The 72,089-nt window shown below is 38.8% G+C and overlaps 1 pseudogene; it reads right to left on the bottom strand.

The window, feature by feature from the left end:
- Positions 1-36,722: 36,722 nt before the first annotated feature.
- Positions 36,723-59,317, bottom strand: LOC138080695 (calponin-3-like; annotated as a pseudogene).
- Positions 59,318-72,089: the final 12,772 nt, after the last annotated feature.

The raw sequence follows: 72,089 nt of genomic DNA, 5'->3' as shown, positions 1-72,089 counted from the left end.
TCTTTGGTAAGAGACCCAATAGAATCTTCACTAGAATGCACAGTATAAGGACTAGGAGTGTAGGATTTGGGCATGGCCTCCATGATTTGGCCTCAATCAACTGGTCTGGTGAGGGTGATCATTACTGGCACAGTAGTGGTAAAATGGGAAATGGTCTGGGAGGCAGTCAGGACACTAGTAAAGAGGGACACTCGGCTTGGCATGCGTGGAAATGAAAAACACTAGATTTGATTCCTACTTCTTTTCACTGTGAATTATTGTGAAATTATAATGTTTTTTCACTTCTAAAATGGGGCCTGAGTACCTTAGTTGTTCACAGCAAGGAGCAATGGGATAAGAAAAGCTACAACAACTTGAAAAACCCAGACACTTCAGGGGGAAAAGTAGGATTATACGATGGCTAAAACCACCTGGACAAATACCGTGCCCAGCAGAAAACTAACTTTATGGAACAAGCAGCTTACAAGGGTTTTATAAATTACAAAAATATGTATACACATAGTAAATAGTGTCAGGGAGACAAAAGGAAATAACATTGGTTATTTTGTGGCAGTCAGTTGTTGTTCCCTTTCAATATACTCTAAGTTCTGGGGCTAAAATCAATATTCTTTTCAATGTGACCTGTTTCAACATTCTCTGATATAATCACTCAGTGAAATGCTGACATACATGTGTCTTGGTAATATACTTGCTGCTAAAAATAAATATGTCAATGGTCCTCATCAGTGATGAAAATGAGTCCGTTTACACAAAACAGAGAGCCACAAGTTCTTTACTGTTAAGGTGAGTTTATCTCTTAATCATAAAAAAACAAAAACAAAAACAAATCTCTGTAACTGGTATTAGAATGGGATTGAACAACTTTTACGCATTTTAGGAATATGTGTAAAATAATTGTGAGGAATCAGTATATGGTTTGGAAAAGGCCAGAAAGGATTTTCAAATCGAAGAAGAATAAAAAAACACAGGAAAACTTTAAAATTTCTAATAATACATACAATGGCACCCCACTCCAGTTCTCTTGCCTGGAAAATCCCATGGACAGAGGAGCCTGGTAGGCTGCAGTCCATGGGGTTGGGAAGAGTAGGGCACGACTGAACGACTTCACTTTCCCTTTTCACTTTCATGCATTAGAGAATAAAATGGCAACCCACTCCAGTAATCTTGCCTGGAGAATCCCAGGGACAGGGGAGCCTAGTGGGCTGCCATCTGTGGGGTCGTACAGAGTCGGACACGACTGAAGCGACTCAGCAGCAGCAGCAGCAGCAGTAGGAAAATTAGAATAAACAGAAAGAAACATAAAACCATACACAATAAACACACTTTGACTACCTTCAGAGCTACCTGTTTATTAAGGTTTTGACCTATATGCTTCTAGACATTTATTTAGGGAAGAGGATAAAAAAAAGGAGAGTTTCTCTGCCAAGGACTTTCCTAACAACAGTTCCAGGAGTGACTTGACATTATCTCCATTTTACAAAGAAGGACACCAAAACTCAGAAAAGTCAAGTTACTCTCTTACAGGCTGAATATTACAAAAGTGTGAAAGTGTTAGTCGCTCAGTCGTGTCTGACTCTTTGCAACCCCGTGGACTGTAGCCCACCAGGCTCCTCAGTCCACGGAATTCTCCAGGCAAGAATATTGAATTGGGTAGTCATTCCTTTCTCCAGGGGATCTTCCCAACCCAGGGACTGAGCCTGGATCTCCTGCACTCCTGACAGATTCTTTGCTGCCTGAGCCACTGGGGAAGCTCTGAACATAGAAAAGTAGAATTCAAATTCAGACAAAGAGAGTTCAAAGTGTTCTCTGAACCCAAAGACATTGAAAAGAATAACGTTAAATGTGACATGAGTGAGATGAACAATAGGAAGGACCAGACTCTCCTTCCTCAAATGTAGATACCAATCCAACAACAATGCTTAAATCAATTCTCCTGAAATAAAATTAAAAAGAAAGCCAGCAAATTTCTCTAATTAGGAATCTACACACACAAATACAGAAAAGAAATCCACAGAAAAGTTTCAAAAGGTCTCCAGACTCAAAAGCTGGCCCGACTCATGAAGTTCTTTTCGTGTATGAAGCTATTCCATAAAGAATGGGATAGATGACTATTTTTTCAAATCCATAGGTATCAATGCAAAATTACTAGGAACACAAAGAAACAGGGGGAAACAGCTCAATCAAAGGAGCAATAAATTTCCAAAGACCAATCTGAAAGAAGTGGAGGTCAATAAATTACCTGAGTAAAAATTCAAAATAACTGTTGTAAAGCTGTTCAGTGAGCTCTGGAAAACAAGGCATGAACAAAATGAGAATTTCAACAGAGAAAAAATATTTTCTTTACAAATCAAACAGATTTTGGAGTTAAAGAATGCAACAACTGATCAGAAAATTTGACTAGAAAGGTTCAACAGCAGACTTCATCAGGCAGAAAAATAAATCAGTGAACTTGAAATCATTGGAAATTATCCACTAAGAGGGGGAAAGTAATAAAAAAAAGAAATGAAGAAAAGTTAAAGGACTAATGAGACACCATCACGTGGACCAATAAATACATTATTAGGGTCCAGAAGGAGAAGAGAGAGAAGGACAGGGAACAGGACAGCAATATTATTTAAAGAAATAAGGTCCACAAACTCCCAACCGAGAGAAGGATATGGACTTACAGATTTGAGAAGCCCAACAAATCTCAAATAGGCTAATCTCAGAGGAGTCTACACCATGCACATTATAATCAAATTGTCAAAAGTCATGCGAGAATCTTAAAAGTAGCAAGAGACATTTTTCCAAAGAGGAAATGTAGATGGGGTAGTAAAGTAGTCAAACTCCTCTCAGCAGGAGGTAGAATGGTGGGGTTAGGGGCTTGGGCAGGGCAAATGAGGAATTGCTCAAGGAATGCAGTTTCAGTCATGCAAGACGAAAACATTCTGGCAATCTCTTGTACAACTCTGTGCTTATACTAAATAATACTGTGTGTGTGGGTGTGTGCGCACACACGCTCACATGCATGTGTGTGCTCAGTCACTCAGTCAGATGGGCTCAATAAAGGACAGAAATGGTATGGACCTAACAGAAGCAGAAGATATTAAGAAGAGGTGGCAAGAATACACAGAAGAACTGTCAAAAAAGATCTTCATGACCCGGATACTCACGATGATGTGATCACTCATCTAGAGCCAGACATCCTGGAATGTGAAGTCAAGTGGGCCTTAGAAAGCATAACTACGAACAAAAGCTAGTGGAGGTAATAGAATTCCAGTTGAGCTGTTTCAAATCCTGAAAGATGATGCTGTGAAAGGGCTGCACTCAATATGCCAGCTAATTTGGAAAACTCAGCAGTGGCCACAGGACTGGAAAAGGTCAGTTTTCATTCCAATTCCAAAAAAAGGCAATGATAAAGAATGCTCAAACTACCGCACAATTGCACTCATCTCACACGCTAGTAAAGTAATACTCAAAATTCTCCAAGCCAGGCTTCACCAATACATGAACTGTGAACTTCCTGATGTTCAAGCTGGTTTTAGAAAAGGCAGAGGAACCAGAGATCAAATTGCCAACATCTGCTGGATCATGGAAAAACCAAGAGAGTTCCAGAAAAAACATCTATTTCTGCTTTATTGACTATGCCAAAGCCTTTGACTGTGTGGATCACAATAAACTGTGGAAAATTCTGAAAGAGATGGGAATACCAGAACACCTGACCTGCCTCTTGAGAAATCTGTATGCAGGCCAGGAAGCAATAGTTAGAACTGGACATGGAACAACAGACTGGTTCCAAATAGGAAAAGGAGTACCCTGATTATTTAACTTCTATGCAGAGTACATCATGAGAAACGCTGGACTGGAAGAAACACAAGCTGGAATCAAGATTGCCGGGAGAAATAGCAATAACCTCAGATATGCAGATAACACCACCCTTATGGCAGAAAGTGAAGAGGAACTAAAAAGCCTCTTGATGAAAGTGAAAGAGGAGAGTGAAAAAGTTGGCTTAAAGCTCAACATTCAGAAAACGAAGATCATGGCATCTGGTCCCATCACTTCATGGGAAATCGATGGGGAAACAGTGGAAACAGTGTCACACTTTATTTTTGGGGGCTCCAAAATCACTGCAGATGGTGAGTGCAGCCATGAAATTAAAAGACGCTTACTCCTTGGAAGGAAAGCTATGATCAACCTAGATAGCATATTGAAAAGCAGAGACATTACTTTGCTGACTAAGGTCCATCTAGTCAAGTCTATGGTTTTTCCAGTGGTCATGTATGGATGTGAGAGTTGGACTGTGAAGAAAGCTGAGCACCGAAGAACTGATGCTTTGGAACTGTGGTGTTGGAGAAGACTCTTGAGAGTCCCTTGGACTGCAAGGAGATCCCACCAGTCCATTCTGAAGGAGATCAGCCCTGGGATTTCTTTGGAAGGAATGATGCTAAAGCTGAAACTCCAGTACTTTGGCCGCCTCATGCGAAGAGTTGACTCATTGGAAAAGACTCTGATGCTGGGAGGGATTGAGGGCAGGAGGAGAAGGGGACGACAGAGGATGAGATGGCTGGATGGCATCACTGACTCGATGGATGCGAGTCTGAGTGAACTCCAGTAGTTGGTGATGGACAGGCAGGCCTGGCGTGCTGCAATTCATGGGGTCGCAAAGAGTGGGACACGACTGAGTGACTGAACTGAACTGAACCACTGCGGATGGACTCTTTACCACTGAGCTACCTGGGAAGCCCACCCAAATAATACTGCACTATACATTTAAACAATCCAAGAGTAGATTTCATGCTATATGCTTCTTGCCATAATAATAATTTAAAAACATTTAAAATATGGTTTGGGTGCTCTTTTCTTCACTCTGAAATCCTGAGACGATGTCTATTCCATTCCCTCTGGAGCCTTATTATTGTTTTACTATACCTTCATTTTATAAATATTGATTGAGCTCTCAGAGTAAATTTTTTCTTTATCTCTCATGTTATCGAGTACAGGGCTTTGAGCACAGAAGACAGTCAACAAATGGTTTTGAATAAATACGCTTACACATTTGCAAATGACAACTCTATTAAAATTTTCCAAGTGTTTCAGGCTGGTTAACTCTCAGAATTCACTTAAAAGACTGATTTTCAGAAGTCTATAAAGCTATAAATCCACCAGGAATTCAAAGAAGGTAGTATTATCACTGAGAATACTAGCTGGGCAAGACTTAATGGAGCATGTTGGTCTTCATTCATTCATTTATCAGATATAGTTAGGAACTAATAGCCACCATGAGAATGAATATTGGCTCACAGTCTAATGAGTAGCCAGATGATATATAATAAAGCAAAAATAAGTCAATAGAAATGGTTAAAGGTACAGCAAGATTAGAGCAACTGGCAACTATTGTCTCTAGGTGTCACCAAAGACTTTACATCTATGCATATTGAGTTTTAAAGAAGCAATACATATTCAAAAAGTACGTAGTATATACAATACAGTATTCTTAAGCAGAGGAAGCAGCAGGTAAGATGGTGAGAAAACACACACACACAAACCCCTAATTAGGGCATTTGTAAAAATTTCAGAAGGTCCAGAGTATAAGGCATAAGCAGGAGAGTAAAGGAAAACATATGGTAATCATATTGGGAAGGACTTTGAAGTTTAAGTGAAGGTATTTGTTAGAAATATAGAGAATGACCTATGTTCTCCCCAATCTCAACTAAGTGCAGGGACTAAAAACAACAACAAAAGATGTTGTTAATAATATATCCATGACCTAGATTAATGAATGTGAAAACTGTACTCATTTGTTAGGTTTCACGCAATGTATTCGATCTTCTAAAGCAATTAACCTATCTCTTTTTGTATATTTCAGTACACTTTTTACTATCTACTAATATGGTCACCTTTGACTTTATACTCTACATGTATTCAAAGAAACTGTACTATTTCCCCAACTATATTTTTAGCTCCTTGCTTATCTCTGTATCTACCTCAAGAGTTTCGGTTAAGTGAACAGAACCAAATGGAACTGAGCTAAAGCATTACTTTTCTCTCATAAATTTTAAAATCTTTGCTCCTTTTGAATAGATGCAGGCACAGAAAAAGTATCTTTTACAATATGGTTAACTTACATTTTAAAAAAAGTAAGAAGAACACCGTATTTGGTTACTGACACCTAACCCTTTGTTTTTCTTAGACTTGAGTTAGCAGAAACATGAAGCCTGGTAAGACTGCCTGTATTTCCAGCTTTTGTGACCCTTGTTTATTCATCAAACTATTGTGAACTTTGGCCTCCTCATGCTCTTTTGCATTCTATTTGTGTACCACTCACCTGCATGGAAGAGATATTTGTTATTCTAAACAATATGTTTACACACATTTTGGATGCATGGAAAGATGAGGCTGGTCAACATACACATTTTCTGTTTCTATATAGAATGGCACATTGATTTTTTCAGGGTAATCTCAGCTCTAAATACTAATCTAGATAGGAAGTGCCTAATCTTTACAGAACTATTGAAGTAAAAGGGTATGTTTTTCTTTGCTTATCACAGGTTCAGTTATAGGATAAACCTCAAAGAACTGGGTGGCAAGCTACCCAAAGGGACTGAGTGTTAAAGAATACAAATTTCTAAGATTTGAAATGCTAGGGTAAATAAAGTAGTTATAGGAACTAAATAACAAGTCAGGCTTTAGAGGTAATATGGAAGTTAAGAGTAGAGAACCAAGATTTTCACTTTCGTTTTCTAGAGTCTGGGTTTCTCTTTTTTGTAACTCATGCATCACATATCTCCTATTAGAGATATTTATGTGAATTTATCTACTGCAATCAAAAGTCATTTTAGGTTTTAACTGCTGAATTAAAGCTCAGGGCTCTGGGTTGACAAGGATGGGGGGGATGGTGGGGTTGGGAGGCAGCTTCGAGAGGGAGAGGATATAAGTATGCAGGTAGCTGATCCACTCTGTTGTACAGCAGAAACTAACAGCATTGGAAGGCAACTATATGCCAGTAAAAATAAGTAAAACTTTTTAAAAATGCAAAAGATAAATTCTATAACTGACTATCTACATAGTTCAAGATAATTTTATAGATATTTATGCTAAGCTCTTAATAATCATATCCCCCACTTTTATGCCATTATCTTACTATTTGTATACAAATATGCTAGTTTAATGCTACTTTAGTTTCCTAAGGGAAATGCTATAATTTCTAAAAATATTCATAGCTAAAATGCTTCTTAAGCTCTGAAAAATTTGATCAACAAATAAAGCCACTGTCATCATCTTTGATCAATTTTAGGAAAAATCAAGTTTAATTTGAGGGTCACTTAACTGTGTGATTCAGGGAAGGGACAGTATGAAAGGAGAGATCATCTCAGATAAATTAATGGTTTCAGATTCCAGACTTGGAAAGAATTCAAAAGAAGAGTCTTTCTTGCCTTTGAAGAATCTGTTTACAAATATTGTCTTGTAAATGTCTCTTATTTGTTTACCTGTGATCAGTTACATGAATAAATCTAAGTGTATATTTTTTGATAAATTATTAGCTTCTCTCTAGCATCCTTTAGCTACCAGGAAACTCAATATAATTTATGTTAATTGTCAGTTCAGTTCAGTCGCTCAGTCATGTCCGACTCTGCAACCCCATGAATCGCAGCACGCCAGGCCTCCCTGTCCATCACCAACTCCCGGAGTTCACTCAGACTCACGTCCATTGAGTCAGTGATGCCATCCAGCCATCTCATCCTCTGTTGTCCCCTTCTCCTCCTGCCCCCAATGCCTCCCAGCATCAGAGTCTTTTCCAATGAGTCAACTCTTCGCATGAGATGGCCAAAGTACTGGAGTTTCAGCTTCAGCATCATTCCCTCCAAAGAAATCCCAGGGCTGATCTTCTTCAGAATGGACTGGCTGGATCTCCTTGCAGAAGACTCTCTCAAGAGTCTTCTCCAACACCACAGTTCAAAAGCATCAATTCTTCAGTGCTCAGCTTTCTTCACAGTCCAACTCTCACATCCATACATGACCACTGGAAAAACCATAGCCTTGACTTTGTTGGCAAAGTAATGTCTCTGCTTTTGAATATGCTATCTAGGTTGGTCATAACTTTTCTTCCAAGGAGTAAGCGTATTTTAATTTTATGGCTGCACTCACCATCTGCAGTAATTTTGGAGCCCCCCAAAATAAAGTCTGACACTGTTTCCTAGTCACTCTTTTTCATGATAAAAGGTAAAATTAAATTCTGTGTTTTCTAAAAAAATTCTTGCTATTTCTGATCTCTCTCTTGCAATTTCCTATAAAACATGCACTCTCATTAAAATACACACCATTTTTTAGGAAGGAGAGAAGTTATAAATAAAAAAGTATATTGAATTATAGTTCAGTTTTAAAATATTCATTTTTTAAATAACTTTGAAAAAGATGTACTTTGTGATGTTATAATTTATTAGACAAATGTTTGGGAAGATTTGAGGTTCCTTTCCCTTTTGTTTTCCTTTTTTCTTCTGTTTACTTGAGGACTAGCTTAGTTATAGAAACTCATTTTTCCAAAGAGGACTTCATTCTCTTCTAATGAGCTTTATATTGAACAAGTCAAATAGAAACAAATGATGGGAACAGAGTCAGAGAAAGAAAATGAAATTAGGAGTTGACTCCTACTATTATAGTTTGAAAAGCTAATGGAAATTGGTGCCCCAAGTAAAATAGAGACTACAAAAGGAATGATAAGCTTGAAGAGAAAAAAACAGAAAGCTCAATAGTGGTGATGCTATGCATTAAAGCAACTTAAATAAGGAAAATATGAGTGTCTCTAGTAACCCACTGAACCCCACCATGACCGCACCTCTTCTAGATACGAGAGGTAAGACCCATTTCAAAGTGGAGGTTTCTGATACTTATCTGGAAGGTGGATCCCAGTTCAGGGAAAGCACATGTCACGTTATTACTAAGATCACCTCCCAGGGTTGAAAGGTAAAGTATAATGTAACATACCCCACAGGCGGAGGATAAACAGGTTTGGGTTACCAGTGCATTATTTGGTTGCCCTCATCAGAAACATAACCTGTCTCCACAAGTTTAAGATAAAACAGGAGAGCCCTGATCATTTGACTCAAACAAAACCATCTTAAGTGTGACTGCTGTCTTCCCTCTTGATAGGGCACATGACTCTTTGTCAAGCCCAGCTGGAGACTGTGCCCAGTAGGATTACAGTTGAGGTTTCTGAAGCTGTCTGTTCCTCTTACATACTTTCACTAATATGATCACCTTGTTTTTATTGAAATAACATTTTAAAAATTGCATGGAATCTGCAAATAGTAACTAGACATGGTGAAATTCTGCCAGGAGCATACCACCCTGAGACACATCCTGAAAGGTAATAGCTTTGTGGGATTTGCCTGCCTGTTGATAATATGTCATGCAAGTTTCCAAAGTCAAGAAGAAACAGATAGATCTGAGGGATTTTTGTAACAATTTTCTCCCTGTATGCAAAAATACAAGGAAAAAAAGAACATAATACAGTCCTCTAATAAAACTTTGAGGATGAATTAATACAGATGGCCACACATCTGTGACTATTAAAAATGAACTTTGGCACTTTTCCTCCTATCGTAATACTACTATCACTTATTTCCTTCCCTATGAATGTTTTACACCCCACCCATTCTACGACCCAACCCCAAATAAATCTACTCCAAGGAAACCATGTGTGCTTATCTAAACACTACAAGCAAGTATAAAAGATTAACACAAAGCTCCCACTAAAAGATGAGAATGCTTAAAAAATAATTAAACTGAAGTCTCTCTTTTAGCAATATATGTCTCGGATTCACTGTAAGCATTCAAGATTTCAAGACAAGAAGCATTTCTTTTTGTAAGGTTTAATAAGCACTGAAACATATTTATTATTTCAGAAACATGTATAGATCAGACACATACTAAGAAAGTTAAGCAAATTATTTGTAAGATTCAAAGAAAGCAATAATTGCAATTAGAGTGACAATTGCTTCAAATGTTTGTCTAATTAAGCTACTTATTAAGTGTTGAGCAATTATTACATTTCAAACATGTTAGAAAGAATTATAAATTTACTTTTATATTTATGTACATGTACAATGTATATAAATGAATATAACTATAAAAAGAAATTATTTTAAAATTGAAAATGTAAAAACTGGACCAAAAGTTTGAATACAAATGTTCTAAAACTGAAGACCTAATTCACATACAACGTTTGATGTTTAAGATTCATGGGCCAAATATAAACCTCAGAGGCAGATATTCCTTTGAGCAGTGAAGCTGAGAAAAGATAGAGAATTCTGCTGAAAATGCAGATAATTAGATTGTGCATACTCTGTGGTCTTTCCAAATTTTTGGTTAAAAAAAAGACTCTTCAAAACAAAAGCCAGGCAAATACTATTGATTTGGCCTCTTTCTCCTTGTGTAGACTGAGTCTGGTGCAACTCTGACCTAAAAGTAATAAATCAACTTTAATTAGTTCTGTAATTGGAGTGTAACATTGCCTATGATGAGTTGAAAGGCTCCATTTCTCCAAATCCCCAGTCTGGTCCTTGAATTTGGAGTTTTACAAAATGGCCTGCACTATCACTAGCTACAGTCAGGAAGGGGCTATTTGGAGTTCACTGTGGAAATGAGACCAGGGCTGGAGTGAGAACTTGTGGAGTTTTACACAATGTCAGCCCACCCTTCCCCTGTGGAATAGGAAATGTTGGCAAAGTCGACATCCTCTCATAATCAGGATAATCTCAGCTTTCTCCTTGGAAAATATACCAAAAAAAAAAAAAAGAGAGAGAGAAAGAAAGAAAAAGAACATCCTACCTAACATTCAACCATGAGGAATGTACATTAGCATCCTGTTTAGAAGGACCAAAATCTGCCTCTTGAATCAGCTTTCTTGACTGCCTTCCATAAGTCTGTCTGTACGAGGAATTATATGATCCTTTTCTTCACTTTTTATCTAGTAATATTTGAAAACTTATGGCATTCATTGCACTATATTAAGTAGCCAGTGAATTGCAAAGTTGAATGGAAAGTTCCAGAGTTATCCAGTAAATGTATCTTAAGAAAATAAACAACCTGAATAATTCAAGTAAAAAAAAAATTCCATTACCCTTCTTTTTTCTCATTAACAAGTTTATTTTGACTGCATTATCATAACATCTACTATATAAGATCAGAATTTATAAAAATATAACTTTATAACTTTACTGAGTTATATTTTTGCTATGAAGAATAAAATTTAATAATATGCTTTCCTGTGTTGGCAAACTCACTCTGAAGTTATTTTAATGAATGACCTACACTTCCATCCTTCTAATTTACAAACCAAACAAGTTCAATCACCTCAAAAATTGTGCCAAATAAGGTGAGACATGGTGCTGAGAAAGACCTGAGGTTTCAGAAACCTTCAAAGACTTGTTAATGGCTCTTTCATCAGCATTTGCCAATTACAGCTACTTTCATCCCTGTAAAACAGCTACCACTCAATTGAGCAAGTCTAAATGAGAGGCTGATAAAATTTCCCTGGAATAAGCATTTGATACTTCAGTTCAGTTCAGTTCAGTCGCTCAGTCATGTCCGACTCTTTGCAACCCCATGAATCGCAGCACGCCAGGCCTCCCTGTCCATCACCATCTCCCGGAGTTCACTCAGATTCACATCCATCGAGTCAGTGATGCCATCCAGCCATCTCATCCTCTGTCATCCCCTTCTCCTCCTGCCCCCAATCCTTCCCAGCATCAGAGTCTTTTCCAATGAGTCAACTCTTTGCATGAGGTGGCCAAAGTACTGGAGTTTCAGCTTTAGCATCATTCCTTCCAAAGAAATCCCAGGGCTGATCTCCTTTAAAATGGACTGGATGGATCTCCTTGCAGTCCAAGGGACTCTCAAGAGTCTTCTCCAACACCACAGTTCAAAAGCATCAATTCTTCGGTGCTCAGCTTTCTACACAGTCCAACTCTCACATCCATACATGACCATTGGAAAAACCATAGCCTTGACTAGATGGAGCTTTGTTGGCAAAGTAATGTCTCTGCTTTTCAATATGCTATCTAGGTTGGTCATAACTTTTCTTCCAAGGAGTGTCTTTTAATTTCATGGCTGCAGATATGTCTTCAATTGTAGACTGTGACAAGACTGTGGCATGGAGATGTATGTAGCATTGTTGAGTTTTGTATTCTGTGAATATATATTCTAATGCAGACAATGAAACCAAATTGTGCATTTTGCACTAGTCTTATGGGAAGCTCATCCTTCTCATAACATAGGAGTGATGACAGCAGCTTTCTTAGTAATGAGGATATTGTTGACAAAAACAGGGTCTGATCTCCTAAGCCCATGACTGAAAGCTATCTGCTTCGGTCTCTAGTCCATCACCCAGGGGTCAAGGGAAAAGAGACTCTCTCTGCCCTAACAGTATTTTTTGTCACCATCTTACCTTATTCGGTATGGCACTGGAAGATGATTTCAAGACATAGGCTATGTAAAGAAAAATAGGATGCACTCTGGAGAATGAAGAAATAGAGTATGTTTACATTACTCAGGTCTTTATCTTTTCCTTCCTCACATTCATCTTTCACTCAGCCAAAAAGTATCATCTCTCAAAATGCAATTCTATGCTCTGTTGCTTCAGTTCAGTTCAGTTCAGTCATGTCCGACTCTTTGCAAACTCATGGTCTGCAGCACACCAGGCCTCCCTGTCCATCACCAACTCCCAGAGTTTACTCTGCTGCTTACAGCCTTCCAGAAGCAACCCATATCTTGTAAGACAAGTTCACATCCACTGCAGGGCACTCGAATCCAACTATTTCCTACACAATCATTGCTCATCTTCTTCACCTTTCACTTTATAACCTAGAAATACCAGATTACTGTATTTCTTCAGTGCCCATCATGATGAATCATACATGCTCCTGCCCCTTACTTTTCCTCTGCTGCAGTCTTATAAACCATGACCTTACTGACCCATATTTAAGGCACAGCTCATAGCACCCACAAACCCTCTCTGAACTCTGCTCAGACTCAACAACGGGCCCTTGTTGATCCCATAGCACCCTCTGCTGTCTTCTGCTATAGAATGGATCATAGTGGGTTTTCTTTGTCTTACCTTCTAAGGAGACTGTGAATTTCTCAAGGTCAAAGGCAAATGTGTTCACCCAACATTTTACTCATCTCTTTACTACCCCTCACTTCCACATTCCAAGATGGGATTGGGTGGAGAGAAATAGAGAAAAGCAGACACAGAAAAAAAAAAAAAACTAGACAGAGAACAGTGATACCAGGAGACTCCTAGGGCAGAACAACTTGCTTATAATAAAAAAGCAAGCTCATTACAGGAGAGGAAAAGGCAATGGCACCCCACTCCAGTACTCTTGCCTGGAGAATCCCATAAGATGGAGGAGCCTGGTAGGCTGCAGTCCATGGGGTTGCTAAGAGTCAGACACAACTGAGCGACTTCCCTTTCACTTTTCACTTTCATGCATTGGAGAAGGAAATGGCAACCCACTCCAGTGTTCTTGTCTGGAGAATCCCAGGGATGAGGGAGCCTGGTGGGCTGCCATCTATGCGGTTGCACAGAGTCAGACACGACTGGAGTGACTTAGCATCAGCAGCATTACAGAAGACTGGGTATGTCTCTGTTCCTTGAAATATAGAAGAGTGAAAGGACATAAGAACATCTTATCTTCGACAAAGGAGGCAAGAATATACAATGGAGTAAAGACAATCTCTTTAACAAGTGGTGCTGGGAAAACTGGCCAACCACTTTTAAAAGAATGAAACTAGAACACTTTCTAACACCACACACAAAAATAAACTCAAAATGGATTAAAGATCTAAACGTAAGACCAGAAACTATAAAACTCCTAGAGGAGAACATAGGCAAAACACTCTCAGACATACATTACAACAGGATCCTCTATGATCCACCTCCCAGAATTCTGGAAATAAAAGCAAAAATAAACAAATGGGATCTAATTAAAATTAAAAGCTTCTGCACAACAAAGGAAACTATAAGTAAGGTGAAAAGACCGCCTTCGAATGGGAGAAAACAATAGCAAATGAAGCAACTGACAAACAACTAATCTCAAAAATATACAAGCAACTTACGCAGCTCAATTCCAGAAAAATAAACGACCCAATCAAAAAATGGGCCAAAGAACTAAACAGACATTTCTCCAAAGAAGACATACACATGGCTGACAAACACATGAAAAGATGCTCAACATCACTCATGATTAGAGAAATGCAAATCAAGGCCACAATGAGGTACCATTTCACACCAGTCAGAATGGCTGCGATCCAAAAGTCTACAAGCAATAAATGCTGGAGAGGGTGTGGAGAAAAGGGAACCCTCTTGCACTCTTGGTGGGAGTGCAAACTAGTACAGCCACTATGGAAAACAGTGTGGAGATTCCTTAAAAAAATTGCAAATAGAACTGCCTTATAACCCAGAGATCCCACTGCTGGGCATACACACCGAGGAAACCAGAATTGAAAGAGACACATGTACCCCAATGTTCATTGCAGCACTGTTTATAATAGCCAGGACATGGAAACAACCTAGATGTCCATCAGCAGATGAACAGATAAGAAAGCTGTGGTACATATACACAATGGAGTATTACTCAGCCATGAAAAAGAATACATTTGAATCAGTTCTAATGAGATGGATGAAACTGAAGCCGATTATACAGAGTGAAGGAAGCCAGAAAGATAAACACCAATACAGTATACTGACACATATATATGGAATTTAGAAAGATGGTAACGATAACCCTGTATGCGAGACAGCAAAAGAGACACAGATGTATAGAACGGACTTTTGGACTGTGAGGGAGAGGGAGAGGGTGGGATGATTTGGGAGAATGGCATTGAAACATGTATAATATCATATAAGAAACGAAGTGCCAGTCTATGTTCGATACAGGATACAGGATGCTTGGGGCTGGTGCATGGGGATGATCCAGAGAGATGATATGGGGTGGGAGGTGGGACGGGGATTCAGGATTGGGAGCTCATATACACCCGTGGCGGATTCATGTCAATGTATGGTAAAACCAATACAGTATTGTAAAGTAAAATAAAGTAAAAATAAAATTTAAAACAAAAAAAAAAAGGACATAAGACTCAGTAAATGTTCATGGGGTCCTGATGAATGATAAATGTCCTCTCTGTTTCAACAATCTTCTCTGTTTCCTCCTCCAATTATTTTTCATACCTGGAAAGTCTGTTCCAACCTTCTAGGTCCATTCAGATCTAACTCTCTAAGCCTGGTAAAACCTCATTGTCTCTGTGAAGCTTTTTCTAATTTTTCCAGGAAACATTATTTTTTATCATCTCTGAAATTCCAGAATGCTGATTCTTATTCCCACTATTCATAAACATTTTAGGGCCTTTTTCCTTCATCTTTGAGCTCAAAAAATGTCTTTTTAAACATATTAATGATTGTACTGTGGCTAAAACCTCTGATACTCATATTTATTGTTAACAAAAATGGAATGGATGCTTAATTAAATGCTTTTCTCTCTTCTGTTTTCACTTTGTCAGGATTTTCATACATATATGGAGAACAACTGATTAAATCTGAATGTATTTTAGACTTCTTTTACCCATCCATGCGCTCCTATAAAAAACTGAAATTTCAAGTGCCTGAAGGTGGAGAAAGGTACTGTTTACAAATAAGGAAAGTTTAGTGCCCCTAAAATAATTGAAAAATATTTTATGCTCAAATTTGCCACAAATCTTCTATGTAACCTTGGGAAAGTATATTTTCTCTTTGGATTAGATTTCTTCCTATGAAAGGAAGTATGAGATGACTGAACATTTATATTTAGAAAGATCCCACAATGTGTGTAAACCTATAATTTCTTGATTCAGTTGGTGTTAAAGAACAGTAGTAGATGGTTAAATTATTATATAAAGATTGTTGAACATGTGTAGCAGACATTAGTCTTAGCCCACAACGCAAATGCACAAGAAATATGTTTCTTTTTAAGAATTGTGTTCCATTTTTACACTATAAGGAGATCCATACTGAATTTTTTAATTTATTTTTAAGTTTTTAAGATACTCAGTATAAGTCTTCTCATTTTGTTACTAATATTTTCTATAATTGTCTATATTTGAGCAGCTTCTATTTTGGGCTTCATTTTATCTGCATGACAGAAACATCGTGAGTTTTTTGCTTCTCATCCTCTTTTTCCTGAGATGTGCCTAAGTTTTGGGGTTTACAGAGTATCAGTGCAATGGGAATATAGAAGGGTTCAAGTGCTCAATAATGCCTCTTCACAGTGGTACTCACCGAGTTTCCCTATATCATTGCCTCATTCTCCATAGCTTATGCTAAGTCATTCATCCCTGAATCTTGTCCACAAGCCCCCAGAAACCCAAGACCTCTCTTCACACATCTGAATGGAAACAAAAATGGAAACCAATTTGCTATATGTATGATTTACAATAATTAAATATAAAACAATATATGTAAAGTACCTAGTTCTGTGTATACTGCAGTGTTAGAAACTCAGTAAATGCTAGGTTCTACTATCATTATTTTTTTGAATAGATAATGCAGTAACAGTGTTCAAAAATCAAACATATATATATATGTGTATACACACACATAAAAATTAAAGGGAGATGTATCCCCCTCATCCAGGTACTACTTTACCTAGTTTCCCTATCCACCTTCTAAAAGATAACCATGATAGAGCAAAGATAGTGAAATAAAATTTATGGTATCCATAAAATGGGTAGTTGAGGATATTTATTTTTATGTATTCATATACGTTTATATCAAAACCTTGCATGACACATTGTCAAATATTTATGGAGCACTTTCATAGACACGTTTCCAAGTGCTTTCAAAATATTACTAAGTTATTTCTGATACAACATCATGAGGGAGGTGCTACTGGTTGCACCCTTGACAGATAAGGAAACTGAGGCTCAGTGAGGAACATTTGGTGAGATTAAATTTTTAACACTTCTACCCTACCACAACTACTATAATTTATATCTGTACCCATTAGCCTTTCTATATACATCCACTTTAACTTTCTCTTTAATTTTTTTAATCTCTTCATCAGTTTGTCAAAAGTCAGAACTGTCATTATTCTCAGAAACATTTTGGATAACTTAAGAAGGAACTTAGGAAGAAAAGGTTTGAACAGGGAGCATCAGCAATAATTGAATGTTTGTTTCCACTTAATCTTTGAGAACATTACTTCTTTGAAAAAGCACCAACAGTTGCATAAAATAAAAAATCCTAACCTCTAATAATAATGATGACATATGTTCAGAACACAAAACACACATCCAGTATCTGTATCTTCACAATAACTCTGTTAGGCTAAGTTCCTTATTACTATCTCTCTGTTATTTTTCTCCTTCAGTATATCTTTTGCAATGTCAATAGGTCTTTCAAAAATGCAAACTTTATAATGGAATTCATGTCTTCAGAAAGTTTGAATATTTCCCAAATACTTTATGAGTTTAATTTTTTAAAAATATTTAAAATTTACTGATGCATACATTCATATTTTATACAAATATATGTGTAAAAGGAATATATATATATATATATATATATATATATTCTATAGTATATGACATAATCATCACAATGCCAAGGAAAAGGCATTCAATTTTCAACATATACTTGTAGCCTTATCTTTTATTCCTTGACTTTGCCCCCATCACCCAGATATTCGATTATACTAAATTATTTGCTGTCACTTCAATGTGATAGCTAGTTTCCATGCCTTTGTTTATACTGACCCTTTATGTGCTGATGGAGCCTTCTTTAAGGCTCAACCCAAGTATTACCTACTCAAGTCTCAAGACTTAAAAAAATGTCGAACTTAAGTCTTCCAATCATAGCAACATGCTTTTATAGCACTGTGTATGTGCAGTCTTTGCCACAGTTCATTATCTTATTTCTTCACTTGCAACTGGGTTTATCATTGTGTCCTCACAGAGTACCTGAAATACAACAAGTACATAATGAAGGACCATAAACTCCATGAATGTTGGTGAGATGACATAGCAAGAACCATCACTTGTATTTGCAAATACAATGAAGCATATTCCAAATGTAAAAGTGGTTTTCTCAGGGCTACAAACTCCTTCAGGATATTACACTGTTACACAAGTACACGAGAAAGCTAGCTTCCCCAAATTTCCTAACTTTCTCATGATGTGTGATAGGAACTGAAGAAATGAGCAAGCTTATGGGGAAAAAAAAAAAGAAAAAAAAACCCTAGGTAATTGCAAAGAATACTAGGGCCAGTTTACAGGGACTGAGTAATAAATACTTTAAGTTTATGAATATATGTGTCAATGGGCTCTGAGAATTACCTATTATAGCTATTACACATCTGTTTTTTAAAGGGCCTTATCTGTTTAATTTATTTTTATTGAAGTATAGTTGATTTAAATATCATCAGTTTCAGGTGAATAGCAATGATTCAGTTATACGTATATACAGATCTATTCTTTTTCCTTATAGATTATTACAAACACTGACTATAGTTCTCTGTGCTATACACCAGGTCCTTGCTGATTATCTGTTTTATACATAGTACTCCACATCTCTTTTCAATTTTCCATCACCCTTATGCCTCTCTTCACTCTCAAAAGTTGACTCTTCTTCTTCAATAAAAAATGAGAGGTAGCAGCAACAGAGCTTTATTGCAAGGTAGGGTAGAAGGATGGATGGACTAATAGGTATATAAGGGACTAAGGGTGATTTATTTTGACGTCTAGGAGTCCTTTGACTGCAAAAGCTTAACATTGACTTGGCTAGCTCACCTCTTGTTCATTACTCTGTAACCCTGCCAGATAACACTCCCAAGAGAGAGGAGACCTGAGATATGCTGCTGCCTTGGATCTCAACTAGTTCTTTGGACCAACATTTATAAAAATGGAAGGAATAAATAATGATGAGAAAGAAAAAAATGAATTAAACTAGTGAATAAAATAAATGGAGCATATAATTTTTTGCTTGTGATGGTGAGACAGATTTTCTGAGACATCTTTCACATATCAGGGTGGATATTCTGTTGCCACATAATGAAAAGAAGAAACTTTAAATTTTGTAGATCTCTTTAGGGTAGTGGAAACTCTTCCTTAGATTTTCTTTCTGTGGGTATAAAAAGTGGTAAGGATTACTAAAGCTTAGGTGACACGTTCTAAAAGTTCAGCTCATTTAGATCTACAATTAATGCAGTCGAGAACATACCTCATCAATTCTACTTGCTTATACCAGTCTCTGCTCCCTCATACTGTGAGTTCATGAGTTTCCAACACCTAGTATATCACTACATACACAGTAGATACTTAATAAATGCTTATGAGGGCTTCCCTGCTGGATCAGCTGGTAAAGAATCCAGCTACAATGCAGGCAATGCAGAAGATGTAAGTTTGATCCTTGGGTTGGGAGGAAACCCTGAAGGAGGAAATGGGAACTCATTCCAGTATCCCTGCCTGAAAAATTCCATGGACAGAGGAGCTTGGTGGGGAACATACAGTCCAAGGGTCACAAAGAGTCGGACACCACTGAGCAAGTGAGTGATGGCAGACGCTTGTGGAGTGAACATATATCTTGGTGATTTGCTTGTGCTAGAAGTTTTGATGGAATTGCAAATCAAAATGAAGTAGAATGCATCATATTTTAAGAAAAGGTAGCAGTCTGAAATAATTATAAGTTGTTAACATGATTTGCATACTACCTCATAGGACAAATACAACTTTGGGCAGTGCTAGAAACCTAGTTCTAAGGAAAGACCAGGAATTTTAAATTCATTTTTTAAAGTGAGAGAACACAGAATATATAATTTCCAAAAGGACTCCTATGCTCTTGGTTTGATTCTTTCCCATTAAAAAGAAACTTGGGAAAAACACACATTATAATAAGTCACTTTCATCTGAGTACTGCTACTAATAACTAGATTTTATTCTTATCTATGTTGCTGCATATTTGCTGCATTGCTCATAAACTTCTTCAGAAAAATGGATTATTTCTTGAGTGTGCTTCAACTTAATAGGTTCGGAGTCATGTTCAGGATCATTTATAAAGTAGAATGAATAGACAAATTGAGGTTTTCCTATGTATTAATACTTTTTTCCTCTTTGATTCTGGCTCATTTATAACTCTGGTGTAGTCTTGGAGTGACACTGCCAGATCTAAGCACCATCACATGAAATAAAAACAGACTTCAATCAAGGTTAAGTGGAAGGAAATGACTTTCCTGTAAGTCTCTGCTTTTCCTGTAAGTCTTTGCTTTTTGTCTTTGTGGATGCTGTTTCTACTTCCCATGGGATTGGCATTACACTGCACAATGTTTATCCTTAGCTTCTTACATCTCTGAGAACCTTATAAGGTTCTGCATGGGATTGTATTTGTTGGTTTATTATGAAAAGAACAAACTCTAAAAAAGGCTTATTTACCACTTTATATCTGATTTTGAGTTGGTCGACCAACTCAAGATCAGATATAAATGCTTATCTAGTTATTTAACTATCTTATTAACTATTACTAATTGTTATTTAACTATTTGATATCTAGCTATTTATCTGCTATTTAAAGTTAAAATATTTAGCCTTGCTAAATACAAGATTTTTTAATATTTTAACTGGGAATTTAATGTTGCCTGACTTTGGAACAACGGACTGGTTCCAAATAGGAAAAAGAGTACATCAAGGCTGTATATTGTCACCCTGCTTATTTAACTTATATGCAGAGTACATCATGAGAAACCCTGGGATGGAAGAAGCACAGCTGGAATCAAGATTGCCAGGAGAAATAGCAATAACCTCAGATATGCAGATGACACCACCCTTATGGCAGAAAGTGAAGAGGAACTAAAAAGCCTCTTGATGAAAGTGAAAGAGGAGAGTGAAAAGGTTGGCTTAAAGCTCAACATTCAGAAAACGAAGATCATGGGATCTGGTCCCATCACTTCATGGGAAATAGATGGGGAAACAATGGAAACAATGTCAGACTTTATTTTGGGGAGCTCCAAAATCACTGCAGATGGTGACTGCAGCCATGAAATTAAAAGATGCTTACTCCTTGGAAGGAAAGTTATGACCTACTTAGATAGCGTATTCAAAACCAGAGACATTACTTTGCCAACAAAGGTCTGTCTAGTCAAGGCTATGGTTTTTCCAGTGGTCATGTATGGATGTGAGAGCTGGACTGTGAAGAAGGCTGAACACCGAAGAACTGATGCTTTTGAACTGTGGCGTTGGAGAAGACTCTTGAGAGTCCCTTGGACTGCAAGGAGATCCAACCAGTCCATTCTAAAGGAGATCAGCCCTGGGATTTCTTTGGAAGGAATGATGCTAAAGCTGAAATTGCAGTACTTTGGCCACCTCATGCAAAGAGTTGACTCATTGGAAAAGACTGTGATACTGGGAGGGATTGGGGGCAGGAGGAAAAGGGGACGACAAAGGACGAGATGGCTGGATGGCATCACCGACTCAATGCACACGAGTTTGAGTGAACTCCGGGCGTTGGTGATGGACAGGGAGGCCTGGTGTGCTGTGATTCATGAGGTCGCAAAGAGTCGGATATGACTGAGCGACTGAAATGAACTGAACTGACTTTGTTTTGATATTGCTCAAGAACTCAGTCAAGAGAAACACATAATTCTTTAGGTTCAAATCATAAGATTGAGAGAAAAACACATTTGCAAATATTTCTATGTTGCAGAAAATTTAAATTTTGTTTCTACCTCCAATATGTAGATCAGTTCACCTTTTTGTAAGACGCTGTTCTCTCACCCAGTAGGATTATGCTCATCTAAGCTCCTTCAGGAGACTGGGTGCATTCAGGGGGGCGTGGCTGTAGCCTCACTTCGGTACCCCAGAGAGCACAACAAAGGCAGCCTGGGTTCAAGAGATCAGTTCAGGGACTCCTGGCCGTGAGGAAACTGCTAGGTCTCTTTCCTCACTGACCTGATTGATTACTGATTTTTCTTATTACTTAATAGCATTTATTCCATAGGAATCAGAATTTTAAAATTATTCTTGATCTGGAATTTCATAGTTAAAGTAATATTGCTGGTTACATATCTCATCATCATCACTGAAGCAGTAGACCTTTCCTACTTCTCAGACTCTAACTAGTCCCAAGACCAAGGCTGAATGCGCTTCTCTCTCAGCTACTACTAGATCCTTCTCAAGTCTTCTTTAATCAGAACAATGGTCTAAAAGAAAAGCTGGAAAATCAGGGTTAGGAAGGAAAATTCTGTGGATTGTCAACTTGTTTCCAGTTAGTCACTAGTCAAAATTGTTTCAGCTGGAGTAGAAAAAAAATGTGGCAGCTGGCATAGGGACCATTGTTTCTGCTCCCATCATTAGAGTGAGACATTTTTGTGGTTTTACAAGAAATGTCAACCTCCAATCTGGCAGAGACTTGCCATTCTAGATTGACTCTGCATCAGTAGTTTAGATGGCACAGGAAGAGTCATTTACAGGGGTTCTATTTTTCCTATTCTTGAGTGTTATTTTTTAGTTATTTACAGGACTCTGCCATAATCAGTCCATAATTTTGTTTAGGGCATACTGTTTAGCTGGTCAAGTTTTTCTTTTTGTCCCCTATTTTTTAAAACTCTCTCCTTTCTGTGAGCATCTGAAGTTCCTCTCAACACTCTAAGACACTGTATTCTTTTATTTGTAGAGGAAGAAAAGCAGGTTATGCAAGGGCATGGATGGATTAGGGTATGAGGAAGCCAGAAGACTTTTCATGCAAAGTCGACAGAATCCAAACTGTAGTGGGGGTGAATCTTCCCACAGTCATGAGTCTACATGTGCAAATATTTAAGTTGCAGGTGGTATTTTCAGAATTCACAACCAAAAGCAAGTCTCTCAAGTTTCCCACAGGCCAACTTCACTGTACTTAATGGTTTAGGAATGCATGCTTATCTAGTTATTAATAGTTAATTAGTTACATACAAAACTAATACCTTTCTCACCAAAAGTTAGGGAGTAACATATCTCTGAAGAAATAAACATAAAATGATGTTGGGCAGATCTGGGCAAAAATCCCAGCTCTGTCACTAATTATATGCTGTGCTTAGTCACTCAGTAGCATCCAACTCTTTGCAACCCCATGGACTGTAACCCACCAGGCATTTCTGTCCATGGGGATTCTCCTGGCAAACATACTGGAGTGGGTTGCCATGCCCTCCTCCAGGAGAACTACCCATCCCAGGGATTGAACCCAGGTCTCCCGCATCACAGATGGATTCTTTACCATCTGAGCAACAAAGGAAGCCCAAGAATACTGGAGTGGGTAGCCTATCCCTTCTCCAGCGGGTCTTCCTGACCCAGGAATTGAACTGTGGTCTCCTGCATGGCAGGCGGATTCTTTACCAACTGAGCTACTAGGGAAGTCCCACTAATTAGATTTTTTAATATGAACAAGTTTAGCTTAGCATTTTGACATTCTGGGCCTTATTTTTCTCTTCTGTAAAATGGAAACTAGTTCTGGCCTCTTAGATGTGAGAGAAATTTAGAAGTGATGTCAATCAGAACAGTGATAACGGTTGACTTTACATGTCAGATTAAGAAGGCAGGCATCTATCTCTCTTGCCACCTATGGTTCCATGTAAATCCTGAAACCTGACCGATGAAAACAACTTTGTAATTCAGAAGATCATTCTTTGAAGATTACAATACCACTTAATAAGGTTGTATGAAATTCAAATAAGAACAAAGATAAAGGACATTATAGTATACCTACCCTCAGTGCGCTTTTAATTAATGCTAACCTTTTAACTTTATGATGTTAATTACTACAATAATAACAAGCCACAATACAAAAGTCTCAGTCATAATTAAAATATAATGAAGGCAGAGGTCGGACTGGAAAGCTGGAACCAGGACATTGGTCAAATCATCATAGGCTAGAGTTTGGCCCCAGAACATTGATTCAGTAGACACAGTGCTGGTCACTTCTAGGGGATGTCTCTCAACCACTGAGCTCACTAAAAACAAGTGGCACAATTTACAGTGAAAAATATATTTATCAGATGCAAAAATCCTAGTATTCTCAATTTAATTCAGCAAGAGAAATCAGGGTAAATTGAGGTTCAAAAGCAAGTGAAATCAGAACAAACGTAGGAAGCAATTTGGAGCATAAGAACAGGGTATTAGAAAGGCACATTAGAACATTCTATCACCTATGCACTGCTGAAGAAACATTGCCAACCTGTCTTCCTTTATGCCCTTGTCTTTTTCCAAGTTGATCAGTTCCCTTCTTTCTTCTTTTATCCTTCTTTTCTTTTTATGTGTGCTTCTTTGGTCTTTCTTATTTTCCTTTTTTTTTTTTTAAGGCAGGATATAATACATTTCAAAGGCTTACAACTTGCATATAATAATAAAGCTATTCTTTAATCCTGTTCAGTGCCCCTCCTTGCTACACAGAATTTACATATTTACACTGAGCTGTATTTGCATTTGGCTGATCTCATCCAACTCACAATGATTTTAGCTAATTTATTCCTTACAGTTAAGATTCACCTTGTATTCTGGAGATAATGCACTTCATTCCCACCATATATATTTGAAATGTACATCTTAACAAGTCAACTAAGCCCATGATGCATCTGAAGTGTATCATCCCTTTAGAAATGAATGCCTGACACATAATAATTTTCTATAGAAAGATCCTTCAGAGTTGAACTTAAGATGTTAGAAGCTTAGGCCCTCTGTCCCTCCAAATGCTCCTTCATCCCTAGTTTCCATGACCAGCTGGCTCATCATGGTCACTGTAAGGTGTGATTCCACACTGTGAAAAATATAACAAGACCAAGAGAACCAGATGGAGGAGGCGTAAGTGGACGTGGAGTATCTCTCTCTCCAGGGATACATCAGGAATACACCATCAGACACAGAAGTGCAGGCAAAACACTAGCTGAGAGCAAACAGCAGTACCTGACCAGTGGAAAAGAATATTCAGAACCACGCAAAACTCAGTAGGATGAAGGAACCGGGGGGGGGGGTGGGGGGGGAAACAGGAGTGTCAGTAGGACTGGACCTGCCCTCAGCAGGTGGAAGAACCAAAACTGGGGTCCAATCCCCACATTGGGACAATTGTCTGAGTCAGAGGAGGCTGAGAGGGAAACAGCTGATCTGTGGCAGCCTAAATGGCATGAGAATCAGACAGTTCTTGCCACAGCCATACATACCCCAGACACAGACACAGGTTCCCTGTAAGGCACCAAGGCAGGGAGCTAGAGTTTAGGGATTGTGAAGCAATCCGAGCGTAAGGGCTGCTATTGACTGTGGTCAGACGGATTGAAAGGATGTGAGGGATGAGACTGTGGTGGGAAATGCCTATGGAGGAAAGCTGGGCAGCCATGGAAGCAAGGTGATACTGCTGAGTCACAGGTAGGGGGAGGAGCCATCACCACAGCCTCTCTCTCCCCACCCGTCAGTATCCGGCAGCAGAGCAATAGAGAGGCTGGCCCATCAAACACCTAATAGATTGAACTACAGAGCAGGACCCCGCCCAGGGTGCTCCCTTTAAGTGGCTGTAGTGCAAATCTACAGAGTAGGATGCCAGCGAGGCGGGCCCTTCTATGTGTTTGATATGCCGAACAACAGAGAAGGACCCCAGGCAAGGGAGCACTGTAAGTGCCTAAATGGGTGGAGAAAGACTGAGCAGAGAGCCCTTCTGATTGCCAGCTACAAGAAGCTCAAAAAAAGACTCTGATAGGGCCATAACTACTGTGGCAGAGGCAGTCCATGTCCCTGCACTTGGCGCCACCAGGGTCCCCACAAGCCGAGCAGCTGTGACACATTCATGCTCAACTCTCACTGGGGTAGAGCTGCCAGAGGCCAAAAAGTCTTGCGTCTATGCATGCAGGGTCACTTTGGTCATGTCCAACTCTTTGCAGCCCTGTGGACTGTGGCCTGCCAGGCTTCTCTGCCAGAGAGGGGTTTATCCAGGCAAGAATACTGGAGCTTATTAGCCAATACTGGTTGCCATACCCTTCTAGAGCACTGTATTTCCTGATACCGAACCCACCAACTCCTCTGAATACCTAGTGCTGCCAGAACCCCTGCGACCCAAGCAGCTGCACCACCTCCACACCTGGCCCCCCCAGGGGCAAACCCAAGTCCTCCAGAACAGCCTCAGAGGCAAACCCCGGTGGACGACGCACATGCAGAGGTAGAAATAAAACCACAGTTGAAACACAGGGGCAGTGTGGCTAAGGAAGAAGACCCAAAACCCTCCCACTATTTGTACAAAATGCAGATCAAATCCACACGATCAACTAGGCAGACTCTGTGTCTATAGAATATATAAAAGATCATTGAGAGTGCCCCCAAAAAGAAAATGCACTGGTTCTGATAGCTGTGGACATTGGAAGAAGCAAGAAAACACAGTAGGACAAGGTTAGAATCTTAGCTGCCCCCGCAGCAGGTCCAGAGATCAGCACAGTGTTGGAGGGCATCCTAGGAGGTGAGGTGGACTGTGACTCCCAGCGAGAGAAAGGAATAGTGACAGCAATGACTCACAAAAAATATTTATTATTCTTATGTTCTGATTTGTTCTGTACATCCTTTTGGATTCCCCCCACCATTGTAGTTGTAAATTTTATTGCCACTATGAAATCTAATTAAGTGTTTGAGCTTTTTTTTCCTCAGTCACATTTTGTTGTTGTTATAAACTACTGCCTCTACATTAGGCTTTTGCAGTTCTGTGGTTTTCTTTCTTTTTTAAATTTTAATTTTTTAAACCTATTATATTTTTTCTACATTTATTCCTTTGTTTGTGCTTCCTACAGTTCTTTTATCCTTGCAATTAATCTTTAATGTATATAAATATTCTTTATCTACCTCTGTTTAATTTTGCATATCTAATCTTTCTTTCTTTCCTTTCCTCTCAACATATTTGTTAGTTTGGTTTTCATTGCTTTATTCCCCACTTGCAACCTTGCTCTAGTTCTGTTTTACAGTTTGTGCTTTCGTTAGTTGTATTCTTAACTGGTAAATATAATTTTTGATTTCCTTTGTTTGCCAGGTCACTCTACTGTACTTGATTTTTGTTGGACTGTTTTAACATTGCTTATGGGTGTATATTGGAGAAGGCAAAGGCAACCTACTCCAGTACTCTTGCCTGGAAAATCCCATGGATGGAGGAGCCTGGTAGACTGCAGTCCATGGGGTCACGAAGAGTCAGACATGACTGAGCAACTTCACTTTCACTTTCCACTTTCATGCATTGGAGAAGGAAATGGCAATCCACTCAGTGTTCTTGCCGGGAGAATCCCAGGGACAGCGGAGCCTGGTGGGCTGCCATCTATGGGGTCGTACAGAATAGGACATGACTGAAGTGATTTAGCAGCAGCAGCAGCAGCAGCATGGGTGTATATGTATATGTGTATATTCCATTATTTTAATTATTTGCTTTAACAGCCGTTTGTCTTGGATTCATCTCTGGTTTCTCCTTTTTGGGTATTTGTTTTAATCTCATTTAATGCCATACCAAACCAGCTGTGCAATCTTTTTTCCCTACCCTGAGCCTTTGGAGTGGGAGCACTGATTCCAAGACGCTCAACTACCAAAGAACTAACCTGGGAGTATAAAATAGCAAGAATTCACACAAAGGAACCCACTTGAATACAAGACCTGGCATCACCCAACCACCAATAGCACCCTGTGCAAGACAACTCATCTAAACAATAAACAAAAATGCAAACCCAATCATCAGCAGACAGGATTACCACCTCACTCAGCCTTGCCCATCAGAGGAAAACAAACAAACAAATAAGCAAAAACTCAGCACAAATACCACCCTATAAGAAGCTTACACAAACCACTGGACCAACCTTAGAGGGCAGAGGCCAAAAGGAAGAAAGAATTCAACCTTGAAGCCTGGGAAAAGGATACCTCAAACACAATAAGTTAAAAAATAATAATAATAAAAATGAAAAGGCAGAGAAATACTGCACAAATGAAGAAATAAACTAGAAACACAGAAGTCCAAATAAATGAAGAGTAAACAGGCAAACTACCTGAATAAGAATTCAGAATAATGATAGTAAAGATGATTAAAAAAAAACCTTGAAAACAGAATGGAGAAAATGCAGGAATCAGTTAACATAGACCTAGAAGAATTAAAGAATAAACATACAGAGACAAACAACACAATTACTGAAATTAAAAATACTCTGGAAGGAATCACTAGCAGAATATCTGAAGCAGATGAATGAATCAGTGAGATGGAAGATAAAATGGTGGAAATAACTTCTGAAGAGCAGAATAAAGTAAAAAGAATGAAAAGAACTGAGGATAGTCTCAGAGACTTCTGGGACAATATCAAATATGCCAACATTCCAATTATAGTGGTCCAAGAAGAAGAGAAAAAGAAAGGGTATGAGAAAATTTTTTAAGAGATTATAGTTGAAAATTCTCCCAACATGGAAACAGAAAGAGTCTTTCAAGTCCAAGAGGCACAAAGAATCCCATACAGGATAAACCCAAGGAGAAACACACCAAGACATAATAATCAAACTAACAAAGACTAAACACAAAGAAAGAATATTAAAAGCTTCAAATGAAAAGCAACAAGTAACATAAAAGGGAAACCTCACATGCTTAATGCTAATCTTTCAGCAGAAACTCTACAGGCAAGAAGTGAATGGCAGGATATATTTACAGTACTGAAATGGAAAAAATCTACAACCAAGATTTCTGTAACTGGCAAGGATCTCATTCAAAATTGATGGAGAAATCAAAAGCTTTGCAGACAAGCAAAAGAGAAGAGAATTCAGTACCATCAAACCAGTTTTACAACAAAAGTTAACTGGACTTATAAAGTCAAGAAATGTAAGACAAGAAAAAAGATCTACAAAATCAACCTCCAAACAATTAAGAAAATGGCAGTAGGAACATATATATCAATAATTACTTTAAATGTAAATGGATTAAATGCTCCAACCAGAAAACACAGACAGGTTGAATGGATACAACAAGACTGATATATATTCAGTCTGCAAGAAACACACTTCAGACCTAAAGACACATATAGACTGAAAGTGAGAGGAAGGAAAAATATATTCCATGCAAATGGGAAGCAAAAGAAAGCTGGAGTAGCCATCCTCATATCAGGCAAAATAGACTTTAAAATAAAGAATATTACAGGAGATAAGGAAGGTCACAACAAATGATCAAGGGATCAATCCAATAAGAAGACATAACAATTGTGAATATCTATCATAGCATCTGGTCCCATCACTTCATGGGAAATAGATGGGGAAACAGTGTCAGACTTTATTTTGGGGGGCTCCAAAATCACTGCAGATGGTGATTGCAGCCATGAAATTAAAAGATGCTTACTCCTTGGAAGAAAAGTTATGACCAACCTAGATAGCATATTCAAAAGCAGAGATATTACTTTGCCAACAAAGGTTTGTCTAATCAAGACTATGGTTTTTCCAGTAGTCATGTATGGATGTGAGAGTTGGACTGTGAAGAAGGCTGAGCACCGAAGAATTGATGCTTTTGAACTGTGGTGTTGGAGAAGACTCTTGAGGGTCCCTTGGACTGCAAGGAGATCCAACCAGTCCTTCCTAAAGATCAGTCCTGGGTGTTCTTTGGAAGGACTGATGCTGAAGCTGAAACTGCAATACTTTGGCCACCTCATGCAAAGAATTGATTCACTGGATAAGACTGTGATGCTGGGAGGGATTGGGGGCAGGAGGAGAAGGGGACAACAGAGGATGAGATGGCTGGATGGCATCACCGACTCGATGGACATGAGTTTGCGTGAACTCCAGGCATTGGTGATGGACGGGGAGGCCTGGCATGCTGTGATTCATGGAGTCACAAGGAATCGGACATGACTGAGCAATTGAACTGAACTGAACTGAACTGACTTATGCACCCAACATAGGATCACCTCAATACAGAAGACATACACTAACAGACATAAAAGGAGAAATTGACAGTAATACAATATAGTAGGAGATTTTAACATCCCAATCACAGCAATGGACAGATCATCAAAACAGAAAATTAATAAGAAAACATAACTCTTAAATGATACATTAGATGAGATGGATTTCACTGATACTTTCAGGACATTCCATCCAAATGAAGTAGAATACACCTTCTTTTCAACTGCACGTGAAACATTCTCCAGGATAGAGCACATCTTGGGTCACAAATCAAACCTCAGTAAATTCAAGGAAACTGAAATTGTATCAAGCATCTTCTTTGACCATACTGCTGAGACTAGATCTCAATCACAAGGAAAATACTGTAAGAAACAAACACATGAAGATTAAACATGTTTCTAAATGACCAACATGTTACTGAAGAAATCAAAAGGAAAATGAGAAAATTTTCTAGAAACAAATGACAATTAAAACATGACAACTCATAACCTATGGGATGCAGCAAAAGCAGTTCTAAGAGGGAAGTTTATAGCAACACGGTCCTACCTCAAGAAACAAGAAAAACTTCGAATAGACAACCTAGCCTTATGCCTAAAACCAACTAGAAAAATAAGAACAAAAGAACACAAAATGAGTAGAAGGAAAGAAATCATAAAGTTCAGAGCAGAAATAAATGAAAAAGAAATGAAAGAAACAATAGTAAAGATTAATAAAACTAAGAGCTATTTCTCTGAGAAGATAAAACTGACAAATCTTTAGCCAGACTCATCAAGAAAAAAAGACAGAAGGATCAAATCAACAAAATTAGAAATGAAAAGAAGTGGTTACAACAGACAATGTATAAAGTCAAAAGATCATAAGAGACTACTGCTGCTGCTGTTGCTGCTAAGTCACTTCAGCCGTGTCCGACTTTGTGCTACCCCATAGACGGCAGCCCACCAGACTTCCCCGCCCCTGCGATTCTACAGGCAAGAACACTGGAGAAGGTTGCCATTTCCTTCTCCAATGCAAGAGACTACTCGGAACACCTATATAGCAAAAAAAATAGATAACCTGGAAGAAATGGACAGATTCTTAGAAAAGTTCAATCTTCCAAGACTGGACCAGGAAGAAATAGAAATTATGAACAACCCAATTACAACTACTGAGATTGAAAATAACAGCTCAGGACCATATGGCTTCACAGGATAATTCTATCAAACATTTAAAGAAGAGATAATGCCTATACTTCTAAAACTCTTTCAAAAAACTGCAGAGGCCACCATCACCCTGATACCAAAACCAGCCAAAGACAACACAAAAAAAGAAAACTACAGGCCAATATTACTGATGAACATAGATGCAAAAATCCTCAACAAAATTTTAGCATGCAGAATTCTGTGAAACATCAAAAAGCACCATGATCAAGTTGAATTTATTTCAGGGATGCAAGGATTCTTACATATATGCAAATAAATCAATGTGATATACCATACTAACAAACTGAAATTAAAAACCATATGATAATCAAGTAGATGCAGAGAAAGCCTTTGACAAAATTCAGCACCCATTTATGATTAAAACTCTTCAAAAAATGGACATAGAGGGTAACTACCACAACATAGTAAAGGCCACATATGATAAGCCTATAGCAAACATTATTCTCAATGGTGAGAAACTGAAAGCATTCCCCCTAAGATCAGGAACAAGACAAGGATGTCCACTTTCACCACTATTATCCAATATAGTTCTTGAAGTACTAGCTATAGCAATCAGAGAAGAAAGAGAAAAAAAAGGAATCCAGATCAGAAAAGAAGTAAAGCTCCCACTGTTTGCAGATGACATGATACTGTACATAGAAAACCGTAAAGACAGTATCAGAAAATTACTATATCTAATCAGTGAATTTAGCAAAGTTGCAGGATACAAAATCAATATGCAGAAATCACTTGCATTTCTATATACTAACAATGAAATATCAGAAAGAGAAATTAAGGAATCAATCCCATTCACCACTGCCACAAAAATAATTAAATATCTAGGAGTAAACTTACTGAAGGATGCAAAAGAAGTGTACACAGAAAATTATAAGACACTGATGAAAGAAATCAAAGATGACATAAACAGATGGAAAGACATTCCATGTTCCTGGGTAGGAGGAAACAATATTGTGAAAATGACTATACTACCAAATGCAATCTACAGATTCAATGGGATCCCACTCAAATTACCAGTGGCATTTTTCACAGAACTAGAACAGAAAATTTCACAATTCATATGGAAACACAAAAGACCCCGAATAGCCAAAGCAGTCTTGAGAAAGAATGGGGCTGGAGGAATCAACCTTCCTGACTTCAGATTATACTACAAAGCTACAGTCATCAAGACAGTATGGTACTGGCACAAAAACAGAAATATAAACCAATGGAACAAGATAGAATGCCTAGAAATAAACCCATGCACCTATGGGTACTTTATTTTTGACAAGGGAGGCAAGAATATACAATGGGGTAAAGACAGCCTCTTCAATAAAGGGTGCTTGGACAACTGGACAACTACATGTAAAAGAATGAAATTAGAACACTTCCTAACACCATACACAAGATCAACTCAAAATGGATTAAAGACCTAAATGTATAACCAGAAACTATAAAACTCTTAGAGGAAAACATACGCAGAACACTCAGTGACATAAATCAAAGCAAGATCCTCTATGACCCACCTTCTAGAGTAACAGAAATAAAAGTAAACAAGTGAGACCTGATTAAACTTAAAAGCTTTTGCATAGCAAAGGAAACTATAATCAAGGTAAAAAGATAACCCTCAGAATGGGATAAAATAATAGAAAATGAAACAACTGACCAAGAATAAATTTCCAAAATATATAAGCAGCTCATACAACTCAATACCAGGAAAACAAACAACCCAATAAAATGTGGGGAAAAGACCTAAACAGACATTTCTCCAAAGAAGACATACAGATGGCTAACAAATACATGAAAAGATGCTCAACTTTGCTCATTATTATTAGAAAAATGCAAATCAAAACCACATACCTCACACGGGTCAGAATGGCCCTCATCAAAAGTCTACACACAGTAAACGCTGGAGAGGGTGTGGAGAAAAGGGAACACTCTTGCACTGTTAGTGGGAATGTAAACTGATACAGCCACTATGGAATATGGTATGGAGAATTCTTAAAAAACTAGGAATAAAACCTCCCTATTCACACACAGATGTGTATAACGGACTTTTGGACTCAGAGGGAGAGGGAGAGGGTGGGATGATTTGGGAGAATGGCATTCTAACATGTATTCTATCATGTAAGAATCGAATCGCCAGTCTATGTCTGACGCAGGATACAGCATGCTTGGGGCTGGTGCATGGGAATGACCAGAGAGATGTTATGGGGAGGGAGGTGGGAGGGGGGTTCATGTTTGGGAATGCATGTAAGAATTAAAGATTTTAAAATTAAAAAAAAATAATAATAATAATAAATAAAAATAAAAAATTAAAAAAAAAAAAAACAACCTCCTTATGACCCAGCAATCCCACTCCTAGGCATATACCCTGAGGAAACCAAAATTGAAAGAGACACATGTATCCCACTGTTCATTCCAGCACTATTTACAATAGCTAGAACATGGAAGCAACCTAGATGTCCATCGACAGATGAATGGATAAAGAAGTTGTGGTATATATACACATTGGAATAATACTCAGCCATAAAAAGAAACACATTTGAGTCCATTCTAATGTGGTGGATGAACCTAGAACCTATTATACAATAGAAGAGAGTCAGAAAGAGAAAGAAATATATTCTAATGCATGCATATGGAATCTAGAAAAATGGTACTGAAGAATCTATTTACAGGGCAATAATGGAGAAACAGACACAGAGAATAGACTTATGGACATGAGGAAAGGGAAGGAGCAGGTGGGATATATGGAAAAAGTAACATGGAAATTTACATCACCATATTGTAAAATAATAGCCAACAGGAATTTGCTGTATGGCTCAGGAAACTCAAACAGGGACTCGGTTCAACTAGAGGGGTGGGATGGGGAGGGAGATGGGAGGGATGTTCAAAAGGGAGGGGATATATGTATCAGTTCAGTTCAGCTCATTCACTCAGTCGTGTCTGACTCTTTGCAACCCCATGAATCACAGCACGCCAGGCCTCCCTGTGCATCACCAACTCCCGGAGTTCACTCAGACTCACGTCCATCGAGTCTGTGATGCCATCCAGCCATCTCATCCTCTGTCGTCCCCTTCTCCTCCTGCCCCCAATTCCTCCCAGCATCAGAGTCTTTTCCAATGAGTCAACTCTTCACATGAGGTGGCCAAAGTACTGGAGTTTCAGCTTTAGCATCATTCCTTCCAAAGAAATCCCAGGGCTGATCTCCTTCAGAATGGACTGGTTGGATCTCCTTGCAATCCAAGGGACCCTCAAGAGTCTTCTCCAACACCACAGTTCAAATGCATCAATTCTTCGGTGCTCAGCCTTCTTCACAGTCCAACTCTCACAACCATACATGACCACAGGAAAAACCATAGCCTTGACTAGACAGACCTTAGTCAGCAAAGCAATGTCTCTGCTTTTGAATATGCTATCTAGGTTGGTCATAACTTTTCTTCCAAGGAGTAAGCATCTTTCAATTTGCCTATGGCTGATTCATGTTGAGGTTTGACAGAAAACAACAAAATTTTGTAAGCAATTATCCTTCAATAAATAAATAACAGGTCCACTAACCTACAGGCTTCCAACCAGGATTTGTTGTACCTGCTTCCCTTTTCATTACCTTTCATGATTTTTCTTTTTCAATACCCACTCTAGCCTAAAGATTCCTATATAGAATGCTTTGATTTCTTCTAAAATACTTCTATTTGAGTAACAATACCATCTACCTCCATATAGTTGTCCTGGGAAAGGATTAAAATTATACAACACCTGGAAATAATTTAATAGAGTGCCTGACAAATAGTAAGTGCTTAATACCCCTCTGTCTCTTTCATATATTAAACAATAAACACTATGAAAGTGATATTTGTTTTTCCAGTACTTGACATTATGCCTAGAAGATGGTCAGTAGTCAAAAATAGTGGCTTAATTATTAAATGAATAATGAAAGGGAACGAAGAATCAAAACACCCATTCACATGGCTTCCTCTCCTTTTTCAAACTGAAGAATCCTGGTGCCATTTGTCCTTTTCCACAGAAGAATTCTGAAGAAGAGTGAACACTGCCTGGGAGAATAGAACTTAGCCCAGCACTGCTAGCTCTAGCACAAAAGGTTTTGTCCTTCTTTTTTAAAAATTGTAAAGTCTTATGAAATTGTTTAATACAACAGTTTTATTTTAAACTATTCCATAACCTCTTATTCTTATTCATAACCTCTGGCATAAAATCTTTACCCTAGGGTTTTAGATCACTTATGACAGTGCTTCTCAAAGAAAGAAAGTGAAAGTTGCCCAGCTGTGTCCGAATCTGTGACCCCATGGACTATGTAGTCCATGGAATTATCTAGGCCAGAATACTGGAAGGGGTAGCCTTTCCCTTCTCCAGAGGAACTTCCCAACCCAGGGATCGAACCCAGGTCTCCTGCACTGCAGGCAGATCCTTTAACAGCTGAGCCACAAGGGAAGCCCAAAGTTGGTCTAAAGACCACCTGCATCAGAATCATCTGAATTTCTTCTTAAAAATTGTTTCTTTTTTGGGCAAACACTTTTCTGATTTACTCTGGATAAAACCCCCAAATCTCCAAATAATTTTTTGCACCTGAAGTTTGCGTGACACAGATCGAAAGAAGACAAAATCATGCATAGATATTAATAAAACATTTTTTCCATGATTAAAAAAAGTTTCATCTTATTAAAGGAAAATGAGAGTAAGAAGAGTTCCTTGAGCATTTAGCTGTAATACACCAGACCAGAGCCAGTCAGCAATTAAAGCTATAAAACAGCTTTTAATCAGGAACTATTGCAATAGGAGGAAAGAAACCTCAGTATAGAACTAGGCTCAATTTTGAATATAGCAAAGACAACTGGGGATTTATAGTAGAAGCAGGACTGAGGTCAGTGGATGGAAAAACACTAAGAGGAAACATCAGGGGTATGGTGGATTTTGGTTAAACAGACCTAACAGGATTTTTTCTGGAGTCAGGCCAGGATGATCACATATGAAGGGTGCAAGATGAGGAATTTGAGCAGGTATTGAGGGTGATTAGATATCAAGGATGGGAGATTATTTTAAACTGACTTATGATTCTCCCTAAAACTGAGCAACACAGGCCTGACAAGGACAAATGTCAAGGTCAACGCCTAGTTAAGTGTTAGAGGAAAGAGTTAAAGGAGAGAGTCTTTGTCACTAGTCATGTGTCTATTTAATTTTAAGTCATTGGGGATTCCCTAGTGGTTCAGTGGTTAAGATTTCATGCTTCCGCTGCTGGGGCCACAGATTTGATCCCTGGTCAGGGAACAAAGATCTTGCATGCCATGCGGCATGGCCAAAATATAATAAACAAATAAACTTGAGTAATTAATGTAAAATTTAAACATCCAGTTATCAGGCACACGAATCACATTTTGGGGACTCAAACCCTCATATGTCCATGGCTATATGACTAGGTAGTCTGTTAGGTCAATGACAGGTGGAATTGATACCATGGCTTTCTTTGCCTTTCAAATTCTAATTCCAGCAGAATTGCTTGCTTTCCACACACCATTCTCAATACAATAAGAAACTAATCACTTTTTTTACTCTAAAATTAAAGATATTTGTAAATTTCAGTAGTCTTTTTTTTTTTTTTTCGTGAAGATTTGTAGATGTTTGTGCCATAGATCTAGAGGTATTTCATATCCAGGTCTTCTGATATCTTAGTATCACGGAATTCAGCTTTTCTGGCAATCTCACGATACAGACTGTCAAAATCCATCAGGATGAATACCGTGTGAGTAAACTGAACCTTGATAAAAATTACACAAAAATATACATATGTTTTATTTAATCCTTAAACTCATTCTATGGGAAAACCATAGGTCATCATGTTTAAGAAACGTGTCACATAAGCTATGATTTTCTAAATAGTAATTTTATATTATATCTAATCTCTGTACTATAGGGCATGAGCACAGATACCTCTAGGTAACTGATGAGGATGAAAGATAAGCACACTACAGATCACATACGCAGAACACTGTTAGCTAGACTCTGACCCAGGAAAGAAGATACCGCGGCAGCACAACTGTGGTTCATTTGTAAGAACGATGATCTCGCAGGTGTGTGGAACGCGGGTCTACTGAAGTCTCAAAGCATCAACCAGCTTCGTTTGTAAGTCATTAGCATGATCAATATTTCTGTTATTCAGCCTTCAATTGGATATTCCATTACATCTGAGAGAGGGAAAGTTCTAAACCCAAAACTAAATTACAGGCACCACTATGGGAGTCACAGCACGTTATCCGAAGATGAAACAAAATATCAGAGAGCCATCTAAGGATGATTTAGACTTCTGAAATTATCAGGCGATAAACTGAAAAGTCCAGATACTGTTCTCTATCATCTGTCAACAAGAACCACTTTACTCCCTGTTTTTGCTTGTCTCCAATGTTTAAGGATTAGTTTAAGATTACAACAGGCAGTGAGTTTTAATTAAAAACAGAAAGAATAGATTAGTGGACTGGAAAATGGAGCAGAGTATCAATGTTTAATAAGTCATTCCCAATATTTTCTTATAATTCTAGGCCTGTATACTGACTGTTCTATGGATAAACCCTATTTTTATTACCTTGTATTTTTAATATAGTATAATTATAAATACATTTCACAAACTCTTCCTATAATTAAACCCATTAAAAAGACTTTTCTTAGAAGTCTATACTAAACAAAATGGTATATATATTTAAACCTTGACAACACACTCCTATTAACAAAAGTCAATAATAGTACAGAAGGTTTACTATCTGTTTAAGGAAAGACAGTGCTTCAAAAAGGAATTAAAATCATGAACATTATTTCGGAGCAACTGTAGGGGAAGAGACTACTTACAAAAGAAGGGTTGCTGCTTGGGGAAGGAAGAAAAGATCACACTGATTTTCCCAAAAGGGAGCCATTTTGTGAAGATAAGAAATAGAGTCTAACTGCATTAAGAGATAAGACTCAGGAGTTCACCTGATGATTAAACATGTAATCACAACCATGTTATGACACGGTATTAAAATATGGAGCTCTATCAACTAAAAATAAAAAGGGGATTTGAAGAGCAGATAAGGTTAAAACTGTTATCAAAAATCCAGTTAGACCTAGGGAATTTATTATTTGTTATTCTTTTCTTTCCTTTTGCTATCATGTATTTTTCCTCATTTTCCCTGTATAAATTAATCAAATCACCTATGATTTATCAAATGTGTTTCCTGGATGACGTATTTTGCTAGGAACTATGATATCCTTGCCATCAAAGGGTTCATAACATTTTTGGGGTTAGGAAGCAAGCAAAAATAAACACAGTACAAAATGAGTGGCTGGACAAATTTTAAGAAGTTCAAAACAGTAGATGAAATGTCATGAAGCAGCTCTGGTTTCACTGACTGAAGAATTTTTTACATGTCGGTAATTCAGAGCTGTTCAGAGGTGCCAGTGATCACTCAGCTTTGGAAGATTACACTGGAATTTATTTAATTTTCACTTTATTTGTATTGAAGTATAATATAGATACAGAAACATGCACACAAATCTTAAGTATTCAGTTCTATGAGTTGTGACAGTTGCATATACCCCTAAAACCACCAGCAAACTAGACATCAAATATGTCCATCACCCCAGAAAGATCACTCACGACCCTTTTCAGCTAACCCTGACTCTCCCATTTGGCCTTCACGAGCAGCTATTTTCTGATTTCTATCACCATAAATTATTTTTGCCTGTTCTTGGGCCTTTATAAATGGGATCATAGAATATGATCTCTTTTAATTCTGGCATCTCTGGATCAACCAAAAGTTTGAGACACATGCCTGTTATTGTATATATTAGTCCTTTTAGCAGTAGTAGTTGCTCAGTTGTGCCTGACTCTTTGCGACTCCATGCACTGTAACCCACTAGGCTACTCTGTCCATGGGATTCTCCAGCAAGAATACTGGAATGGGTTGCCATTCCCTTCTCCAGGGGATCTTCCCAACCTAGGGATCGAACCCAGGTCTTCTGCATGGCAGGCAGATTCTTTACCATCTGAGCTATAGGGAAGCCCATATTAGTCCTTTGCTCCTTTCTAATTCTGAATAGTTAGACTATTATAATGTTCTGGTTATCTATCCAGTGAAAGTCCATACACTAAAAACTAACAATATTATTTTGCTATTGAAACAGATCAAATCACCAAAAGCTGTTTTCTCACTGTTTTGTAAGTCAGGGTGAGGTGGGCTTAACTGAATCTTCTGCTCAGGGTCTCAGCAGGTCTAAATCAAGGAGTTGACCTGTATGACTCTCACTTGGAGGCTCTGGAAAAAAGAAAAAACAAAAACATCTATTCCCCTGGGTTATTGGGAGAATTTACTTCCTTGCAGCTGTGGGTCTGAGGCTCCCATTTTCTGGCTGGCAATCAGCTGGGAGCCTCTTTTGGCTCCTGGACAACACCCAGCTTCCTCATCTCTTGACACCTCTCATCTTTAAGCCAACAAAGGTGCATCAAATCCTTCTTGTGCTTAGAAGCTGATTTTCTCTGGCCATTCCCTTCTGATACTCACTGGAGAAAGTTCTCTGCTTTTAAAGGCTCACATGACAATCTCACCTTCTAAGGTAAATTCTGTCATTTAAGGTAACATAATCAGGAGATGGCAATCCACTCCAGTACTATTGCCTGGAAAATCCCATGAACAGAGGAGCCTGATTGGCTACAGTCCACAGGGTCGCAAAGAGTCGGACACGACTGAGCGACTTCATGTTCATGTTCAATCATGAGATGGGCTTCCCTGGTGGCTCAGACGGTAAAGAATCTGCCTGCAGTGTGGGAGATGTGAGTCTGACCCCTGGTTCAGGAAGATCCCCTGGAGAACAGAATGGTTACCCACTCAAGTATAATTGGTGCTTCCCTGGTGGCTCAGATGGTAAAAAAAAAAAAAAAAAAATCTGCAGTGTGAGACCATCATGAGGTGGTATCACAAATCACAGTTCTAGGAATTATGGGATGTGAAATCATGGGGGCCCTTCCTAGAAATACTGCCCACTATGTTAACTGAAACTATCTTGTCAGTGTAGGTATTCAAATGATTGGAGAGTGGCCAGAACAGTGAGCAGGAGACAGCAAAGGCTGATAATGTGGGCCGGAGAGCAGGCATCCTGGTGTGGACAGGACTGAGAACCCCAGACCAAAAAGGAACACAGGAAATGCTGAATCAGTTTGTCCACATCTAAAGTAATAATCAGAAAGATCTACCATTCTCCCAGAAACTTCTGGAATACTGAATTAAAAAGTGAGAAGAGAAACAAGCAGAGAAAACTAGCCGAAAGAGGAGGGAAAATACCTGAAGTTAGAACAAACAAATTTTACAGGAAATGAAGTGCAATCTTCATAAATGAAGAACAATGTCTGGCTAAGCAATAAACCACACTTAAGTACTCACATTAGGGAAACACTGAGTACTGATTCAGCCAAATAAAGGTTTATTTTTACTGAAAAATTAGAGGAAGGGAAAAAGGCATGAGTAATATAAGACTGCTAAAATCTAACCTTCCATAATATAAAAAAATACATAAACAAAGAAATGCATGTAATTTAGAAATATGAACATAAATAACAGAATAAATTAAAAGAATTTGAGCAGGTGGTGGCAAGGTAGGGAAAAAAGAGGGCTTTTCTTTTTCATTACAGAAGTTGCGGTATTTGAACCTTAATTCAAGATACATAGATTTAAAAATACAAAAAGAAAAATTATATGCAAATATTTTATTTTAATAGATAAATACATATAATTTAAAATCTGAACAGTTTTTGTACTCTAATGTGTCAAACAGTTGCATTAGTTTTGGCAATTTTATCTCATATTTTTTGTTGTTAGACTCTTTACAACCCTATGGACTGTAGCCCCTCAGGCTCCTCTGTCCATGGCATTCTCCAGGCAAGAATACTGGAATGGAGAGCCAGTCCCTTCTCCAGGGGATCTTCCAGACTCAGGGATCAAACCCACATATGTTATGTTGCAGGCAGATTCTTTACGGTCTGAGCCAGTAGGGAAGACCCATCATTAGAATACTTTAAATCACCTCAACAAAATCACCTCCTTTGGCTTATTTCTTATCTCTGTAATTGAGTCAGCTTTCATGGGGCTGGGTAAAGCAGGCAATAAACCTAAACCTGTTCTGAAATTGTGGGAAAAGTAGGCTATCAAGGTACCCAGTCATATGGAATTACAACAAAACCTTCAGAACAAAGGAAGAAGCCTTTTAGCCTCAGGATTTCAAGTGGGCTGCTTCGGGAGTCATACTCATTTTGAGCACAAAATTCTAGACTTTAACCATCCTCTGAGTCAGGTTCTATATATAATATGTACAGAGGCTTTTTACCTTGGGACTTCATGAAGGCAACACAAGAATTTGTCTAGAGTGAGTAAATCCCCTCATTAAAGAGAGGTACATGTGTGGCCACTTACACTTGTATGCTTGCATGAGTGAGAATCCATTCAGTATGGAATGTACCAGACTCCAGTTCACCCCACCTAGTAACTGATGGCAGTCCTCAACACCTTTCTGCTGAGAGAGTAATTCTAGTCTTGTCTGGATTCTCTCTGTTGCATCCTATAGTCTTCTTATGTGTGCTTCGGGTCTGGTTGGTGTGGGGTCTGGTTGGTGTGACTGTAACTTGCTTCACAGTCCCTATGCTGATCAAAGTCCATCTCTCTCCAGAGTTCACCATACCTGGAAATGAATGCTTCCTGTAATGGATCCCTGCCTCTCTAATCATAGCACACTCTGCAGCCTTTTCAAAATGCTGTTTATTTTTTGGAATCGTTCTGTTGCAGGACTGTATATTTCTTACATATCACTATTAAGCCTATAATATACAATCATTGGAATGACTGACCCTAAAACTGAAGCTCCAATACTTTGGTCACCTGATGCAAGGAGCTGACTCATTGGAAAAGATGCTTATGCTGGGAAAGATTGAAGGCAAAAGGAGAAAAGGGTGGCAGAGGATGAGATGGTTAGATAGCATCATTGACTCAATGGATATGAACTTGACCAAACTTCAAAAGATAGTGGAGGACAGGGAAGCCTGGTGTGCTGCAGTCCTTGGGGTGGCAGAGTCTGACATGACTTAGCAAATGAACAACAACAATGCCTATCACATAGTTAGGAAACATCATGCTACCAATAATGCAGTTTTATATTTTATGCAAGAAGAGATTACATGGTAATGGTCTAAGTCACTTTGCTTATATCAATAATTAGGTAAAACTAGTTTACATAATATACATATAGCTAACTTAATACATACTGAGAAGCTATTTTAGATTAGGCTCTGTAATGACGATAAAGATGTAATCACTGACCTCAAGAAGCTCAGAGGTTACAGGAGAAACACAATCGAGGCAATTTTAATCCAACTTCTCATGTCAAATGGGCTCAGGTAGCATCTAACAGAGAACACTGGACCCAATGTAAGATGGCATGGGAGACAGACAGCTTTCTGAAAGGTCAAGGACTGATTCTGATCACCATTTCAAACAATAATTGTTCCTTGATTTAGGGGGAAAAATCCAATTTATTTCTCTCTAACTTGGTACCTTGTCACCTAAGTTTCACTGAACTCCCAACTCACAAATTTTGGTACCTTCCTTCTTGGCATGACAGCTTATTTGAACCCAGACTCTTGGGGAGGGGGGGGCGTTATAAGGACATCATTCACTATAGGAAACATCCGTGTTCCCAGTCCTGAGTCAACTGTTCAGGAGACTGAATTGGGTGTAAAGATTCTTATTATTGAATCCAGCATTCACTGGCCATTCCAAAAAGCATTAAAAACAAAATGAAAACACACCAATGTCTTATATTAACTTTCTTTTTTATGTTTGCTCTGCTGATCTCCACTCCACCACCTCAATGGACATGAGTTTGGGTAAGCTCCAGGAGTTGGTGTTGGCCAGGGAGGCCTGGCGTGCTGCAGCACATGGGGTCGCAAAGAGTTGGACACGACTGAGCGAATGAACTGAACTGAACTGCTGATCTCAGTGGTATGGAAGTGACGCAACTGCAACAGGAAAAAAATAAATCTTTTTTTCATTTACTACCTTTCCTTAGCCCCTATAAGTAAAGAATAGCATCTTTGAGAGTTTCATCCCAAAACATTTTGGTTCCAAAGAGAAAAAATCAAATTTCAACCGGTTTTCTGTATTTTAGAGGTACAGAGAAACAGAAAATATTTACTCTATAAACTCTAAAATACCAGAAATGCCACTGGAGCCGTACATGTGTGTGAACACTTATTTTCCCAAAGCTGAATATTCTGCCAACACTTGCCTGTCAAAAGAATTTGAAGCAGCTCACTGCAAGATGAAAAACAGAACTTCTTATCTTGCTCCAAGATAAGAAGTTTATCTAAGCTTCTTATCTTACTTCCAGCCTGGGAAGTAGCAAGGAAACCTGTATAAAATGAGTCAAAAGTTAAGAGAGAGGAAAAGTAGAAAGCTAATCGCCTTACCTAAACTCTGCTGTTTGGTGTAACAATGCTAGAAAAGTGATAAATACAGTCCTACCTAAAGAAATGAGCTCTCATCTGCAAGACATAATTTAAAAATCATCTCTACACTCTTGCCATTCCACTTCATACTCCAAGGAATACAGATGACTTCAACTGGAAGGATCAAATGCTTGAAGGCTTTCCCTTAGTATGCCTCAAAGATCTTGTATTTCTTCTCAGTGTTCTGGAAACTAAGAGGATTTCCTTTTGAAATGCATATACACCTATGAAGGTGACTTGGGTGCAACTTGATAACAGCCCAGTGGTAATGTTGGGAGCTAAAGAAGAGCCATGAGGGCAGCGGTCCAGGGCAGATGAAGAGCACAATGGCAAATCCTGAGGGATGAGAGAAAAAGCAAAGAGGCAGGGTACAGCGTCTTTTTGAAGAGTCTTATGCTAACTCTGGCTGAGGATAAAACCGAACCACCACTCCAGAATGCTTATACAGTAGAAAGAGGTCCATGGCCAGGGAAAGAAGAATCTAGAAGAATCTAGAAGACATGCCAGATGACAATAGGCACACATATATATGTATTATATGATTTCATTTATAGGAAGCTCTATAACAGTTGAAGCTAATAATATAAGGTAACATCAGTAATAAGATTAGATCGTGTGGTGCTTGTGCTCAGTCACTTCAGTCGTGTCCAACTCTTTGTGACCCTATGGACTGTAGCCTGACGAGCTCCTCTGTCCCTGGGATTCTCCAAGCAAGAATACTGGAGTGGGTTGCCATGCCCTCCTCCAGGGGATCTTCCTGACCCAGGGATTGAACCCGTGCCTCCTGCACCTCCTGCACTGCAGGCAAATTCTTTACTGTGGAGCCACTGGGGAAGTCCCGAGATTAGATTATTCTAGAGCTATTCTAATGCGGAAAATAAATGGAGATGTCAAGAACCTACACATAGGTTGGAGAAGGGCATGGCAACCCACTCCAGTATTCTTGCCTGGAGAATCCCATGGACAGAGGAGCCTGGTGGGCTACAGTCCGTGGGGTTGCAAAGAGTCGGACACTACTGAGCGACTAACACACCTTCAGGAACCTACACATAGGCTCACTGTAATATCTTCTAGAACAGAAGGAGCACTGAAGCAATAACAGAAAGAACATTTCTTTTGCAACTTTACCTAAGATGAGTGAATTATTAGAATATGCAAAATCATTAGAATGCTTTACTATTAGAATATATTTATGCACCATTATTAGAATATTCTACTATATATAGCTACTCTCTAATGATGGGCTTCCCTTGTGGCTCAGCTGGTAAAGAATCTGCTTGCAATGTGTGAGACCCGGGTTTGAACCCTGGGTTGGGAAGATCCCCTGGAGAAGGGAAAGGCTACCCAACTCGAGTATTCTAGCCTGGAGAATTCCATGGTCCATGGGGTTGCAAAGAGTCGGACACAACTGAGAGACATTCACTTTCTAATGATGAGACATAGGGAAGGTTTATAGGTGTCTCACCCACAATCCCATAATATAAATATGTTATTCTACTTTAAAGTCATTTATTAACAATACCACAGTTACAAAATGGCTCTGCTGTGTTCTATCAGCTTGATGACGTCTCAGCTTTCTTTTATTAGAGGGCCTTTGAACATGTTTTAGGAACAGTCCCATTGGTAGTGACTGTGATAATATCTGAGCACCAGGATTCAGCTGTTCTTACACATGGATCCAAACAAGAATGCCCTGAGTCAGTGGCACCAGATTCCAGGGTTGCTAGGGGAATTATGTCCTAGCGGTTCTAAGGAGCAGGTGAGACTGCAGGTCCCTACCACTGGTATTTTGACAGGACTCTGAATTCTTAAGTAGGTCCTTTTCCCACCTCAATATTTTGTAGTAGAAAATACTTCTCTCACTCTCTCCCCCCCATTAGCTACTTTTAAAGGGATGCTCCCTCTGAACCTATCACAACTATATCATATATCCACTGGAAATGATCTACTAGCATGTGTCTTTCCTTCATTGTGTTTTGCACTTATTATGTGATTTTTTATTAGTATCTCCCATCCCCAATAAACTCTAATCTTCTGGGAGCAAGGAAGAGCCTGTTTTTGTAATTAGTATATTTCAGAATGCTCAGCATGCTTATTACTGTTTGTTATGTTCCTTTATTAGTATATGTATTAATTTGTTTTATTTATACATTAAATATATGAAAAATACCTGAGTAAACATAAAATAATAAATGAACAAATGAGTGAGTGAGTGAGTGTACAGTCTCAAGTGACACGGTCTCAAGGAGATTAAAAATCTCTATCTTCCGCCTGAGGGAAAGGATGAGGCAGCCCTTGGGTTTTGCTGAGAGATGGAAAGGCAGCATTCCCAGCATGCAAGACACAGCAGAGAAACAAGAGAGTAGGTTTATGAGGAAATAGCACAAATGATCGGAGAAGGCGATGGCACCGCACTCCAGTACTCTGGCCTGGAAAATCCCATGGATGGAGGAGCCTGGTAGGCTGCAGTCCATGGGGTCGATAAGAGTCGGACACAACTGAGCAACTTCACTTTCACTTTTCACTTTCATGCTTTGGAGAAGGAGATGGCAACAACCCACTCCAGTGTTCTTGCCTGGAGAATCCCAGGGACGGGGGAACCTGGTGGGCTGCCGTCCATGGGGTCTCACAGAGTCGGACACGACTAAAGCGACTTAGCAGTAGCAGCAACAGCAGCACTAACGATCGCTTCGAAGCTCATGAGGGCAACTGACAAGAATGCTAGTGCACGGCAACACCACCAGAGGGCTGCCTGTATTTGTGAGGGAAAATGCTGGACATTTCATATGTGGGTCAAGAGGAAGACATGTTTACCTCAGTTGGTGAGTTTCCAGGGTGTTAAAATTCTAAGAATTATTTAATATAGACACAGTTGGTATAGATACAGACTTTGCTGGGTGTTGCTGAGTGTTGTATGCAGCCACATACTATATCCATTTAATTTATTGAGCTGTGCTTCAAAGCAAGAATTTTCCAATTATAGTCAAGAAGGAGAGTGAACCTGAATAGTGCAGACAGGAGAAGTAAAGTGGATAAAACTCTAGGCCCTCAGCTTCAAACAAAATTCTCATCATTCTTATGTTTTGAGCTTTTATATCATGGGGTGTATAACTTCCAACAGAATGTAAGTTCCATGCAACAGACCTTTGTCTATTTTGTTCAATGCTGGTCCTCTAACACTCAAAGTAGTGTCTGGTGCACTAAGAACAGTCAACTTTTGTTGAACACACTGACAAGGCTTTATTTAAGAAATAATTTCACTATTTTTTAATACCAAGTTTTGTTAATAAAAATAATTTTACAGAGAATATAGCTAATCATTTCTTAAATAATAGCAAATGAAGCAACTGACAAACAACTAATCTCAAAAGAAGACATACGGATGGCTAACAAACACATGAAAAGATGCTCAACATCACTCATGATTAGAGAAATGCAAATCAAAACCACAATGAGGTACCACTTCACACCAGTCAGAATGTCTGTGATCCAAAAGTCTGCAAGCAATAAAATGCTGGAGAGGATGTGGAGAAAAGGGAACCCTCTTGCACTGTTGGTGGGAATGCAAACTAGTACAGCCACTATGGAGAACAGTGTGGAGATTCCTTAAAAAACTGCAAATAGAACTGCCTTATGACCCAGCAATCCCACTGCTGGGCATACACACCAAGGAAACCAGAATTGAAAGAGACACATGTACCCCAATGTTCATTGCAGCACTGTTTATAATAGCCAGGACATGGAAACAACCTAGATGTCCATCAGCAGATGAACAGATAAGAAAGCTGTGGTACATATACACAATGGAGTATTACTCAGCCATGAAAAAGAATACATTTGAATCAGTTCTAATGAGATGGATGAAACTGAAGCCGATTATACCGAGTGAAGTAAGCCAGAAAAAAAAACACACCAATACAGTATACCAACACATATATATGGAATTTAGCAAGAAGGAAATGATGACCCTGTATGCGAGACAGCAAAAGAGACACAGATGTGTAGAGCGAACTTTTGGACTGTGAGGGAGAGGGAGAGGGTGGGATGATTTGGGAGAATGGCATTGAAACATGTATACTATCATGTAAGAAACGAATCGCCAGTCTATGTTTGATTCAGGATACAGGATGCTTGGGGCTGGTACACGGGGATGATCCAGAGAAATGACATGGGGTGGGAGGTGGGAGGGGGGTTCATGTCTGGGAACTCATGTACACCCATGGTGGATTCATGTCAATGTATGGCAAAACCAATACAGTATTATAAAGTAAAATAAAGTAAAAATAAAAAGTTTAAAAAAATATATATATACTTCAAAAAATTAAAATAAAAGTAAGACCATCTCAAAAAATATATATATATAAATAAAAAAATAAAATAAAATAAGACATCTTAAAAAAATAAATAAATAAAGTACTGGTCTTCAAGTAATGTTTATCATTCTCACCAGCAATTTTTAATGAGGCAAATATGTCACTGCTAATCAGTACAGCAGAATACATCAACGAAATCCATCTTCACAGTGTTTAGAATACCAATGTTTTTTTGTCTTTGGTTTCATCTTCTGAATTATTAAAGATCATCTGTTCCTGCACAGTCTAAATTACTGCCTCCATGCTAGCATCAGTTTTTAAATGTGAACTTTCACATTTCCTACTAACTTTTAGATTTAAGTTGCCTTGATGGTTCATTTTCTGGTACTTATTTTAAGATCTGTATGAAATAATTCCATCTGAATATAACAATATGTTGTATGAGTTAACCCCTAATATGGAAGAGATAAAGAAGGTGTCTTGAATAAAATATACATGGAAGACCTGTTCCCTTAAATCTCTAATGGAATTTTATCACCTATGCAGAATGCTACTAGAACTACCTGATATTAATATCAAATCTAAGTCAAACTTCCAAGGCTGGCTCACTGGATCTTTTGGATACTTCTGTTTCAGAGGAAAGAAAGGTACCTGAAAGACTGATCAATTTCTCTTACTTTGCTAGAGACAATCACGATACCTAATGGATGCAAAGTATATTCACTTTCCACGTAACAGTACCTAAGGGCTTCCTGGGTGGCTCAGATGGTAACGAATCTGCCTTCAATACAGGAGATCGGGGTTCAATCCCTAGGTTGGGAAGATCCCCTGAAAAAGGGAATGGCAACCCACTCCAGTATCCGGGCCTAGAGTATCCCATGAACAGCAAAACCCAGTGGGCTACAGTCCATAGGGTCACAAAGAGTAGGACACAACTGAGCGACTAACGCTTTCACTTTCTAACAATACCTATAAGTGAAGGGATTAACGAGTTTCTGATTTCTAAATATTCATGTTCTAGTTTTTCTCTTTAAACAGTTTCTAAACATATGAAAGTAATACATAGCATTGCATATTCTTTGCAAATGTTTAATTTGATGAGAAATTCTCATTGCTAGATCATACTTCTGAAAACCAAGATGTGTAATAGACTCAGTCTGATACTTAATACATGCAATCAAGTCAATTAGTGGATACACCAAATTCACAGTTCATAACCACCCAGAAACATAAATGAATGAAATATCCCTGTATAAGTAAAATAAAAAAGAAAGGATTGTAGGGAGATGGTGGCATAAGTGATATAGTTTATTGTTGTTATTTCTTCACTTCTTTAGTATTTTTGCATAAAAATAGAGTGACTATTATAGAAAAAAATTCCACATTCAACATCTACAATAAACTTGGGTGACAAGGTAGTCACCACAGACACCAAAATACAAACAGAAGGGGACAGACCACCAAAAGAATTAAGACAGAGTATCAGTGACTATGCCAAAGGAAGTAAGGAGAAGGCAAGGAACTTTTAACAGGCCTGAGAGTCAGAGAAATGTTAAAACACCACTGGGTACTAACAGGATCTCGTGGGCCATTCTGAGAAGAGCAGAAGGAGAGGACACTCAGTATCAGACCCTGAGGCTCTTACAGGCCAGGGCAAGGGGGCTTCAAGAAGTTCTGACAGATAGTCTAAGTCTGGACCTGATAGCTTCCTATAACCAATAAACTGTCATATTCCACCAGAAAGGATATTGCCCCATACTCTGAAAAACTGCCAGGGACAAAATTCAAGGTAAGTGTTACAGGGATGATAATGGTAAAAAGAAAGAATAAAATCCAAATAGAGGGGCAGGGTAATAGAAAAAAAAAAGACTGCAGAAAAATATTCTTAAGCTGTATATTTTGTCAGTCTGTGGGCAGGAACTCTAGAATTTCTCTGTTGATCATGTTATTTGAACTTGTCCTAGCTCTAAGTATAATATGCTGTATTTGTAAAATAAAAGCTTGCTTTAATGACTCAATATAGGAAACATGAATATAAAATATCTAATTATATTTGATTTATATTGAATTATCTTAGTAGGTTTTATATTAATATATTGCTCTTAATAATTTTATTTTGATGTTATATCACACTACATACTTTAAATATTTAATTTTACAATGATGTTCACAAGATAATATTATATATATACTGGATAAAATTAAAATTATCAAAATGAATTTCACCTATTTCTTTTTACATCTTTTTTAATATGGCTACTCAAACATATGTAATTAGGTATATGCTTCATTACAATAGACGCACAAGAAAACAAATGAGAGAGAGATGGAGTGAAAGTCTGTAGAATTCAAGTAATGTGGCAGACATTAATCAGTAACACTATATGGACCAGGTTTGGGTCAGAGTACAAGCAATGATCATTTTAAAACAATGTGGAAACTAAACTCTGATTAAATTTTTGGCACGAATGGAGATTTACCACTATTGTAGTGATGACTGTAAAAATCCTTATCTTCTAGATATACATATCACGATATTTGTAGATGAAGTAATGTATCAAGAGAGGGTTGAGAGAAGGAGATGCAAATTTAGAAGAAATCAGAATGGCTGTGAGCTGATCCTGGTGAAGAAGTGGTGAGTACATAGTTCCACTCTGGGCTTCTAATCTGAATGATGTTTAAAATTCTACATAATAACAAGGTAAAAAACAAAGGATGAGAAACAAATCTATTTCTACTATGGATTAAAAAAAAACACTTGTCAGAAGTAAAAGTGGCTCTGGATGGTGCAAAATAATGAAAAAAAAAATCCCCCAAAAGGTTCCTCTTCTGTAATGTTAGTACCAAGATGAGAATTGCAGGAGGCTTCACTGTAGCTGGTCAGCTTTTCCATTTACGAATATTCCAAACCTTTATAAACCATCTGGAGAGCAAGGGTTTGGCTAGATTTCCACTCCACTATACTAATGAGACATTTATTGAGAAAGAATGTCAAAAATAACAACTAATGTAGCAATACTCAGATACCAAAAACTGAAACACTTAGAGCCATTCTCATCCCAACTTACAAAAAACAAACTCATAAAACCATGTGTCAACAATGTCCAATTATTGTAATCACACAGTACAGTGTAAAACCAAAATTATTGCTCTGACTACATCTTGGTTATAAGGCCACACTATAACATTGCCAACTATGCACTTTTTTAGGAATTAGATAAGCTAAGAAGAAGTATTAGCAGTAATGAATCATTTTAATATTCAGCAATAAATACAGAAGGAAACAGAAATAAAACAATCTAGGAAACACTATTTTGAAAATAGAGGCATTTTAAAAAGAAAAGTGAATTTCAAAGTTTTTGCCCTTTCTAGTTTCCTGTGTCTTCTGGATTTCATTTTTTTCTACAAGTCTATACAGATTTCACATAATATCTAATACACATGCTCTTGGTTTTATAAATTTTGGGCCAAACAGGTTAATTTGCTCTGGTTTCTCTTTGTATTACACCTACCTCCATTCTAAAAACAGACTTGGTTTACCAATAATCAGGAACAATAAAGAAGCATGGGAGAGGCATGGATGTAGAAATATTAATAACCCTTTAGTGTCCATTTGGTCAGAAAATATGCCACCATGTTCCTCATGTAGTTTTACTCATCATTCTCATTTTAACAATCCTGTGAAGCATATAAATATTTGTGTTTCACTGGCAAAAATATTGTAAAATAATGTCCTCATGGTACTTCAATTTAACTTAACAAACCTTTGTAGAGTGCTTACTACCTGTAGGGAACACTGATGTACTAAATATTTAGAGAATATGATATTATACCTGCCTTCAATTTGCTTATTGTTTACTAGGGAAGACAAACTAAAGAGGAAGAATTAGAAAATATCACATAAGAAAGTTTTAGGGGAGCACAGATGATCTCTAGTCTTTTCACAGATCAGGAGGTCTTCTGAGGGAAGGTGAGACATCCAGCTGGGCTACAGAGAGTAGGCACAGGGTCTCCTGGCAGAAAAGGGGCAATGACCGACTAAGCAAAAAGCAGAGGGTTTCTTCCCCTACAAGGAAAAAACAACGGATGGAAATAAACTACAACAGTCAGAGCAAGGACCTGAGTGGAAGAGTGAAAAAGACAGAGAGGATACAGAAGAAAAAATAAAGATAAAGAATTCTCAGGAGAGAGAGTCCTTTTCGCTCATCTCATGTGCATTTGGCATACCCTGAATTCTGAATCAAAGGGAAGAAAAGAAAAAAAAGCACCAACCCCTGGTTCCCTGAAGTGTGCTTGATCACTGAATTATCAACTGTTATAAAAAGCAATATATCTCCATCCTTCCAAGCATTATGGCCATAGCCAGGGTGTTACATACTCAGAAAAGAGCTGAAAGAATGGCTTCCTTGGTGTTGAATTCCCCCACGGTGTACAATGTCTTCCTGTGTGTTCTCTACATGCATGGAGGACAGACACTTTCCTTGTTCTCACTGTAAGTGTTTCACATCTATGTGTGAAACATACAGCTCCATATGCATTTGTGTATTCTAAGTTCCGAGTCAACTGAATAAAACAGTCCCCTATTGGCTGACAGTTGTTTTTAACCAATCTATTGGTCTTAAGCACATTCTACAAAATGCTGGAGGAATGATGCAGTGGTGGAAAGAATGATTTCAATATTAGAGCAAGGCCAGTTGCCACTGCCAACTTGACCTGCTTAATAATAATGGAAAGAAAAGCAGTTGGCTGAGAGACCAAGTGAGAACATTTCAGAGAAGGCTGAGCCCCGCTGGAGTTTCCTGTGAGTGAGATGGGCACAGAGGAGAGTCCTGCTAGGACCCACATGTGCAGCTCTGGCTCTTGGAAGGCCACGCATGCTTTTGGTACAAGCCAACGGAAAAAGAGCAAAGCAAATTTGACAGCATGCACATTCCTATTCTCTCTTAAGAACACTGAGTTTCACAGACTTAGCTCCATCGTTCAGAGTTAAGAGTCTGGGATGCTGTCACTTTTAAGCCGCGTCACTGAGGACTAACCAGAGAAATCATCAAGTAGAATATGCCATTTCTGCATAATGAGGTATTAATGAAGGAGAATCAGCACAGCAAACAGTCCTGAGTTCTAAGACATGATGTTGTTGTATGAGTTTGTTTTTGTTATCAAGCATTAATCAACACATTGACATCCTGTAAGGAGCAGATTTTAGTGAAAGTGGTATCAAAGTTGTTCGATTTCTTCCCTCTTCTCAGGCAAGCAGGTACTGGACAAACTGGAACCCTACCCAGGCACAGTGTTCCCAAGATCAAGGGCAATGGGACTGCTGCCTGCAAATGCCAGGGTATGGTGCCAAGGCGTAAGTTCCCAGACTTGTCTTTGTCTCTGAGTGTGCTGATCAGAGTCGGGAAAACAGTCTACATTCCAGTTAAGGGCGGATGGTGGTAGTGGTTGAGGGGTATGAGGACAGTAAGCCAAACATAACAGAAAACCAAGACAGCTAACAAAGATGAAGGTTTGAAGCCAATAGTGGTTAGCAGGCTTTGGAGACACTTCTGAGACGAAGAACAACTGTCTGATTGCATATAGTTTTGATGGTTATGGATACACTGAGAGCTTACGCCTACCAAGAGCAAAAAAATTCAGTTGACCATGATTTAAACTAACATTCTCACATGACAAGAATTCTGGAAGTCAGCAGAATTTTGGCTTAGGTTGAGCTGCTCAGCCGTGGCAGAGCTCAAGGTCCATGTCTTGAATGGTCCTCTTGACCTTCTTCTCATGGCTGCAGATCACTGCAGCAGCAACAGTCACATCATCAGATGGTCTTGTTTAAAACCAGACACCAAGATAGTTCAGAGCAGAGCTTTTACCCTCAAACCAATCTAAGTTCGGAAAGAATAAAACCTTGCACAGAAATGAACAACTCATCTACAAGATCAGAGAGAGTTTAGAGTGACCAATTCAATCTTGCTTGCCTGGGACTTTCTTAGTTTTGGCAGGGAAAGCATCATGTCTGTGGAACCTTCTCAATCCTGGGCAATCAAGGATGGCTTGTCACCGTGTCACAGTCACAGGGCCATCTTTTATCAGTTTTCTTGAGATGAACCATGCTCTATCCTACACCTGAACTAGAGTCTCTTAATTACAAGAGGAAAGGATGGGTTTTTGTTATGACAAGATTCTCTCAATCTTGGTTTTTCTTTAGAGTAACTAGGGGAATTTTTTAAAGTCCCAATGTCTGAGCCCTGTTTATTGTGATTACAAAATTAATCTGGGGAATTTCTTGAGCATTAATGCATCTTAAAAACTATGCAGATGTTTCTAATGTATATCTCTGGTTGAGGAGTAAACTATTAGAGAAATCAAGTAATGTTATCAACCACTGAACACCTAATGAAACCACCAGGGAACATAGGATATAGTTTAACATGACTGGCGCCATAATCAATCTTTCAACCAATGTGGCGCTCTAGTTTTCTAAAAATATATATAATCTTTGCTTTCCATTGGCACTCAAAGATAAACAAGATGCTAACAGATGTTATCTAAATTTATATATTAAAAATCGGAAGCTCAAAAATGTTGCTATTCATTCTTAAGCAATCCCCCTATTCTATAACACATTTAACAAGATCGCCAAATTTCCATTCGAGGATAAGTACATTTGAGTTTGAGCAAACTCTGGGAGATGGTGAAGGACAGGAAAGCCTGGTGTGCTGCAGTCCATGGGGTCGTGGAGCTGGACATGACTGAGCAACTGAACAACAATAAATAGCATTAAACACTGGGGCTTCCCAGGTGGCTCAGTGGTAAAGAATCTGCCTAATGATTTTTGCACAAGCAAATCCTAAAATATTCCATCATGAGTTCTAAGAAAGAGATAAAAGAGAAAAGGGAGAAAAATAGGAGTCAAACTAAAGTGTTATTCTACATCCATGAGGGAAGGGATGAATAGAGAGGAAGGAAGCTGTTACATATATTACAAATTTGCTACTTTATCTCTGAGCTGATCTCTGAGCTGTCAAATGGACTGGTAGACCAGCTACAGAGTCTTTTCCATTATAACAAGTAGACAATTTCTTTTTCGCCTCTAAATTTTTTCAATTTATGTACTTTTAATTGGAGGATAATTGCTTTACAATATTGTGTTGATTTTTGCCATATATCAACATGAATCAGTCATAGGGATACATATGTCACCTTCCTCTTAAACCTCCCTCCCACCTCCCACCCCTCTATGTTGTCACAGAGCACCAGATTTGAGTTCCCTGAACTATACAGCAAATTTCTACTGGCCATCTAATTTTACAGATGGTAATTGTTTACTTTGCTTTCCCCTGCTTACCTCTCTCTCCCCTGCTTGTAACTTGGATTTCTCTAATAGCATTATTACTACTGCCTCTGGCTGGGTCTGAGTGAAAAGTTGTTCTTTCACATGCGAGTGTGAGGTGTTAGAAGTGAGAAACGTAATTTGTGATGTTAAGAACAAATGAGTACATTCTCTGCTAGGATCCTGGTCTCCAGTCTCTCTCCTAACTTTAATCTCCTGGGCAAGAGGGATATGGTAAATCCTACAGAATGAGCCAAAGGGAATTACATGAGTCTGCGTTTCACATGGAAAGTTGGACCAGACATGGTGAAAGCATGCCCATCATAGTGTGTGAAGTAAGGGTAAGTAACAGATTTAGTCAGAACTCAGAGAGCAACATAGCCAGGGAGAGAATCCATATAGTGGTTTGGCAAAAGACTACAGATGGAAAAGTGTTCCAAGCATCAGATCTGGGAAGTGAGGCTAGACCACAAATGGAAATATCAGCTAAAATTTGGATGTAAAATATGTGATGGGTCAGTGGTTAATAACAATGATATAACAAATGTTTACGAAAGACCAGGTGCCAGTAACTAAACTAAAAACCTTAAATAAATTACTTCACTAATTCTCACAACACCCTCATGAAACTGATGTATGTTCCATATAACAGATGGCAAACTGAGACTCAGAGAAGTAGGTTGAGCTGCCCAGTATCACATGACCAGCAAGTGGTCAACAAGGATACATACTCAGGCCATCGATTCCATAGCATTACAGAGGCCAAAGGGCATTTCAGGAACTTGTGGCTGTTCCTTCTCCACTTTCTCCTTACCAGACCTTCTCCCCAAACTGAGGTCTGTTCCCCTGTTCTTTTGGGTAGGGTGCCAATCACTGTGCAAGTTTAGGTGGCTGACCATGCTTCAGTGTGGGAGATTGTAATGACAAGACAGGAGAGCTGATGGGCTCTCTGAAGATATTTCTGTTCTACCTCCTCACTGTCTGCTAGGTAACAGACATCTGAGGCAGGATAAAATATACTAAGCAATCAGAAGAGACTAGCATAAAAGTGAAAGGGTAACTTGGCCCCAATCCAACCTCTTCCAGAAGGTCTGAGTTTCTGCTTTCTCTTGGCGGTTGGTAATGGCTTTTGTGCCACCTGACCCAACATGAAAGCTTCTAGGTATCTGTTGTCCAACCTTATCAAGGCTCTTTTGTGAGAGAACTTAGCTCTGTAGTCCTCAGGGGAAAGAGAAGGGGACTGGGTTGAAAGGAGGTGTTGCTCAAATGTAGCAGTGGCTCCCAGGACTGGAGGAAAGGCAAGCAGAACTGGGTTCTACAAAGGGTTGTGTCCTTTGGCGCAGTCCCCAAGGTCACAGGAGGGCTACTGATGGGGAGAGAAGATGTGTTCCCAGAGGTGAGGGCTGCTAAACATCCAGTATCACAACCTTGAGAGTTTCAGCCAAAGATTCTGGAACCACCCTGGCAGAGAAGCTGTATGTGGTATTACCTGTCTTTGAATGGACAATAATATTCTGTTCTGTGAGCCTCTTTGTGGCAACTTCGAAGGACCAAAGACTAGAGGTCTTTGCTTTTTTCCTCTCTGAGAAGGTATATTACACTAAAGATTATTATTAGATATCATTCCACCCCTGTAAATAGGGGCTTAGAGTCAGATATAATTTAATTTATAAAACTTAAACATTATTTTACTTGCACCTCACGATTTTGGAAAGATTCTGGAAATATTTTCTGCTTTAACCTTGATTATCCTATTTTATATATGCAAATTTTCTTTTTTTTTTTGCACACTGATCAGGACTTTATTTAAAAGTTAGCAAACAATACTGTAGAAACATTGATATGTAAATTTCTAAAGTGCTGCATCTTAAATTTAGTTGGCAAAGACCACATTTAGCTATAAGCATGAATTTAGTCTTCCACGTAGAAACGAGATACTAAACTAAAAAAAATAGCTTCCTATTGTTTGAAAACACCAGTTTAAATAGAGGACTGTAAAAATGCATATTTTTTAAGGAAAGAATTGACTGTACAAGAATACTCCTCTTTTACAATATTCCTTTTTACTTCATATGCGAGTTATTGGTTGTGCTGTAGGATTTAACTGTCACAGCAGTAGAAGGCAACTATTAAGGGAAGAGGCTGAAAAAGGAACGTATGTAAGGCAATAGTTCCTTTAGGTAAAATAAGCATAATAGTGTTTTAGGAAGACAAGATAAAAATAACTCAAGGCTAGCTTAGTTCTCACTGAATAAAAACAGTGGGCTAAATACTGAGCTCCTCTGCAAACCTAATCATCAATGCCTTGGCCACCATACTCCTAATCTCTGGGTAGTCATCTTGGTGCTGGCCATGATACTCATCTGGGTATTCTGCCTGATAATCACTATCACTGATTTCCGACCCACCGGTTCCTGTTCCTTGGCTTCCATTGTGAATGAGAGGTTCTGTGGGAGCAGCACAGTATTTGGGATCATACACTTGCCGCCCAAGGCCATACACACTCATTCCTTTCTGGGAAGCAACTTTGTTGGTACCCATCTGTAGGGAAATTGTGGAGTTCTCCATGGGTGGTAACGTTAGCTTCTGATTATAGATATCTCTTCAGGTACCCAGTGCTAATATCCCTGCCTGGTTGCCTCCTTTGTTGGTGCCCATTTGCAGGCTAATTGTGGTCTGATCAAAAGGTTTGTCAGTTTGCATTTTGGGATCATAAAGGTGCCTCCTCGTCCCATAGGCCGTCATACCTGCTTGACTGGCGCATTGGTTGGTTCCCATCTGCAAACTAATTACACTTTGGCCAGCTTTTAATTTTCCTTCATCAAAACATCTTGTTTGTTTTTCTGCATACTTATCTCCAATGTCAATGGTTGTATGGAATCCTTTTGTTTTGGCCAGACCTGCTAGGGCCACCAACGTAGTCTGAACCTCATGTTTCCATTCTCAAAAAGATCATTTGCTTCAAATACATCATGTGGCTTAATATGTCCTGTGGCTTAATGCCATAAGCCTGAATAGCTTTAATAAATTTGCCAATATTCTCCAACTGAGGCCAGTTAATGAGGACTCATTAACCTTCTTCATTGAGCCTGGCTGTAGCTTGTTTATGAGTTCGAAGAGGTTAATGCCATCTTTCAAGCCCAGCTGGAAGTTGGTGCCAATGCTCATGCCTGTCACCTCTTCTATCCAGTTGTGGAGATCTTCTGCCTGATGATCATACTTGGAAGCTATCTTGTTCTTGACTTCAGCCCAGAGCCCATAGGAAGGGCGCTTGTTGAAGTGGGTCATGATGATTTGGGTGAGGGGAAGAGGCTGAGTTGGGGGATTGGTTGGTCTGGGGGATTCTCTCACTCACTTCCCTGCTCCTGGCCCCAAGGAGTGGCCTAACCACAAGATGCTCAGAGCTCGCTCCCCTGGGTGGCACAGGAGTTTCTGGGACGTGGCGGAGGGATGCGGGTGGTGCCTCGGCTACGAGTACTACCTAACAGTACTCGGCTTGTAGTACTACCTTGTAGTACTCGGCTATGAGTACTACCGCAGCTACTGGGCTACGCGTATTACCGTGGAATGCAGGCGGTGCCTCGGCTCCTCTGCTGCCTTGGCTCCTCTGCTGCCTTGGCTACGAGGTCCCGCAGAGGCTCCCGTTCGGCTCCGGAGTTCCACAGGAAATATATCTATGCAAATGTTTTAAGTATTTAATGGAGCTAAATCCTCTTGTACAGAAGGGGGAACTGAGACATGATGAGATATTAAAACAGGTTAATGTCTATGTTTTAGTGTGCTAGCACAGAAGAACGAGCCATAAACAGAATTCATATGTACCATGAGGAAACATTTCATTGAAAGTAACAACAACAACAACAACAAATATAATTCAGCACTGATGAAGGGATGTGCAACTGACCTTGGACCTGGGCAGAAGCTGGATGGGGCCCCAGGGTCACTGGCCAGAAGCCTGAGTCACTGATTGGGGTATTTGGCCTTCTGGAAGGCTCTAGCACATACAGTGGACTCCCCCATTCAGTCCTTTGGTAGTACCACTCAAGCATAGCCTTTGGATCAGAACGCATCCCTTCATCTGTCTGGGTGGCACACAAACACTGTGACCCTCAGTTAGGGGCGAGCAGTAGACAGGGATCAGGATCTGCTTAATGGCTGGCATGGACCATACTCATAGACAAGCTAGGGCAAGCAACCTCTGGCACCTGGAGCACCCAAATTTTCTTATTCTAGGGCTCCCCTGCTGCTCAGTGGACCTCGCAAGATCCTCAGAGATGAGGCTCAGGCGACCCCATCTGGTCTATCTTCTCCCTGCCCCCACTATGTATATATATGCATACATACACACACACATGAAGCCAAACAGCACAACCTGCAGCTTCCAACTGTGCCCTCTGCCTTCCTGGAGTTAAAATTAAATTAAAAAGAAACTAGACTCCAAAATTCCCTAAGCAATCAAAATCATTTCAGCCAGATAAGTGAAACTTAATTTAGTTTTTCATGCAAAACAAGTGAAACACAACTTGGGCTGCCTTTTAGGCTGCTTCTCATAAATGCCTTCTATAATCATAAAAGAAAAGTCATCTTCCTAAGAAAGGTATAAGATAGTAAAATTTAACCAATTCATTGCTATCTGGGAACCACCACTGTAATAACCAATCATTATAAAGTGAAACAACTTCCTCGTTTTCACTTTATAAGCCATCTTGTAATATCATGCCTCTAAGCTTCATAGCAGTCTTTGAATTTAAAAGCTCCCAGTTGGACAGGTGTTCTTTTATGAACAAACAAACAAAGCTTCAATCAAAAAAGGATTTCACTGATTCATACAACAAAGTCTGAGGGCAAATTTGGTCCTTAGCAGAGATATTCGGCTGATGTCATCAGAGATGGGTTCCTCTCTACTTTTACGTTCTCTGCCTTTTGACTTTATTCTCAGGTTTTACACTGGCAGCATGGCTGCCAACTAGGTCAGGGTTGCATTCTTCCAAGTTCAAGAGCAGTTGAAAATGTGGCATTTCTCTCATGACACCTCTTGCAAAAGCCTCACTGGCTTCAGTTGGGTCACCGAACCATTCGCTTTAACTAGGTTATTAGAAATTTTGGCCAGAACTGAGTCCCTTGGATGCCATGAGTGTAGGGATGACTAGGGACTACAACTCTGCCTGCACAAGGCTGAAGAGGAAAATGGAGGGGCTGTTTCAGAAGGCTGAATAAATGCTAACTATTCAAGTGAAAACAAAGATGTCCACTTCAGCCTCTTTCACCTTGTCCATGTCTTACCTACTGGCCTAGAGCCACAGATTGGCCCTTGAGGCTCTGAAATTTAATTTGACAGTTATGTGTATGTGTGTGTTAGGCACTCAGTCATGTTTGACTCTTTGAGACCCCATGGACTGTAGGCCACCAGGTTCCTCTATCTATGGGATTCTCCAGGTAAGAATATGGGAGTGGGTAGCCATTTCCTTCCCTATTGGATCTTCCTGACTTAGAGATTGAACCCAGGTCTCCTGCATTGCAAAGGGATTCTTTATCATTTGAGTCACCAGGGACGTTTTCTTGTGTATAGTAAGCTGCATAATGACCCCCTCCCCCCAAATATAACCAGGTCCAGATTCCTGAGAGCTGTGAATGTTTTCTTATATGCAAAAAAACATGCTTTACTATTATGATTAAGTTAAGACTCTTGAGATGAAGAGATTATCCTGGTTACCTCAGTGAATCCTAAATTCAATCACAAGTATCCTTATAAAAGGAACTTGAATCCATAAACTGTTTTGGCAAGGGCAGCCCAATCCTAGTTCCTTTCTTCGTCTCTCATTCTCTCCTCATCACTGTCTGTCAAGGGTTGACTCCATAGCTGAGTCACCCAGCTCCTGGAAAGAAAGCCTCAAGCAGTTCAGGAAGGCAGGCGATCACTAAAAATATAATCCCTGCCCTGGGTCCAAGTGCTCTGTCTGCCCCCTCACTTGGAGGAGACAAGGGGTAGAGAAGTGGTCCTTCTTTGATACTAGCTCTGGATTCACAGACCTTTCTCAGATGAGAAGAAAGCAGATTTTTCACACTCTCCCACCCATCACTGTTGCCAAAACTTGACGCAGTTCAACTGTGTTCAGGGGCAACAGAGGCAGTTCAGAGGCTGCTTACAAGGCAAGCAACAGGAAATGAGCCCAAGGGTGAGAGTCAGTTATATCCCAGGAGAATCTGACAATAGAATAGCAATGTTCCCAGAGCATAAGGATGTGAGAGATTAAATGAAGAATTTCTTCAAGGGTCAAAGGGTCAAGGGAGATAGTCAAGGCTGAGGAATTCCCAGCTTCTCAACCACAGTCAAGAGACAGCCTGAGAGCCAGTAAGCTAGGAAACTCCCAAAAATCTAAACAGAAATCTAAACTGTCTAGTGACTCAGAGTTCAAAGAATGCTCCCTTCTACCCTGAAGATTCAGCAAAGCCATATCTTGTAGAACCTCTTACTGAGAAGTTAAAACTGTCATTGGAAGTTCAACTGTACAGCCAGTCATCAGCCATACCTTTGAAGAGACCCCTGCTTTAGTCTCCCTGGGATTTGGCAGTTTCTCAGATTGCCATTGGAGAAGGTGATGGCACCCCACTCCAGTACTCTTGCCTGGAAAATCCCATGAACGGAGAAGCCTGGTGGGCTGCAGTCCATGGGGTCACGAAGAGTCGGACACGACTGAGCAACTTCACTTTCAATTTTCACTTTCATGCATTGGAGAAGGCAATGGCAACCCACTCCAGTGTTCTTGCCTGGAGAATCCCAGGGATGGGGGAGCCTGGTGGGCTGCTGTCTATGGGGTTGCACAGAGTCAGACACAACTGAAGTAACTTAGCAGCAGCACCAGCAGCAGATTGCTGTATGCCCACGTGGAGGACAGTAGGAGTGCTGATCAAACCAGGAGCCCTGGATTCCTAAGTTTCAGGCTTCCTGGAGGAGCCGGACAATTTAGAGCCAACTGATAAAAGGGAGGCCACAGGAGACCCGAATCAGGAGAGCATCAGGATAATGATGTAAGATTGAGATATTTCTATACCAAGACCGAAGAGACACCCTGCCCAGAGCGTGCAGTCAGTCAACAGGGCACCTCATGTAAAGCTGTGTTATTGTGTCTCAGTACCCAGCAGGAAGAACAGGCTCCTCCAAGACATCATTTCAAAAGAAAGAGGCATGTATTTCATTAACTTAGTTGCATTAATAACTGTCATAGGGCAAAAAGGTTCTTTCCACAAAGGAGACCCAGCTGAAAGCAGAGCTGTCTTGCTAGATAGAGGGGAATTGAACTGCAGGAACATGAGGCCTTCAGGGATCTTACCAAGGAATAGAAATTGGGATTAGATGTTGACCTCATGCATGGGAAGAAAGTTAGTTCAGGAGGGAACTTCAGGCACAAGCGGAGCGGTAACTAGACGTTTCTATAATGAGTGGAATCCTTTCCACTTAAGCAAAGCTGGGGTTCTGCCTTCCCTTTTGCTCTGGAGAGAGATATTATGTCTACCTTCCAATGCTATTCACCATTCAAATACACCATTCAAATATCCTTGAAAAGATGGTCTGGAATAATTTAAGTCTGGGTCTTGATATAAGAGATGCAGAAACATGAGAGCCACATGAAAACACAGGCAAAACACTCTCTGACATAAATCATAGCAGGATCCTCATGACCCACCTCCCAGAGTAATGGAAATCAAAGCAGCAATAAACAAATGGGACCTAATTAAACTTAAAAGCTTTTGCACAATGAAGGAAACTATAAGGAAGGTGAAAAGACAGCCTTCACAATGGGAGAAAATAATTGCAAATGAAGCAACTGCCAAAGAATTAATCTCAAGAATATACAAGTAGCTCATGCAGCTCAATACCAGAAAAATAAACAATCCAATCAAAAAATAGTCCAAAGAACTAAACAGATACTTCTCCAAAGAAAACATACAGATGGCTAACAAACACATGAAAAGATGCTCAACATCACTCATTATCAGAGAAATGCAAATCAAAATCACAATGAGGTACTATCTCACCTGGTCAGAATGGCTGCTATCAAAAAGTATATAAACAATAAATGCTGGAGAGGGTGTGAAGAAAAGGGAACACTCTTACACTCTTATACTGTTGGTAGGAATGCAAACTAGTACAGCCACTATGGAAAACAGTGTGGAGATCCCTTAAGAAACTGGAAATAGAACTGCATATGACCTAGCAATCCCACTGCTGGACATGCACATTGAGGAAACCAGAATTGAAAGAGACATTGTACCCCAATGTTCATCACAGCACTATTTACAATAGGTAGGACATGGAAGCAACCTAGATGTCCATCAACAGACAAATGGAATAGAAAGCTGTGGTACATATACACAATGGAATATTACTCAGCTATTAAAAAGCATGCATTTGAATCAGTTCTAATGAGGTGGATGAAATTGGAACCTATTATACAAAGTGAAGTAAGTCAGAAAGAAAAACACCGATACAGTATATTAACACATATATATGGAATTTAGAAAGATGGTAATGATGACCCTATATGCAAGATAGCAAAAGAAACACAGAGATAAAGAAGACTTTTCGACTCTGTGGGAGAAGGCGAGGGTGGGATGATTTGAGGGAATAGCATTGAAACATGTATATTACCATATGTGAAATAGATCGCCAGTCCAGGTTCAATGCATGAACCAGGGCGCTCAGGGCCAGTGCACTGGGAAGACCCTGAGGGATCGGATGGGGAAGGATGTGGGAGGGGGTTTCAGGATGGGGGACATATGTACACCTGTGGCTGATTTGTATCAATGTATGGCGAAAGCCACTACAATACTGTAAAGTAATTAGCCTCCAATTAAAATAAATAAATTAAATTTTTTTAAAAAAAAGAAAGCTGTCTTCCAACCATAGTGGGAAATCAACCTTTGTCTTATATCTCTTCCAACTTGATACTTCATTTTTATTTAGTCATGCAGTGGACTTAGAAGCATTCAATTATATAGATTGATTAAATAATTTTCAAGTAGTCTCTTTAAATGAATATTCTTTTGATTATTATTGAATGTTACACTTTAACTGGATTCACCTAAGAATTTTACTTCACTTGTGTGAATTCTGTCCATGTCCTTTGTTATTTACCAGTTCACTATTAGGCGAGATTGTGCTACTACTTGGCCTTAAAACTACAAATCATAAACCTTAAGAAAAACGGCAAGTGCTGGCTGAAGTTGACCTGGGTTGACACTGCTGCTGCCAAGGTTCTGAAAATAAGGGCCCTACCTGTCCATACCCCCTCAATTCCTTCACTTATCTAAAATCCAAGGACTCAGCGTCTCCCTTCACACAATTTTAGACAAGGACTGAATAATTATAAAAACACACATATATCCAGATGCCAGTAAATATGAAATACTTCCATAGTTTTTACAAAAATAGTCAAAGACCAAAGAAAGTGAAAAGTTTCTGTGGTTTAGAATAGTTTATATAACTAACCAAGAATATGCAGTGGAATTTCTAAAAAGAAATAGATTATCATATAGAACAGACTTTTCCTTCACAAATAATACAGCTAAGGTATATTTTTCAACTAAATTTATTGTATAGAAAGTCCCCATGAAGTTAATGATCTGTATATTATATTGTTTTGGTATTGGAATACTATGTAAGTAAGGAAATTTGCCTTTATTTTCATGGTTCAAAAATCCAAACACCACAGAAAGGTACATAGTAAAGAAGCTCCCTCTGAATCTTGTCCCTATCTAGTCTATAGGGTGGTTTATTCCTTTCCTGTGCATCTTTACCAAACACATCAGGCATATTTTCTGATTTTTCTCTTTCCTTTCATAAAAGATATATACATTGTTCTGTCCCTCATTTTTTGTATTTAAAATCATATTTTGAGATTATTCTATATCAGAATATAGAGCTTTTTCTTAATATTTTTGTACCATTTGTAACAATTATTTGACTATACCCTTTAATGGACATGTGTATCATTTCTTATTGTTGCTAAATCATGTCCGACTCTTTGCGACCCCATGGACTGCAGCACTCCAGGCTTCCCTGTCCTTCACCACCTCCTGGAGCTTGCTCAGACTCGTGTCCATTGGGTCAGTGATGCCTTCCAACCATTTTTCCCTCCATCATCCCCTTCTCCCCCTGCCTTAATCTTTCCCAGCATCAGGGTCTTTTCTAATGAGTCAGCTCTTCCTATCAGGTGGCCAAAGTATTAGATGGAGTTTCAGCTTCAGCATCAGTCTTTCCAATGAGTGCTCAGGATTGATTTCCTTTAGAACTGACTGGTTTGATCTCTGTGCTGTCCAAGGGACTCTCAAGATTCTTCTCCAGTACCACCATTCAAAAGTATCAATTCTTCGGCTCTCAGCCTTCTTTATGGTCCAACTTTCACATCCATACGTGACTACTGGAAAAACCATAGCTTTGAATATATGGACCTTTGCTGGCAAAGTAATGTCTCTGCTTTTTAATATACTGTTTGTTGAATATGCTGTCTAGGTTTATCATATTCAACTTTGCAGAATTCCACAGTCACATTTTCAAAGATATACATTGTTTAATAATATATTCTAATACTTGAAATTCTATTATATGTTAAATTTAGATGGTTGTCACTTCAAAGCATTTGGTCAACATGGTGTTTGATGATATCTTTGATAGCTTTGGTAAATATACTTGGAAAATTTATACCACTAAACAGATACTCTCAGATAACTAGGGGTTGACAAAGTGTTACAAGTCCTATATGTAGCAATTCAGCAGTGTCTGTGCAAGCTGGAAACACTTTGATTCAGCCATTTGAATTCTGTTGACTTCACTGCTCTTTAGGTTTGTCATAGCTTTTCTTTCAAGGAGCAAGCATCTTTTAATTTCATGGCTGTAGTCACCATCTGCAGTCATTTTGGAGCCCAAGAAAATAAAATCTGTCACTGTTTCCATTGTTTCCCCATCTATTTGCCACGAAGTGATGGGACCAGATGCCATGTTCTTAGTCTTTTGAATGTTGAATTTTAAGCCAGCTTTTTCACTCTCCTCTTTCACCTTCATCAAGAGGCTCTTCAGTTCCTCTTTGTTTTCTGCCATAAAGGTGCTGTCATCTGCAATGTACCGTTTCTACATTTATACTGTTTCAAATATTGTGTTAATATATATATGCATATACTACATATACAATATATTGAATATATTGTATATATATGATATAGACTATGTATATAATATATACAATATATTATTGTATATGGCAATATACAATGACACTATTTGTATTTTTTCTATCATATATGTACAACATAAATCCCCAGAAATCAGAAGGTTGAATCAAAGGGTTTCCAACTTGCACAGACACTGCTGAGTTGCTACAAAAAAGACTTCTAACACTTTGTAAACCCCTAGTTATCTGAGAGTGTCTGTTTTGTGGCATAAATTTTCCAAGTATATTAACAAAAGCTATCAAAGATATCATTAATCAAACCATATTCACCAAATGGTTTGAAGTGATAACTATCTAGATTTAACATATAATAGAATTTCAAGTATTAGAATATATTATTCAGCAATGTATATCTTTAAAAACATGACTATGGAAATCAGCCAACTTGTCAAAAATAAAGTTTAAACACTATAGGAGATTATTAAGTATCTGTCAAATGATTAACAAGAATTTTATTATCATTGCTATAGAAGATAATCTTCTGTATGTCAATAACTGAGATTATGTTTTCCTAAATTTTATCAACTACTGAGGGAAATAATAAATTTACTCCCAATTAGATACTTCATTCAGAAAATTCTAACCATAAAGGAAGATAAAATAGGTTGCTATTTATTTAGAATAGGAAAGTAGTTCAAACAGCAGAGTTTAAATTGAGGCAGTCCTGGGTTTGAATGCCAGCGCTGTTGCCTACTGTGGTCAGTTCTCGTTTCCCTCTCTCTTCTTGCCATGCCCCAATGTGGGCAGAGAATACTTCCCTGATGACTGACTTTGGGCTTGACCTGTGACTTGCCATGACTCTGGAATGGAAATTCAAGTGACAGTTTGCCAGTCCCTATTATGTTATTTTTTCCCTTTGGACTTCTTCCTTCCTCCATGAGAACAGCTTGCCTCAGAGAGTGGATCTTCATTTCAGAATGAAAAAATACTCAGAGAAGACTTGAATCCAACCAGTAGTCTGAAGCCAGGCCCAGCTGAACCCAAACAAGCCTGGTCAAAGAGGTTTGTACCAATTTATCTACAGATACATGAGATTTTCAGGGATTGTTTGTTTGTTTTTCCTGTTGCTGCAAAAGCTGACCAATACATCTACTAATTATAATTTCATAAAGAATCCTCAAACTCTATATCACCATTTTCTTATCTGTAAAGTGAAAATAATAATAATACTTAATTTATTGAGTTTTCAGGATTAAAAGCAATAAGGTAGGTATAGCATTTAGCATGGGAAGCTAAGAAAGTACCCTTGCCCTTCTACCTTGTGAGAGTAGAGCGAACAGTTAGCTATCAATGAGGCAATGGGGCTCTCATTTCACCAGACCATCAGTTGGCCAGCACCATGATCTTGGACCTCTTAGTCTCCAGAATTGTGAGAAATAAATGTTCATTGCTGCTACTGCTGCTGCTAAGTCGCTTCAGTCGTGTCCGACTCTGTGCGACCCCACAGACGGCAGCCCACCAGGCTCCGCTGTCCCTGGGATTCTCCAGGCAAGAATACTGGAGTGAGTTGCCATTTCCTTCTCCAATGCATGAAAGTGAAAAGTGAAAGTGAAGTCACTCAGTTGTGTCCAACTCTTAGCGACCCCATGGGTTGCAGCCTACCAGGCTCCTCCATCCATGGGATTTTCCAGGCAAGAGTGCTGGAGTGGGGTGCCATTGCTTTCTAAGTAAAAGGTGAAAGTCGCTCAGTTGTGTCCAACTCTTTGCAACCCCATGGACTATATAGTCCATGGAATTCTCCAGGCCAGAAGACTGGAGTGGGTAGCCATTCCTTTCTTCAGGGGATCTTCCCAACCCAGGGATTGAACCCCAAGTCTCCCACATTGCAGGCAGTTCTTTACCAGCTGAGCCACAAGGGAAGCCCTTATATTTATAACCACCCAGATTATGGTGTTTTTGTTACAGTAGCACAAATGGAACTCAAAGAGGCATCTTTTTTTTTTAATGTATTAGCTTTAGACCTTGGTTAAATATACACTCCATCCTTCTTTTATACGAGTGTGTGTGCATGCTGCATGCTGTGTTTAGTCTCTCAGTCGTGTCCAACTCTTTGCAATCCCATGGACTGTAGCCCATCAGGCTCCTCTGTCCATGGGGATTCTCCAGGCAAGAGTACTGGAGCAGGTTGCCATGCCCACCTCCAGGGGATCCTCCCAACTCAGAGATTGAACTGAGGTCTCCCACATTACAGGCAGATTCTTCACTGTCTCAGCTATCAGGGAAACCCGTATGTGTCTGTGTGTGTAAATATATATATTTACACACACATACTTTTTCCCACCTATATTCAAACATACAGAGAGAACTCTTTTCCTAGGTTTTTTTTTTCCCCAGAAGTTAGATTATACTATCTAAACTCATTAGTTTGAACTTATTTTTCCACTCAAATTATGTCAGGTACAAACTTCCAAGTCAATAACTAAAAACCTAACATATTATTTTTAGAAATTTCTAAAAGTATCTTCAGTGTTTACTTCATACATTCTTAAGAACAAGACAAAAGGTAACCAGTTAAAATATGTCATTTATGCCTTTAAGTCTTTCTACCTTCTCCCTTCTGATTTCTTCTAAGTTTATTGAGTTACTGTGCCTCCAGAGACTTGATATTCAGATCTATTCTCATTTTTAATTGATTGACTTTTAAATATTTACCTTTTGACTTACATGTTATTTATTTTGGCATAGAAATGATAAATGGAAAATAAGATGGTTAATGGAAAATGCCTTGTGACATTATGTAGTTAATGACAAGGTGGTCATTGGAGATCTTCACCAAGAAAACCTCTTAAATTGTGGAATGCAACATAGCTGAAGCCAGGGGTGAAGTCTCCTAATGGTTCACTTTAGATCTTAGTGTTTGGGATTAACAGTGTCTAAAGAGAAAGTGTTACTAAACAGATTACATTGCCAAGTAATACCCATCATATGAAGCTGATTATGAAAATAAACCTGACATATTTGACCCCCACTATTAATGGCTCTATTTTACTAACAAAATTATCAATGTAATGAAATTAATGAAGTGCAAATATAATAGAGAAATGAATAAATTGAAGGAAATAGTAAAGTATTAAAGTAATAGAAATATATGTGATACCACAATAATTAAGATTTGAGTGACAAATGTTTGTATGAGCTAAATATTCTATCAAAATGAGAATTTATTTTAAATTAGTCATAAAAGGCAGAAATCTACACATAAACAGAATAATTACACTATAAAAATAAACTTATCTACGATCTTTTAAGACAAGATTTACCTGAGAAATAGTGTTAATTGTCTTCCCGGGATTCATGTGAAATGCTTGGTGTCAAGCTAAATTGCTGTTTGTCAAACTGAATATGGTTACATTATCAAATACCATAAGCTGTCACAGTACATCCTTTTTTCTGGCTTGTTAATAGGTATTTGAGTGCCAGAATTGACCAATAATAAGAATCCTGAATTCATTTTACAGTCACAGAACGGACTATGCAATATTGAATTAATAAAAGAACATAAATTTTTTAATCATCCTTTTTCCCTCTTCCACATTAAGAGTTTAAGTGACTAACGCTAATGAGCTTTGGCCCTAACCATAGCTGTAGGAGATGCAGGAGACATGGGTTCAGTCCCTGGGTCAGGAAGATCCTCTGGAGGAGGAAATGACAACCCACTCTAGTATTCTTGCCAGGAGAATCCCACAGACAGGGTAGTCTAGTGGGAAGCATCCATGGGGTTGCAGAGTCGACATGACTTAGTGACTGAGCCACACACATAGGTCATAGTAGACCAAATTTTGAGTTTTTTCCCCCAAGAAAAACATTACTTAAACTGTAATTTCTCAGAGGAATTCTCACAGTAATTCATCTGGGTGCCATACACAACCAAAAATGAGGTTTAAGCTTAAGTTTGAATGAGATTTATGAGTTATACTTATAAATAAGCCTGGATCACTAATTTTTTAACAATTCCAAGTTGACAGAATTATAGTCTCTTCATATTGTCTACCTTTCATGTTCTTTATTTTCTTATTTCTTGACACAATTATTGATTGCTCAAGTGTTTTGAAGTTATCACCCTGCATATTTAACTTATATGCAGAGTACTTCATGAGAAACACTGGACTGGAAGAAGCACAAGCTGGAATCGAGATTGCTGGGAGAAATATCAATAACCTCAGATATGCAGATGACACCACCCTTACGGCAGAAAGTGAAGAGGAACTAAAAAGCCTCTTGATGAAAGTGAAAGTGGAGAGTGAAAAAGTTGGCTTAAAGCTCAACATTCAGAAAACGAAGATCATGGCATCCAGTCCCATCACGTCATATTGGGGCATCAGTAAGGAGCAAAGTATTTAACATTCTTGTCCAATATTTTAGTGGGATTTCCAACAGGGAAGTAGCTAATTACAACTTAATGTGATATGTTTCCTTGTTTTCAAGTTGCCCTCTCTTGCTCCTTCAGCAGCAAAGATATGAAATAGTTTTCAAAATTAACCACATATGGAAACTATACATAAAGCCTTGCCACATAATACCATCTATTATTAACATATAGAATCACTTAATTATGTCATAGGGTACTCAATACTAGATTTTGCATGCTAAGCAAGTCCCAGCATACTCTCCTAAACTTGAAAACGTTTAAATATTTGTGTGACCATTTTTAAAATATTGTAATAGCCAGGCACAAACTTGGGTAATCTTCCCCTTTAAAATGTTGGCATGCTTGCATTTTAGGGCTTCCCAAATGGCACTAGGGGTCAAAAGCAGCCTTAATGCAGGAGACATAAGAGACATGGATTTGATCCCTGAGTTGGAAAGATCCTTGGAGAAGGAAATGGCAACCCACTCCAGTATTCTTACCTGGAGCATCCCATGAAGAGTGGAGCCTGGTGTTCTACAGTCCATGGGGTTGCAAAGAGTCACACACAACTGAAGCAACTTAGCACACACATACATACATGCTTGCATTTTAATGCAATTGTTCAATTTTAGGGAAAAAAGCATGCCATTTTACAAACTTTATGTCAGAGTTTAAAGTATCTTTGAAGGTAAATTCAAAAATTCACCTGTCTCACAAAATCTGTACTAGTCCAGAATACTTCTGCTGGTTTTATTTTTCTCCCAATCCCAACTGCATTTATTGTATTTTTTGTCTTAGTACACCCTTTCTCTCCATTTATAGTGTCTGCACTGCTGCAGGCTTCATAGGCAATCATTCTGAGTGCAAGCAATGATGTACTTTTTATTCTGGAATTCTGTCTTATAGAGATGACTTTTACTCCCAGAGTGTAACACAAGTAACTGCCTGGTTTCCTTCATGACCCCAAAGTGGCTCCCAGCAGCTACCAAGTCCAAATGCTGTCTCACTGCCAAGCTGTATGAAAAAGCAGCATTGCTGATTTTCTCTCTGATTGGAACTACTTAGATAATGTAACCCCTAAAGTCATCCCAGTGTCAAGGGAGAGAGCTTCACCTTGATTCAGTCAAGAAACCAATGCTATCTTCTCACAGGTTGTGCACAGCAACAACCCACTTAAAGGGCAGGGAGGGGGTTGCAATGGAGATTGATGAAATGGTCTTGGGGTAGCCAAGTCAACTCGCTCATCATGACTTTAACTTCGTGAAG

This window comes from Capricornis sumatraensis, chromosome 6, assembly GCF_032405125.1.
Source record: "Capricornis sumatraensis isolate serow.1 chromosome 6, serow.2, whole genome shotgun sequence".
NCBI lineage: Eukaryota > Metazoa > Chordata > Mammalia > Artiodactyla > Bovidae > Capricornis > Capricornis sumatraensis.
This window is presented reverse-complemented; position numbering and strand designations above follow the sequence as displayed.